At 33.8% G+C, this 72,089-nt stretch overlaps 6 protein-coding genes and 1 pseudogene across 7 annotated transcripts; 4 read left to right on the forward strand and 3 right to left on the reverse strand.

The window, feature by feature from the left end:
• The first annotated feature begins 3,453 nt into the window (after positions 1-3,453).
• LOC143628757 (ubiquitin-conjugating enzyme E2 2-like) lies at positions 3,454-5,695 on the forward strand. The gene is made up of 5 exons (XM_077098252.1): positions 3,454-3,635; positions 3,755-3,780; positions 4,266-4,355; positions 4,487-4,575; positions 5,434-5,695. Exons 1-5 carry the CDS (start codon positions 3,511-3,513, stop codon positions 5,560-5,562), a joined length of 459 nt encoding a protein of 152 aa, XP_076954367.1. The 5' UTR covers positions 3,454-3,510; the 3' UTR covers positions 5,563-5,695.
• Positions 5,696-12,822: 7,127 nt separating this feature from the next.
• On the forward strand, positions 12,823-15,036 carry LOC143628759 (protein IQ-DOMAIN 31-like). The gene is made up of 6 exons (XM_077098253.1): positions 12,823-12,903; positions 13,019-13,291; positions 13,396-13,587; positions 13,668-13,742; positions 13,812-14,769; positions 14,859-15,036. Exons 1-6 carry the CDS (start codon positions 12,829-12,831, stop codon positions 14,888-14,890), a joined length of 1,605 nt encoding a protein of 534 aa, XP_076954368.1. The 5' UTR covers positions 12,823-12,828; the 3' UTR covers positions 14,891-15,036.
• A 333-nt stretch (positions 15,037-15,369) lies between these two features.
• On the reverse strand, positions 15,370-18,043 carry LOC143628760 (vacuolar protein sorting-associated protein 29-like). Its single transcript, XM_077098254.1, has 3 exons — positions 17,912-18,043; positions 16,066-16,203; positions 15,370-15,743 (listed from the first exon to the last, which is right to left on the reverse strand). The coding sequence occupies exons 1-3, from the start codon at positions 18,041-18,043 to the stop codon at positions 15,447-15,449; spliced, it is 567 nt and encodes a 188-aa protein (XP_076954369.1). The 3' UTR covers positions 15,370-15,446.
• Positions 18,044-20,994: 2,951 nt separating this feature from the next.
• On the reverse strand, positions 20,995-21,912 carry LOC143628761 (transcription factor PRE6-like; annotated as a pseudogene). Its single transcript, XR_013152816.1, has 2 exons — positions 21,804-21,912; positions 20,995-21,166 (listed from the first exon to the last, which is right to left on the reverse strand). The product of XR_013152816.1 is annotated as a transcription factor PRE6-like (transcript).
• Positions 21,913-24,999: 3,087 nt separating this feature from the next.
• On the reverse strand, positions 25,000-25,814 carry LOC143628690 (uncharacterized). The gene is made up of 2 exons (XM_077098205.1): positions 25,489-25,814; positions 25,000-25,432 (listed from the first exon to the last, which is right to left on the reverse strand). Exons 1-2 carry the CDS (start codon positions 25,812-25,814, stop codon positions 25,000-25,002), a joined length of 759 nt encoding a protein of 252 aa, XP_076954320.1.
• A 22,688-nt stretch (positions 25,815-48,502) lies between these two features.
• LOC143628813 (cullin-3A-like) lies at positions 48,503-52,874 on the forward strand. The gene is made up of 2 exons (XM_077098297.1): positions 48,503-48,667; positions 50,746-52,874. The coding sequence occupies exons 1-2, from the start codon at positions 48,507-48,509 to the stop codon at positions 52,784-52,786; spliced, it is 2,202 nt and encodes a 733-aa protein (XP_076954412.1). The 5' UTR covers positions 48,503-48,506; the 3' UTR covers positions 52,787-52,874.
• Positions 52,875-57,756: 4,882 nt separating this feature from the next.
• Positions 57,757-59,668, forward strand: LOC143628762 (protein FEZ-like). The gene is made up of 3 exons (XM_077098256.1): positions 57,757-57,987; positions 58,245-58,552; positions 59,064-59,668. The coding sequence occupies exons 1-3, from the start codon at positions 57,834-57,836 to the stop codon at positions 59,637-59,639; spliced, it is 1,038 nt and encodes a 345-aa protein (XP_076954371.1). The 5' UTR covers positions 57,757-57,833; the 3' UTR covers positions 59,640-59,668.
• Positions 59,669-72,089: the final 12,421 nt, after the last annotated feature.

Below are 72,089 nucleotides of genomic sequence, written 5' to 3' on the forward strand. Positions count from 1 at the left end.
TGCAACCTTTAACTTAATATTCAAAAGTTATGTTTCTATTACTGACTTACGACTTTTAAAGAAAATGTTATGTTTATGTTACTGCTTTATGACCTTCAATTGAAAAGTTATGCTTCTATCAATGTTTTACTACCATTATATATTACTAATATTGTATCGTTATATCTTATTTGGGGTGTTGATTTATACTTAGTGTTAGAGTTTTGTATGTTTTATTTTCTTCATTCATCCTCTACAGCCACATCATTTATCTTTCTCATGAATGTAAATCAACTTAATTATGCGCTGGTGTTATCTATTGATGCTGCAAGATCAAGACGGCTAAGTTATCGATGATGAATGAGTTTTCAGATGTAAAATGTGTGGTTTCTCCTTTCTATAACTTTTATTACGAATGAAACACGTCAATAAGACTATAGATTACAACAAAAAGTTGTTGATGTTTATCAATGACACGGAGCTTAATTTATATCACATTTGATATTGATGATAAGTACACATGCGATTTCTTAGAAGGTTGGGATTAGCGGAAGAATAAAGAAATGCTAATCTGCTTGCTCAAACTATCACAATCTAGTAAAATTGTTAGCGCTATATCTGCAGGTATCTATTACTGTTTTATGGCCTTGAACTGAAAAGTTATGATTCTATCACCGCAACATTATTTATAATTAATCTTGTGTACTTGTATATTATTTAGGAAGTTGATTTTATATTTTAGAAAGAGCATCGCTTGGTATATCTAATATTCTTACCGTTATAATGATATAGTATGTAAAAATTTAGATGGTTGTTCGAAAATTTGTAAAAAGATCTTTTTGCTTACCGTAATCAAGATTTTGGACTTTTGGGTGATGTTCGGATCTCTATGAAATTATTAATGTTAATCTTATTACGTTGTTTAAATCTTGTAAAATTTTAAATTCCACCCGTAATAATTCGTTTGTCGTCAATATCTTGGTCATTTATATTCTCATAAATGCAAATCAAGTTAATTATGCGTTTGCATTATCTATTGATGCTGCTAGATCAAAACGACTAAGCTATTTACAATAAATGAGCTCTCAAATGTGTGGGTTCTCCTTCCTATCACTTTTATTTTATTAGGGTTATAAAGATTTACTATTGTTTACTGATTATATTGAACTTAAATTATATTAAATCTGGGATGATATTGGATATGCATAATGACATATGTTTTTCGTGTGAGCAACTTTTAGAAACGAAATTAATGTTTCTTTTGAACAAGTTTATTTATATACTTCATTACAACAATTATATTTTAGTAGTTACAACTGTCGATTCATCGGACTCTCATTCACTTGTATAACCTCGAGCTAAATGTATAAATCCACGTTTGTTAATTGAGAATGAGATACATACAATAAAACAATTAAAATAAGAAAACTTACAATACTACACGAAACCCGACAATCCGACATGATTTGTACTCTTATGTAGCTTTTAGCAAGCAGGAATGACTAGGGATGAGCTCAATACCAAAAATGCCGATACAGAAAATCCCAAAAATCCGTATTGAAAATACTTTGTACTGTATGATACCGATATCGAAAACAAAATTTTGATAAATACCGGTACCATATCGAACCACACTACTACCGTACCGATTTCGAAACCTCCAAAAGTGGGTACCGAATTGGTAGCGAATGAACCAATACCGAATACAAAAATTTGGTAAAATACCAGTACTGTACCGTACAAATCATACCAATACCGTACTGATCCCGAAACCTCAAAAAGTGGGTACTGAATTGGTAGCGACGAAACCTATACTAAAGACAAAAATTCAGCGAAATACTGATGCCGTATCGTACAAAACCATCCTTAGTACCATACCGATCCAGAAGCCTCAAAAAGTGGGTATTGAATTGGTAGCAGCGGAACCGATACTGCAGACAAAAAATCGGTAAAACAGCAATACCGTACCGAACCATATCAGTATTGTATCGATTCCGAAACCTCAAAAAATAGTTACTAAATTAGTAGCAACACAAGCGATACCAAAAGACAAAATTTCGGCCAAATATCAGTACAGTACGAATCCCGAAACCTAAAAAATAATTACCGAATCGGTTATTCGGTACCGATCCCATTTATGAAATGACATGCTAAATGAAATGAATCCATTGTCTAAAGTCGAAAACCTCATCCTTTTATTTATGTGATCGGAGTTCAATTCACCACCGCCACAACCACCACCACCACCGGCGGCCGGCCAACATCTTCTGCTTGACCACACAACAGTAATTTCAACCACTCTATTACGTTGATATTCACTTTTTTAACCATTAACGTAACCCTAGGGTTTGACAATACGTTTATCATGTCCACTTGTTCATTTCCGTTTTTGTAGTTATGTTAATATTATTTCATATATATGTTATGCTATTATTGTTAATATTATTAGATCCAGGGTTTATATTCATGTCGTTTGCTATACAGCCGATATCGCAAATATATGTCGATAAAGGTTATCGGTCCCTTGGTAAAATATCGGCCCGATATTATCGGCTATATTGACTGATGTATCACCGATTTTCTCGATATCAGTTTTTTAAGTCCTAATTGTAAATTTTTAGTGATTAATGCTAGTGTTTCAAGTCTTAATAAGTTTCTACTTGCTATAATATAACTGTTAGTGTTTTGTAAGTTGCAAAAGGTTAATCTGTTAATGGTAGGAGAGTATACTGAGTTGTTAAGTGTTAAATTGCTATATCGGTTATCGGTTCCTTGGTAAGATATCGGTCATAATATTGGTCCCAATATTGACCGACATATCACCGATTTTCCAGATATCAGTTTTTTAAGTCCTAATTGTAAATTGATTAATGCTAGTGTTTCAAGTCTTAATCAAGCTTCTACTTGCTATAATAGCATACTCTCCTACCATTAGTGATTAATGCTAGTGATTAAGCTTCTACTTGCTATAATATAATCATTAATGTTTTGTAAGTTGCAAAAGATTAATCTGTTAATTGTAGGAGAGTATACTGAGTTGTTAAGTGTTAAATTGCTATATATTTAAGTTCTGCATGATATTAAAATTACTGATATGGCGATATCCAACCGTGATAGCTAATATATGTCGGTTCTTGACAATATCTGATATCTTTCCGCATTAACTGCATTGGTCGTTTGATTGCCACACTAGATTACCTTATTCGTTTAATTGTTGTTTAATTACGTTAGATGTTTATTTGATTGACCGTTAATGTGATCCTAGGGTTTGGTAATACGTTTATCATGTTCAATTGTTGCTTTCCGTTTTCAGGTTAAATTCTTTTGATATGCTATGTGATTATTTTTACTTTATAGATCTAGGGTTTATAACTTTATATGCAGACTGTTTGATCCTCACGCTTGGTTTGCTTGTTTTGGTCTTCTAGTTGATTGAAATTTGCTGTGGATTAGGTAGTTGATTTGGTGGTGAAATTACAAACTGAGATTGGTACTGTTGGCTTGTTGAATTGGGCGTAACAGTTGACGAAGATGTCAACGCCTTCACGAAAGAGATTGATGAGGGATTTTAAGAGGTTGCAGCAAGATCCTCCTGCGGGAATCAGTGGTGCTCCGTATGACAACAATATTATGCTGTGGAATGCAGTCATATTTGGGTAGGTGAAACTGTGAAAGTGTATATTGTTGTTTGTTGATATCATAATCTAGTTGCTAATGATGCTGTTTTTGCTTTGAGATATAATGATTTTTACGGGTTAGTTTGTTTGTGCTGCAGGCCTGATGATACTCCTTGGGATGGAGGTGAGTGAGATGCTTTGCATGGTTTAGTATTTATATGCTTAGAATGAGAAAAGAAGCCAAACTGATGGTTGTAAATGCATATTCCATGTGAAGTATTTGGAGTATTATATGAAGAAATGTGGTAAAACATACAGGATTAGAACTAGAAAATGAAGTATGAATGAAAAAGTTGGAGAAATGAATCATTAACATAGTGGTTTCTCAAAGTTTCATACTTTAGTAGTTCACAGTAGTTTTTTTTTTTAAGGTTCAGGGTTATTTGTATATACTAGCCTGGATCTTGCATAAGCATGTGTCCTGAATGTGACTGACTAGCGAGTACTTGTAATGTGAATAGAGCTTTTAATTGCTTAGATCTTAGATGAAATTTCTAGGTGTTCTGTTATTTAGGACACAATTTAGCTTTTCAGAGTTTCATGTCATTTTATCTTATCAGTGTGTTGCATACTTGCATTATTATATTCCTTAATATATGTTAATATCAGGCACATTCAAGCTGACCCTTCAGTTTTCGGAAGATTATCCAAATAAGCCACCAACAGTGCGTTTCATTTCTCGAATGTTTCATCCAAACAGTAAGCGGTCATCATCGACTTGATTAAATATTTAAATTCACTCTTCTTCTTTGAGTTTTATGATTTATCATGAAGAACATTGTATGTTAAGATTGATATAAATGTGTTTCTCGGGCTTTGCTATGTACCAGTTTATGCAGATGGAAGCATATGCCTGGACATCCTTCAAAATCAGTGGAGTCCAATTTATGACGTTGCTGCTATTCTGACATCAATTCAGGTGTAGTATTATTAGTTACGCTATAACGGGATGCGCTTACCTTTTTTAAATCTCATAGCTTTGACATATGATATTCTTGCATGTTTATGTTTTCTTGAATGATTGAAACAAAGTCAGCAATGTTTGTAATTAATTAGATTATAAATAGCTCAAGCTTGGTTTAAAAGCAAGCTGCGAGACGATCTAGAAAACGCCTCACGCCCTTTAGGTGGCACCTCATGCATATCGGGAAATTGGTCAAACTCAAATTTAGGGCAAGTAGGAAGCTTAATATGTAAAGACAACCAAGGTGATGAAGAATTATCATTGTTTACTAGATAAATAGGCCAATATGTTATACGTAAAGCTTATTTGGTTGTATATGGAGCTTGTTTTGAAGAAATTATGAATGGCTTACTGATAAAAAGGCTAATAGGTTATACATAAACCGTATTTGGCTGTACATAGAGGTTATTTGAAGAAGTTAGGAATGGCTTACTGATAAAAAGGCTTATAGGTTGTACATAAAGCTTATTTAGTTTTGTGTATGTGAAGCTCTTCTCTCATCTTGGTTTCTGACTTTTGAGACCTAAACGTCCTCGATAATTCTAGGCTTCTGTGGTTATTTGCTTACCATATTAGATATCTTTACTCTGATGATCTTAAAAGGTTGTTTTAAATTTTGATATGATGATTTTAATTATTTTATTAGGTTTTTATTCATATTTGGGTAGTAGTATAATTCAGTTTATTATGTTTTCTATTGCTACCTTTGCGGTTTGAGTGTGCATTGCGTTTTTTTACTAATCAATTTGCATTGTTTGTAGGTTATGATAAATTGAAATAATTTTTATAATGATTTGGTTTCTTGCAATGCAGTCATTGCTGTGTGATCCAAATCCCAACTCACCAGCCAACTCAGAGGCTGCTCGGTTATTTAGTGAGAATAAACGCGAGTATAACAGGAAAGTGAGAGAGGTTGTGGAGCAGAGCTGGACAGCTGACTAGACTGGTGCGTGGTTCACGTTTCTCTCTTATCTTCTTGTTGTTTGTATCTTTGTAATATTGATATTTTAGAATGACTTATGACAATAATAACGGATATTGTGGAAGCTTTGTTGGTTTGAAAGTTCTTGAGCTTTTATTACTTTATATCTGCCTCTTGCTGCTTTCCATATTAGACTTATCGGGTACCGGGTACGGGACATGTTTTGGTAATCTCAATCTCGCACTTGATTATAAAACTTACATAACACTTGTCGGGTTTGTAGGTATACCTGCAGGTACTGGCTATCTCTGTTCTTAGTCTTGCGTGGTTAAAAGTTATACGCTGGAATGCCTGTTGCTTAAAACCTGATCTTAAACTCGCTTTAAATCCTAGTTTGAAAAATAAAATATTCAACTACACTTCTAACAGTTATGCTATTTTAGTAATTATGCTTTCAGTTTTTTTGCCCTCACTTTTTCACCTGCCTTGTATACAATAGAAATGATGTCATTTGAATAATGTCTTGGTTCCATGGTGTCCCATAAAGCCGAGCGAATGAGCGTACCACATTTTAGACGTAGGAGGTTGCTGGTGGTGGTTTGCCTTTGAGACAACATACAAGTTGGGGACAACCTCATTGAATGAAAAGAGTTGAGATGATGATGCAAGTTTTTCTATTTCGACTATTTTGACTTGGATTGTTACGTTATTGGTAAATGGTACCATGTGGTGGATTGTTTGGCAGGCTTGGGACAAAGAGGTTTTTGAAGTGTAGATAGAAGAAAATATCTTATTTTCGGCTCTTTTTTAGGAACTCGTTTTCATGGATTACAAATAGAGATAGTAAAAGTGATATTGTTACATTATTTATATTATTATTATGAGCCCTTTAAAATAAAGCTAAATAAGATGAATCTTGTTGGGTTTAAACAAGTGGTGTTGGAAAACCTGATGTAAAAGATTGATCAAGTATATGCAATGTAAAAGGTTATTAAAAAAAGTTAATCGACGACACTCTACCTGACACCTCGCTAAGTCCGATTTTTCTTTTTAATTATATGTATTTTTATGAAAAACGATATGTATATTTAATGCTTAAACTTAATTACATAACAACTAGCTTGGTCTAGGGGCAAAGGAGGATATGACTCCCAACCAAAAAGTTATGGTTCTAGTCTCATTTGAGACATGCTTAAACATATTTTAATACAAAAGTTTTTTACATAGCTCAAATCATAACCAGTAAGCCATATAAAAATTAAATTGTTTAAACCCAACAAAATACTCCTTTTACTTAACTCCCATAATATTTTTCATCTCTGGCACAAATTTTTTTTTCAATTCTTAGAGCCAGCCCTTAGTTGTTACCGATGAAAAGTTACCACCGATGGAAAATGTGGAACAATAACAAAGTAACAACGTTACCACATATGAGAAAGAATGAACTTACCACTGAAATACACTTGTTATAAGAGGGCATATGCGGTCTTTTTTAGGGTAATAACAAGATTTATTTTTGTCTCTCATAACAAAACTAGATTGTTTTTAGTGTAAAAACAGGCAAGACTTTATGAGTGATAATAAGTCTTTCACACTCTTGATATGGTTAAACGATCTTCTTCGTGTAATCAGTGTAATCCAACAATAGCTATAATATCTTGAAGTTCTTTTAACGTTAATTAGATAAAAAAAATTACTGTTGCGTGATAATGAAACGTTACATTTACATGCCTTAAAAAGTGGAGTTATTTTTATCGTCAAATATTCAACATAATTTTATGAAATGCAGCATAATTACCTCTAGTTTCTTTTTTCTTTTACCATAACATGTGTATGTATATATGCACACTATTTGTCTTAGTCTAATGGGTTTGGATGAAATATAAATTAACTTAACGTACAAACTATATGAATCAAGTAGTGTTACAGTGCTGTGTTATAATTACATAATTACCCTACTGGATTTGCACAGTTAATACATTTTTTAGTTTGTACGTTAACTTTTCCCTTTTCTAATATACATATTTATATAACTTATATTTTTATTATTGATATTCTTATTTTTTTTGATACGAAAAAGGTATATAATGTCTTATTAAGGAGATTCAATGGGCAATGCCACCGATAGTGACCCACTAACCTCTTGGTGCTTTTAGCTGTCTTTGTTACATTTGTTAAATAATCATGCCCCACCACTCAAACCATATCATTTAAAGTACTTAAATATTTCATTATAATTCAAATACATCTGAAAAAATATAAATACCGTATCAACATTTATAAATGACAATCACACTATCCAATATTATTATTGTATATAATAATTACAAACTTTGGTGTCGCTAAGTACTGATTGGGTCACTTGGCGCCACCGTATTGGTCATTGGATTTTTTTTGTTTTTTAGTTCTGGTGTAGTGACAAACATAATGGAAATCGAATGAATTCGCGTAGACTCACTGCCTTTTGTTTTAATTTCGGTACCATAACCAATGTGACGGACGTCAACCGAATTTGCGTAGACTCATCGCCTCAACATTTGGGATCGGCAATGCTCGGATCTTCCCGCCCGAGTGTTACCGACTGACACCTCTCAATTGATCCACCTCAAATTTTATACGTTTTTGTTTTATTTTTGGTTTTTAGTTCCGGTATTATAACGCACTAGACCGAAACCGACTGAATACGCACAGAGTTTGGATATTTCATCACCCGAGTTTTATCAACCTGTCAGGCGTAACGCGCCGGGCATAATATTAGTTATTACAAAAATTGAATATATTGCTTCATTGAATCACCAAATACAAAATTTAATTTGGCATATTATTTTATTGAAATCACGTAACAAATAAAATAACTACCAGTATATAGGGTTGCAAACGAGTTGAACTCGCCTAAACTCAAGTACAGCTCGTTCAATTTAAAAGACATCAAGCTTGATCTAGACTAATTTCAAGTTTTATGTTGAAAACTTGAGCTTGACACATTAATAGTTTTTCTAACTCAATTAATAGTTTTTCTAACTCAGAACTTTACGTTCTTTTAAATATTTAAATATATTTACATGCATGTAATTCTTTTACTAGACGGGGGCCCGCGCGATGCAGCGAGTGTTTGAACGCGGACCCTGTTAATCGCGTAGCATTGTAGTAATTATGAGTGCTTATGGTTCGGTTTAAAACCTTGAAACTGTTTAAACCAGTCATTGGTTTGGTTTCACAGCTGGGCTTTTTACTTTCGGTCGGTTGGTCGGTTTCAAAATTTTCAAACCGTAGCGAACAGTTTGATTGTTTTATACCGGAAACCAGACCAGACTGCAAACGTTGAATGCATTTTACTTTTTTATTATATATTATTGGATATGTTATGCATTTTAGGTTTTTATTATATAGTATTGGATATGTTATGCATTTTAGTTTTTTATTATATAGTATTAGATATGTTTTGTAATATATGGCTGGGTGCCTACGCGATGCAGCGGAGTATGTACGCAAACACGACATCAAACGCGTAACCGGTGTTACCGTTTCAGTAAGTGTGTGACTTCACAACAATATGTGCGTAACCTAGCGACAATATGCTTGTAATGCGGCATTAGAAGCTTAACCGGTGTTAGTAAACACGTCACACAACTGTACGTACACAATCAGGTGTCGGTGCACACGCAATGCTACATTGAGCGCGTCTTGACTCGCAACCTGTTCCGCCTAACACTGTTTAAACACGAAATTCGTTCTGACTTGACCCTTTTTGACCCTAACCTACGACCCAAACCAAATGACCTGACCTGAACGAAATTCGTCACACAACCTTTTTTTGTATCTACCTATTCCAACTTTAACCTTTTAGACCCATGACCTGAACTGCCTAACCCGCCCAACCCGTTTGCCGGTCCTTAATGGTAATCACGTAACACATTAAGTTTCTAAAATAAAAAAAGTATAGCAATATCATACTCAAATTAAAGAGAATAAAATACTCGTTTTTATGGTATAATGTTTTTTTTTTAAATATTAACGTGTGAAAAAGCTATAAACGTTTAAACGTCGTGAGGGCAGTTGATTTAAAATACGGGGTATATATGTAACTATTTTATAAATTAACAAAATACGATTAAAGTTAAAGGACCAAACTTGTAATTATTTTTGAATAAATTAAAATACTGTATTTGATTTTGTTAAAAGACAAAATTGTCAAAAGACAAAATTACCCCTAAAATGTCATAATTTTATACATTATTGTTTGTATTAAAGTAACAAATTTGGTACCTATTAAAATTTAAGAGATCCTTCACTTACGCTTTATATATATTATAGATATGCATATATAATTAATTTTTATGTATATTTCGTTTTTTTATCATAATGTTATATAATTAAATAAAAATTACTGTATTTATAAAAACAACATGATGATTTAAGTCGTGAAATTAGTAAAGGATGTGAAACATGAACTCACATTCAAGCTAGTTTAATCTTGACTTCTTTTGAGACTTTTAGCTAGACGATATTCGAGTAGGTAATGATAGAGTTGACTCGTTTACAACTTTAAATATAAAAATAAATATAAAAACATGAACAAAAGTGTCGTAACTTATTATATGTCCTGTTAATTTCGGATGTTGGTATGACTAGTGAAAGATATATATTTCTTTAATGTTTTAAATTTTTAAATTTGGTGACCAAATTTGCAAATGTCTGAACCACATGGATCATTGGTGGAACTTACAATTATTGCTGTTAAGTTATTATAGGGTTGTTTAAAAAGCTCGTGGCTAAGAGCTTGTTTGAATTTGTTTGGATAAACCTCGCTCGATATGGCTTGAGTTGAAACTGAGCCGAGCCGGACTTGCCCGGTTTAGCTCGGTTTATTCTACTTTTAATATAATTTATCTTCATATACATATAATATATTAATTTTTTTGAACATCTAATATTTATTTTTCATCTATTTCACCTAAGACTAAAACTCACAACCATTAGTTGATGATTTACCACTAGACCATGCTAGATGTTGCATGATTGTATATATTATTATAAACGCTAAACGGGAAGGGGGGATATCCCTCCCAAATTCTAAATCCCGCTGTAGTTCCAAATGTTCATTCTTATTTCTCAAAGCTCTTGCATTATTGCTGTTGCGGGTTGATTCAGAAGCCAATGATCTTACTTTGTAATCGGTAGTTTACGATTATTTTGCATTTCTTTGTATTATTTTTTAAAATTGAGCCAAATCAAGTGGTTTAAAACCAAGCCGAGCTTGAGTTCAAATTTTCAGCTCAAAGCCAAACCGAGCCGAGCCAAGTTTGTCCCGGCACCCGGCTCGACTTGAATCGATTGAGTATGTTTATATGATTTTTTATGAGAATAGTAACTAGTCTTGAATAGAGGTGCACAAATCGGTTTAAAACTCAAAACCGGTTCAGTTTGGTCAACAAAAGTCAAAATCGGTTTATGATCGGTTTTGATTCTGGTTGAAACCGGTTTATTGACCAAGTTACAATCGGTTTCGGTTCGGGTTTTGACTGCTTTTTCCCCAGCTTTGGCATGCTTTGATTCGGTTAACCGGTTTTGATGGAGAAGATTATACACCGGTTGCGAACATACGATTTCAATCGATTCCAAACTGGTTTCTACATAATCGGTTTGGTTTCGGTTCGATTTTCAAATCTGTTTATTTGCCCACCTCTTGTATTGAATAACCAACTAACAAAGTTATATTTATTACAAACGGTTTATTGAGTAATAATAATAATAATAATAATAATAATAATAATAATAATAATAATAAGACAGAGCATAATATCAATGTGAGTGTGAAGCTTCTGAAAATACAGATATACATACACACATCTAGTAAGAGAGAGAAACTAGAGAGAGAAAGCTTCATTTCCTCAACCGCATGACATCAATTTCAAGGTACTATCTTCATCTTCAACATTATTCATTATTATTATTATTATTACGATCTCATTTTTGCTTCAATTTCAGTTAATTTGCTCCAGTCGGCAGTTAAGTTAGGGTTCCGATTTCAGGTACGGTTACAGATCTGAAGTATAGTCCTTCCAAAACCTTGTAGTTTTTATGATAATTAGCCTTTGGATATGCAGATCTCGGATTAGTTATGGTTACTTCACATTGTTAGAATTTGCAGTTAACTGTTGATAATTTTGTGTGTGGTGTTTGACTCATGCTAATTTGTTAAAATGTTAATATATCTAATTGTGTGCTGCCTAGCGATTAACCGGATTGGAATTTTTTATATGTATATTTTTTTCATAAAATTATATATATAGTTTATATTTAAACTTTGAAAAATTACATATAAATGCTTACATAAATACTTCAAACATAAACGTAACAAATCGATGAGAAAACCAAGTCCAATTGCCTTTCATAAAATAAAGTAAAATAAACAATTAGAGGAAAAATGTCTGATGTTTGACAGATTTGGGCTGATTTTTGACCGACTTGAGCGATTTTGATAGACTAACGACTAATGTCTCATGGTTGTAAAAAACTTGACTAGGCGTCGATCAATCCGATTAATCGGTAGTCCCCACCTTACTGATTAATTTTTGGCTAATCGGTCAATGGTCATATCTGGCCAAAATTGGGATTAATCAAACTTAGTCGGCGTTTCCTTGCAAGGTTCTGGCCAAAATCGGCAGTTTCCGGTGAGATTCCAGCCAATTTCCAACAAATATATGTATATATAAAACTGAAACTGCATATAAAAATGTGTGTGTGTATAAAACTGAAAATTCTACATTAAAATCTGATCCGATTAATCTTGATTAATCCCGATTAATCGCTAGTCTCACCCCACCGTCCGACTAGCGACTACTACAACGTACAACCTTGATGTCACCGATTAGCAAAAATTTAATCAGTAGCTCACCGACTACTGACTAGTCACCGATTTTATATTGATATTTACAGCACTGTTTTTAGTAGATCCAGTTGTAGCTGGAAATGTATGGATTCCTCTTTCGTTTGTCGGTGTGTGACCGTTCTATATGTTCGTCCATTGTTATAAACTTATTGTGTGATTTTAACGTGCAATGAGATTCTTTTTCATTTGAGACTTCCGTACGAAAATTTGTTTGATAAAGATGCTTTTGGATATGGAACATAATGGAGCTTAGCATGATTACTTGATCATGCCAATCATTAATAGTGATGCCAAATTATGCCTTTGGCATGATTAATGTTCATTAGTCATTACTGTTTTATTGAGAGTTCATTTTGGGACAATGCAGAGCATTTAAAGGTGCGCTAACTTGACAATGGGGAAATCTCCTGGAAAGTGGATCAAAACTGTGCTTTTTGGGAAGACGTCATCAAAGTCTAATCTCTCAAAAGTAAGAAAAAAGCTATTTATGCACACACATCAACGTTTCAGACTTTCAGAAAAAAATATTTGTGATTGACAAATTAAGCAATGATTTCATGCTGATGTCATGTTATTTCTTGAAGGATGCTACTTCAGAAATTAAGACATCGGTCACTGGTAAGACTACATCAAATGATTTTGGGCCTGATTCTATGGTTATCTCTAGCCCCATGCGCCCTGTTACTGCTTCAAGCGGAGAACATACAGAACTGGAGAAGAGTTCTAGTGCCAGCTTAATGCCTGATACAGTTGATGATTCAAGAATTCCCGTGGAACTAAATGCAGTAAATGGTGAGGAGTTAATCAAGCTAGAACAAGCTGCCACAAAAGCACAGGCTGCGTTCAGGGGCTATATGGTAATATTACTGATCTTGATTAATTTCTCTTCTACGAGGAATGTTTAGGCTTTCTTTAAGTTGTTTAGTTAATACTTAATATTATTTTTACACCATATGTGAAGGCCCGAAGAGCGTTTCGGGCTCTCAAAGGTATAATACGGCTTCAAGCTTTAGTGCGTGGCCACTTAGTTAGGAGACAGGCTGTTGCTACTTTGAGATGCATGCGTGTGATTATTCAGTTACAGGCGTTGGCTCGTGGCCGAATGGTCCGACTTGCTAATGGTCAACTGCCTAAAAAGCAAATCAAATTCGTGGTAATTCCTTTTTCTTTATCATTTCATGTTGACTTCTTCATTCACCGACTTTTGACTCTTTTCGGTTCTTGTTTCATTAGGATAAGAAACCTGAAAACTTGCTTGAAACATCCCTCCGAGTAGAGAAGTTGTCAACAAACATCTTCGCGACCAAGGTATTTTTCATTACATGTTTACATGTGTAGAAGTTGACTTGTTGACTGATGTGTGATTCGTTAATGTAGCTTGTTTCTTCATCTCATACTATCATGCCCTTAAGCATTCAATACCAATCAATGGAACCAAACTCGGCTAGGAGCTGGCTCACACGTTGGTCATCTTCCAGCTTCTGGGTCCCACTACCCCAACCGAAAAAACCGTTTGGTACAAAGCCTAAAAGAAAGCAGACTAAATTACAAACTGAAGAAACCGAGAGACCAAAAAGAAGTGTCCGTAGAGCAAATAATGATAATAATCTTCATAATTCCCCGGAAATCGAGAAATCCAAACGTACCGTGAGAAAAGTCAACCACCAAGCCGACTCTGGTCAAGACCAATCTGTTACCGAACTTGAAAAGGTCAAACGTAGTTTAAGAAAAATATCTATTTCCACCTCCACACCTCCCGAGAAATCAGATCCCGACACTGAAAAAACTTCACCCGTTTTGAATAAAGTATCAAACTCTCCTATTCCCGAGCCTTCGGATAAAAACAATGGTTTGGTAAACGATTCACCCTTTGAGAGCCTTAAACCACCTGAGCCAGAACCTCCTGTTCAACCACCAGAGGATAAACCACTTGATCAACCTACCACCGAGTCACCGCCTGGGAAGCTAGAAACCGAACCAGAACCCGAGCCCGAACTGCCTGCAAATGGCGAGTCAAACGAAAAAGAAACTCAAAAGGCAAGAAGAAGAAAGTCATTGCCAGCAAAACAAGAACAGCACGAGAGTGTTGTACCACAGAGTACTCACTCTTTACCAAGCTACATGGCAGCAACCGAGTCAGCAAAGGCCAAACTCAGGGCACAAGCAGCAGCAAAGGCGGCAGAAGAAGGCGGTGAAAATGGTTCCACCAGGCGGCAGTCTCTACCATCCTCTAAAGGTAAGCCGAGCCTGGCTTCACCGCGTGTTCAGAAGCCGTTACAAGCCAATGGCAAAGCAGGAACTAAACCTAACAAATCCCAAATATCCCCTAGAGATGGTTAGCTATTATTTAATTAATTAATTAATTAATATCTTTTATTGGGTGATTGATTATTTATTCATTTTTATGGTTATTTTTTTTTTCAGAAAAAGTGGTTCAGGCAGGATGGAGGAGGTGAGTGCAGGGATCAGCAAATCTTTATTGCAGGTTGTGTATGGTTTTATTGTGTTGTCTTAGTTTGTGACACTCATGTTTCTTCTCATTTATTTTGTTTTCGGGTCGGGTTGAGTGGCGGGTTAATAGTCAATGTATGCATGTATAGTTTATGAACCTAAAGTTTTTCTTAAAACATATTTTGATGATGTGTTTTCCCCCCTAATTTGTGTTATTGAGATTCATAACTTCCTTTTTTATATGTTTTATTTTATTTCAATAGTTAGTTTGTATTATGTTTCTGAATTAGTCACATAGATTATTACATATGTAGTGGCTCAGCTAAAAAAGTGAAAAGCTCATTGCCATATAGGTAAGCGGGCCCTTACTAACTTTTCACTAAAAAACACGTAATGATTTCAAACCACCCAATAAAAACTACCAAAGAAACCAAAAACGATAGATCATTTACAGAATCACACACATCAAACAAAAACAAGATTCGGAAATGAAAGAAATTCGGACAAGAGACTAAAAAACTCATCAACATCAAAAGGATAACAAATCCGTGACCGACCCCATCATATCGTGGCCGTGGATGTTTTCTTGAAATCGATCTTGTCAACTTTAACTTCTCCATCAATGAGTTCATAAACATAGACAACAACCCGCAACCCATCAATGTCCATGAGAACAAAACTCGGGTTCACATCATAAGTGACACTGCTGTATGCACCAGTGGCCGAGCCAGGGTTGATAACCACGCCAGCCTCGTGCTTGTAAGCCTTGAACTGATGAGTATGACCACTAACCAAGATGTCAACATCCAGTTGCCTCTGAAGCATGGCTAACGAATCCAAATCGCCCCATGGAATCACCTAAATTTAGCACAAACATGTTTAAAGCAATACTAGCTTAGAACCCGTGTACTATATGAGATGATAAACATAAATACACAAAATTCTTAAATCTTTATGTACATTTTGTAGGTGGTAAAACGCATTATATATATACCAACGATTTAAAAAAATTAAAAAATATGTAAACATTAGTATATAATTCGGGTTCGAAAATACATTAATGACTATAAACAAATTATACTAATAAACGTGTTTTATTAGTATAAATCGTATACAGATATAGAAGTATAGATATAGATCAGTAACTGATAATGTGCAAGCAAAATGTGACACAGCTCACCTGATGACCATGACACAAACCAAGCTTGAATTGACCGATAGTAATTGTTTTGGTCTCAGGATAACGAGATTCTTCATCATATTCACCTCGAGTTATATGCAAACTTGGACATAAAGATTTCAAGTAATCATGAACTTCCTGCTCATGGATGCATAAACCAGAGAAAAGTGTGATTAAAAGGCAGATCAATATACAAACATACTCGCGATGTGTTAAGACACAGATACTCATTCATAGTACACAAAACGGCTTTGTTTTAATGATTTTCATAGGCTTGCGGTAATGCAGTATAGATGTCAGATCTTTTCTGGTGGCATTGACCAGTTCTGTACGACTTGTATATGCCTATACGAGTCGTATAGACCTATAAATTCTTAAATTTGTTCTAATAATATTTTTAACCAAACTAGACGATTGAGAGAATACGAGCAACCTTTTTTTTCATCTTTTTATAATAATTATTTTTTTTAATTTTATTTTTTTATATACAAGACTCATAATACTAGTGTAAGTGAATAACTAACAACTTTCTTTCGATTTTAATCGATGTTGATACTCCATTACGTTTTTTCTGACAACCAAATCGTGAAAAAGAGTTGAAAATTTTTTGAATGGTTGGTCAATCATCATGTTGTTTCCTTTGTTGATGATAATACGAGATTTGATCTTGAACCTATTTGGGTGCTGGTGAAACATAAATATTGTATTCCTCACGACTCGTATTCGTTCAGTTTTGTTACAAAAAATTTATATAAAAATTTATTAAATTTGAAAAAAAATATATATTTTAATAATACGAGTAGTATAGGCTTATACTACCCGTATAGATCTATACTACTCGTATACAACCCTCGTCAACAAAGGTCTGACACCTCTGCATAATTATCGTGTACGGAAAAGCTGTACGAGTCGTATAGCCTTATACGACTCGCATAGATCCTGACATGTTGGCGTCTAGGAGAGGGTCTGGTGTCTGATTATCACATCCCTTTTCATAAAGTACACAAAGAGAATGTGACAAGTTTGTAAATCTGACATCATATATTAGCTTGTACTGCAGGCTCAATCAAGGAAGACACTTAAGTAGGGGTGTAAACGAGCCGAGCCCCAAGACATTTTTTCAAGCTCAATTTTTAAAGCCAGAGCTCGTCTTGTAAGTCGTTTTTTCAAGCTTGGGCTTGACTCGTTTATTATTTTTTAATTAATTTATATACATTTGAGAAAAACCTTAAACGAGCCTAAGCCAAGCTTGGCTCGAGCTCGTTAGTACCTTAAACGAGCCAAACCTCTGCTCAAGTTCGGTTGTGAAGTTTGAAATTAATACATACAAATTCAAAAGACATAAAACTTAAAAACACACAAAGTTCGTTAAGGTTCGACGAGCCTAAACGAGCTTCCTACACAAGGCTCAGGCTCGAACTCGATAACTAAACAAGCTTTATTTAAGTCTTGGCCATTTCGTAAGTCATTTTTTCAAGCTTGCGCTTGACTCTTTTATTACTTTTGAATTAATTTTTACACATTTTCAGAAAAAACCTTAAACAAGCCTAAGCCAAGCTCGGCTCGAGCTCGTTTAGTACCTTAAACAAGCCAAACCTCCACTCAAGTTCGGTTGTGAAGTTTGAAATTAATACATACAAATCCAAAAGACAGCTCAAGCTCAGACTAGATAACTAAACGAGCTTTATTAAGTCCCGGGCCCGACTCAAGCTCGAAAAAGCTTCAAGCTTTTTATCAATCCAATCTCGAGCGGCATCGGCTCATTTGCACCCCTAAGGTTATGTAGCTTATAAACGCCATATATAATATAATATAACAAGCAATCTTATTAGTTAATAATAATTACCTTGATAGAGAGATTACCAGTGCAAATAATATGTTGAATCTTGCCAGGCACAAGCATAGATTTGAACTTTGCAGGCAGATCAGGTGCTCTGTGTGGGATATGCAAATCCCCAATTGCCAATACCAATACCATCTTAAACCCTAAATCATGCAATTTTAATCAAGTCATGAAACGAAACTCAAATTTAACACTCAATTACCAATAATCATAAGCGATCGGATGACTTGGTGACTAACTAAAATAAAATGATGCGTTCAATATGTTTCATTTGAAGTTTTCGGGCTGCAAACGAACTGAACGTCAGCCTAATATTTTTAGAAACGATTGGTCAACAACGTTAAGGATTGGGTCGAGTAGGAACTAAAGATGCAAAAATCGGGTTTATCAAATACCCGGTTCCGGGTATGGAACTGGTTATTGGAAAATTGGGTATTAGCAATACCCGGCTCGGTTCCGGGTATTGACTCTAAAAATCATTCCCTATGTAGCGTGTTCGGATCGGGTATAGAGCGTATTCTAAAACCAGGTATTCGAATATCCTATTTTCGGGTATTAAAAAACCCTATTTTTGGGTTTTTCGGGTATAGATTGGATTTTTTAAAAAATTGCACTTTTCAGGGGTATTTTTCGCTTATAAATCGGGTATTTGAAAAACCCGTTTCCGGGTATGGAACCGGTTCCGGTATTCGGGTATTACCGGGTACAAATCGGGTCCGGTTCGGGTACGGGTTTTGGTATTGAAATGAATACTCTATCCGCACCCTACGGGTAGGGTCGGGTATTAAGAACCCGGGTATAAAAAAACCGGTTCCAGGTTCGGGTTTTTTGTAAACCTTTAGTAGGAACTGGTTACGGGTATGGTCGGAGTTTTGAGCGGGTTTAGACTAGTTTCTTGGGTATTTATCGGTTTTTGGTCTTGTCAAGTCTGGATTTTGACCGGGTAGAGGCGGAACTGATTCCGGTTCGGTTGCGGCTCCTGCTCTCGAGGTGCGGTTTATTTAAGGAACTGGAACATGGTTGTACTTTGTACCTACCATGGGTAAAGCGGGTCAGGTCCAGAGCAAGGCCCAAGTCTATTTTGTATACTAAACAAGACCCAAGTCTATTCTGTATACTAAAAAAATAAAAGTATAGTTCAAGACTTCCAAGTAGAGGTGTACAAAAAAAAACCGGTTTGGGACCGGTTTTAGGCAAACCGAACCGAACCGGTTTGGGTTTAAAACCGGTGTCACCCAAACCGGTTCCCAAACCGACCCAAACCGCCATTTTCATGACAGGTTCCCCTTAAGATCGACCAAACCGGTTTTGAGGAAAACCGGTTTAAAACCGGCTAAAACTGGTTTAAAATCGGTTAAACCGGTTTATAAACCTAACCGAACCGACGTGACCAGGTCGACCTATCTTGTGTCTAAACCGGTTTATAAACCGAACCGGTTTGAGTCAAACAGGTTTTGACCAGCCGTTGACCAAACCGGTTTTGTACCCCTCTACTTCCAAGTCCTTCAAAAACCAAAAGTCACTACTTGATTACGACTTAAAGCCCATGGACCATGGCCACTTGCAAAATCCAACCACTATAGGCCTACTTTCGATATAGGCTTTTTAGTAACTGAAGCCCAATAAGTTTGGTCATGGGCCAAGATTCATATTTTCTCTCTCTCAAATGTTAATAATCATTCTATTTTTGGGTGTTTATTATTTGTTACAATCTTTCTATTTTTGGGTGTTTTTTATTTGTTACGTCTACTGACTACTTATATGTTTGTTATGAATATAACAAAGTAATAACAGTTCAAATTTAATAATTGTGTGGTGGGAAGGGTGAGTTGACATATATCATTTTCGTGGGTACATTGTCCTATTAAGGGTATTGAATGACCACCTCATCTCTAATATCTACATGTTGAAGTTGGATTGTGACATTTGATTGTATAACAATTTCCATGGTCCCATTTCTTTATACATTTGGTCCCATTTTATCTCAAAAATAACTTCTAATCTTTACTTTCTAAATACTTTTTAATAATATCCTAAAAACTTTATGTAAGTCTAAACAAATATATCGTTTTTGTTTATTAAGACCTCTGATAAATACGAGATTTAACGTTATTATAAACGAGTTATGACTATCAGCTTACGATAAACATCTGATGACCACATTATTGATGGTCTATTCAGTATCCAAATAATTAGGTTTGAATTCATGACCTACCATTAAATTTGTCGATTTTTCTTAAACCTAAAGAATCTTTCCATTCATTTTCGAATCGTTTTTAATGGTCACGAGTGTTTACATTCAAGTTTGTCTAGATCAAGATTTAAGCCATGCATGACAAAATTAAGAGGATGATCTTATTGCTAGTTTATAGCCATGCATGATAATTTTTAAGGAAAACGTTGTTTATATATATGGGAAGGTTCATATACAAAATAATCTTAACATAAGAACGAAGGAAACAACACCAATCTATTAAAAATGAGAATATTGAAAATATTATCAACTACAATACCAATCTACATAAGCAATGTTTTATAATAATATATAAAAAAACCTAATAATAATAACAAAAAAATCAAAATTAGCAACAAAATAATAACAGCAAATACCTATAACAAAATAAAGAAAAACCTAATAATAATAATAACAATATATAAATCAACAAATACTTATAACGTCTCATAATCGAAAATCAGCAAGCACGAACAAAAATTAACAGCAAACAATTATAAAAACAAGCCTAGTAATAACAATAAATTGGTTCTCACCGTTTCAATATTAAGAATAAAATTTATTTGATCTTAAAACATATATATATATATATTATTACTCTTCAACTCTTTTTTTAAAGAGGTGATATCGTATTGTTGGTTCTACAAACAATTGTGAATTAAAAGAATCGAGAGACGAAAGTAACACGAATACAAAGATACACATGAACCATATAGCTCGTTGTGTAAACACAATCATATATATCATCATTCGTAAGCTATAATTTAACTGATCAAATACAAAGATAGGCATAACCTTAAACCACTAGAAACCATAAGATAAATAGGAAAATGCTTGAAATATTTATAATATATCTTTGTACTTAATTAATTATTGTTAATTAAACTCCTAATAATGGAAGCTTGAGGACTGTCATCATCAATGGTGGACAACAAGCGGGAGAGACGATCGCTAAGGTCATCAACCTCCTTGTGCAAGCTTCTCACGTAGTTACATGTCTCTTGCAACACCTTTGAAGCCGATGCCTGCACAAAAGAATTGAAACAATTCAAAAGAGAGAAAAAAAATGTGTAGTTATATATTAACTTTAATAACTAACAAAAGAATTTAACGATAAATGATATATTTTTTTTAATTATAAGCGATAAATGATAAATTAACGATAAATTTTTTTTAATAACTATATTTTTTTAATTTAACAATAAATGATAAATGATAAATCAAATAATAATAATAATAATTTTGATTTGGTTAATAGAAACCTTGTCATATGTCTGAAAAGTTTGAGATCTAAACAAACGAAACAAAGATTGATTTGTCACGATGTAACTGACCGCGCTAGGGTAGTTGTGTTAAATAGATCTAGTAGTTTTTTCGGTTAGAAATATCTCTGTATTAAAAGTTTGTTGTACCATGTATGTATAAGTTATAACCAATGTGAGACCAATAATTAGTTGTAGGGACAAAGACAAATACTTTACAAAAGAACATTATTGAGTAGATTTTAATATAATTAAAGATTAAAAACCCTAGCCCAACAGTTTTTTAACAAACATATATGGGGTAGCGGCGCAGCTTGTTGCCCGTTTGTCTTCTGTTTCGATGCAATCAAAAACTTAATTAATGGTTGCATTTATATCCATTAAAAAAACATATATATACCTTGTTGGAACGACGGTTTCGAAGCTCTGGAAGAAGTTGTTGCAACTTGGAAACAAGTTCAATGATCTGCTCATCTGTGATCTGTTCCTCCAGATCGTCGGTTCGACATTATATGAATATATGATTATATATATTATCTTGTATGCAAGAAATTGAGCAGGATAGTTAGTGAGTTAGAATGCATATAATGGGAGGTTATATATATGGTTGGAGTTAAGGATTAAGGTGGTGGTAGATATGTAATATTGGTGGTCTATTGATTGATACATATAAGAGAAAACAAGAGGGCCGAGCATGTTTTGGCTATGTGTGTGCAGATGTGGAACCATGTAGGGTACATGGTTAGCCCCATTGTGGTTTTGGTATACATATGGTCCTGGTTCAACCATATTTATTAAACTATATGCTGTATCAGATTGTATATAGGGGAGATTTCAATTAAGAACCCCTTTGAGTTTTAAGAACTTGAAAGAACTCAGTGTGAGTTTTAAGAACTCGAAAGAACTCAGTGTAACAATTTTTTTTTCCGAATTTTTTTTTACACATGCGTAATATATGTAAGTTACATACACGTAAAAAAATTACACAATTTTTTACGCACCGAGTTGACTTTTTACACATGTGTAACGGATGTAAAAGTTAGTGTAACCACTTACATATTTATTCTCTCTCATACTTTGACTTTTTTGCCAGATTTAATCTCAACCACATATTCCAATCCATTTAATTAAATGTGTGGCCTAGAATTGAAGTTCTTAAGTCCTTAAAACTCACCATGGTTCTCAAAATATCCCTCCCCGTATATGTAATATATATATGGTCTAATTTCCTTGAATTTGATTAATTAATCATGTCACTACTTAGGACATAACTGCAATCTGTCACACATCATGCAAGGCGGAAACAAGAAGAACAAACGTTTAATTAAAATCCCAACGTTAATGTGATAAGGTGTATATATCATATATATGTCAAAGTTGTTCTGGACATTGCAAATGAGTTTCTATTCATAAGTTGTTCTACTAAGAGCATTCTCTATCCGTTCCTCAAAATTATGTGAGGGAGATTTGTAAATTATATGGTATGGCTATAAGTGGTTGTGAGTAGAGGAGAGAGAAAATTTATATGAGAAAGTCAAATTTGAGGATTCACTGTAGATAATGTATAATTTTTTAATATTTTCATAAAGTAGTTGTGAGTGTAAGAGAGAAAAATATGATGATAAAGGTATAAAAAATATTATTTAATTAAACAGGATAGAGAAGATACAGTGTTTTTTAGTTTAATTAAATGATATATATGGATATAGGATAGGGAACGGGCTGGCAATGCTCTAAGAGAGTATCAAGTTCGGTTAAAACTTAAAACCCTACATGCTTAAATGAAATACCCATAGTTTTAAGTTTTGAACCTAATTAGCATCACAAATAAAACTAGAAATAAAAATAATTATGTAAACAATTTTGATTTTTAAGAGTTATTGACCCGTTTCTATCAGTCATTTAAGATTTAGAGTTATGTGCACTTGCTCCGAACGTTCACTAGCTTCTATTTTGTAGGTCCCTAAACGGATTTAACAACTAAGTTCTTGAATTAATCTGGATTACTAGCTAGCGGAAATCACTAGTAGCTAACCAAGATCTCGGATCTTGCTCGGGTTGATTATTTTCGGCTGGAAGGAAAGAAAGATAGTTGAGAGAGAGAGAGAGTTGGTAAATATGAATAAGATAGAGTGTTTGACAAAAAGCTTGTTTTGCATGGTATTGTTACACTATTTATAGTGTTACCAATACCATGCTCCATATATTATTTATAGCTCATTGGGCTCAAACATATAAGGCCTTAGGCCTAAACATACATATAAGAAAACCGACAAGCTACTAAAATACATCGTTAACTAACTAAACAAATACGAAAGACTAATAAAAAAAACGGGGCCCTACATATTTGTTAAGTGTTCTAGTGTGAAAGTATTAAATTCGGTTAAAGTATAATAACCTAAATATTACTTTTGAGTGAAAAAAAGCCTTATATTAATTTTAACCTACTTAAACTTTAGTAATTAAATTATAAAATAAAACTAGTGATGAAGCCATTATTCGAATCATAATTAGTAATTTATTAGTTATATATCACTTAGGTTAGGGTTCAGGGTATAAGAAAATATAAAAATATATCGGAAGAAATTTATAATATGATTATAGATTTCTATTTAATAGCAATAATAATAATAATCATGTGATTTAAGGTTTATAACTTTTTATAAAACACTTTATGGACGTAGCGGTCGGACCTGTCAGTCGGCACTATTGACTGAATTAAGAACAATTTTCAGTTTTGCTACTAATGATCTCACATTTGTTAGGAACTTATTTTATCACACATTTACTACAAATTTTGAAACACATTTGCTATGAATGGCTTTTTTGTCACACGTTTGTTACGAAAATTATTGTTAACTTATTTATTTTGTCATACGTTCGTTATGGAAGTTATTTTATCACATTTACGACAAAAAGTTATTTTGTCACACATTTGATACGGAAGTTATTTTGTCACATATTTGCTACAGAAGTTATTTTGTCACGCATTTGGTACGAAAATTATTATGTTCACACATTTGGTGCGGAACTTACTTTGTCACACATTTGCTACGAAAGTTATTTTGTCTCACATTTGCTTCGAAAGTTATTTTGTCACATATTTGCTACAAAAGTTACATATTTTGTTATACATTTGCCCTTTGCTGTAATACTCAAGCTCTAGTATCTCATCCAATAAGCCGTAGTAGTCATACTCTTCAGAGCTATACGCCTCTCTCTTACGCATACACCATAATTAATGTCACACACCCTTTACCGTACTCGGCCATGTGGAAGTTATAACTATTTACAAATTGCCTGTTGTGAGATTAAGCACACCTCAATAGTTAACAGTGGCGGATCCAAGATTTTTTTCTACGGGGTGCACAGTTTTTAGATGCTCCAATTTTATGGAGCCGGATATAAAAAATTCTGGTCGGTTTGACGGTTTAGGTCGGTTCGATGGTTCGGCTCGGGTACGATTTATCACATAACAAAAATACGACATTGTAATACAAAAGACATTGTCATTGCAAAATGAAAAAGACATCGTCATTGCAAAATAAAAACACATAACATAAATACCATGGTCTTTATAAGTTAAAAAAGCATACCTATAGTTGTTCCCTACGAGTTTTCATCTTTTGAAATCGTTGCATTACATCTTCGACTGAAACTTGTTGGAGGAATTCTCTTTCTATATAACAAATGCATGAATCGTTCATGTATCCATCACCCATCCTATTACGCAAATCCGTTTTCACAATCTTCATTGAAGAAAAACATCTTTCAACACTTGCCGTTGTAACTGGCAAAACTAATGATAACTTTATCAAATGATAGACCAACGGATAATCAATGTGTAATCTAGTTTTCATCATCATTTTGGCAAGATCACCTACCCCATTCAAGTTGGCAAACCGCTTATCTTCTTTCACATTAGCAATGTAGTGACCAAGTTCAGACACAAGCTTATCTTTTTCATCAAAATCAAAATCATACGGATACGTCTCGGCCAACTTTAACAAGTTTAGTTTATTAAAGGCACTAAAATTACAAGACGGGCTCAAAGAACTCATACACGAAAGCAAGTTAGTGGTTACCTCGTTAAAACGGTTTCCAAGCTCTTGAATTTGCATGTCGAGAACCATGTTGAAATTATTAACCACATAATGGTCACGATTGGTGATGCCGGTCTTCCTTCTTCGTATTTCGGGTCAACATACTCGGCTTTCATATCAACCACTTCAATATCATATTTGTCACAAAAGGACGTGACATCTTCCAAAAGCGAGTCAAAGCCTTCAAGTCGATAACTTTTTAGGCCTTCGTTATTTAACTTGACTAACTTAATTGCATTCAACATATCCTGATCTTTTCTTTGAAGTGCTTCACACAATGTGTTAGCAACACCCAAGATGTACTTCATCAAATGTAAATAAAATACAAAACTAAAAGTTTTCATGTATAATTGAAGTCCATGTGCTTCATTTTTGTGAGTAGAAATCTCTCCCGAATTTTCTATATATTCAAGCACGTCAAGAACACTAGGAAATAAAGAGAGCAAACGGTGAATTTTTTTCATGAGAACTACAACGTGTATCCCCGGCTCTTGCAAGTGACAGTTCTTGATTCTTTCCACTCCCAGTTTCAACTTCCAGATTCAATCCCAATCTTTCTCTTATCAAATCTATTCGTTTACAAGATGCACCAACAACATTTACTAAATTTGACACTTCTTTAAAAAATTTGAAAATTTCATGATGTTTGATTGCAAGGGCCACAACAAGTTGAAGCTGGTGAGCAAAATAATGAACATAATATGCTGAAGAATTTTCTTTCAAAATCAAAGCTTTCAAACCATTAAACTCACCGGACATGTTGCTTGCACCGTCATATCCTTGGCCTCTAACCCTATCAATACTCAAATTGTGGCGAGCAAATAACTTATCAATTGCAGCTTTAAGAGATAAAGCGGCTGTTTCCATAACATGAACAAGGCCAATAAATCGCTCTTTTACAAATCCTAATTTGTCAACATATCTTAAAACCATGGCCATTTGTTCCTTTTTAGAAATATCTCTCGATTCATCAACTAATATGGAAAAGACGTTATCACCAAGTTCTTCAAATATCTTCTTTAATACTTCTTCCGAAAACAATTACAAAGTTCTTTTTGGATCGATGGAGATGTCATTTGGTTATTCCCGGGAGCGTTACTTAATATAACCTTACCAATTTTTTCATTTAGTTCCCCAAACACTTTTAAGAACTCTATAAAATTTCCTCTATAGAGAGATTCTTCAGAATCATCATGACCACGAAAAGCTAACAAACCATTCAACAATGCTTTAGTAAGTCTAGCTGAAGCATGTAATCGGATTCTATATTGTTTTTTTGTATATCAGTTCCTTTATCAATGGCCACATGTATAGATTGAGCTTGATTAAGTAAGTCTTCCCCCTTTTTACGCGCTTTGTTGTGAAAACTATTGCATTTACCAACATGACCACTAAATTTCTCCCGAGCCCTATTCCAACATCGCACCCCTTCACTTAAAAATGCATCATTTTATTCATATTCCTTAAACAAGTAACAATGCATGCAATACGCTTTATCTGCTTTGACACTATATTCCAACCAATTTCCAAATTCACCAGTGTACCATTCCACATTAAAACGTCTTAATTTACTACCATAATTTGTTTGTGGAAAATCATGCCCGGTTGGTTGACATGGACCTCTAAGTAGATATGCCCGTCTAATTTCATCTTTTTGACTTGGGTGATAAGATGAAATCGGTTGCTTTTTGGAAGGATTCCATGGAAGATCATTCAAATCTACTTTTGACGGTTTACTACTTGAAGATGATGACCCAAGATTTGATGGTTCTGTTTGAAAATATCTCTTGATATTCATAATACCTACAAATCAAATTCAAGTAACAAAAAATCAACTATCAAAACTAATATATAATTGCTAATCAGTACTAATCCATGTAAGACTTTCATGGCACCTGCTACTAAAAATGCCCAAAATATGGCTCGAGTTTTTTATAATTATTAACATGGTTTTATAATTGCACCTGCTACAAAATATGGTTTTATAATTGCAAGTTTTGTTTGTTTGTTGGTGAAACATCTACTGTAGATAAATAGATAATTAAAGAACAATGTTAACAATTTTGTATTACAAACCGTGGAAAGAGGAGGCTAGAGGCTGCCAATCGTCGTCGGAGGTCGAGAGGAGAGTTTGTGTTCGTCAACCGCCACTCTTGTTCTGTGAATAGCGGCTGGAAATTTTGCCATTTAAAACCCTAAAATATTAAAACACTGGATCCTAAAGAAAAGGAAAAAAGAAAGAAAAATACCACGAACAGGCCTGAACAAGCCTCGAACCCGAGACGCCAGCTATAACAGCAAGAATTTTAACCGCTGCCGCACTTTGATAGTTTGGTAGGAGGGTGCACTCTAATTTTGTAAGGGGGTGCACTTCATATTTTATATATAGAATTACACTATAAATTCGAAACTCGGGGGTTCCCGTGCACCCCCAACCTTGAGCTAAAATTTCCAAATGTTGAGTGCTTCCATTAATTAAACCTATTGTCACTTACATGAAGAACACACATGCGTTGTGTTGGTTATTGATGGACTAACATGAATCATTATGATTTAGTTGGCTTTACTCTTTGAACCATATAACTTTTATAGTTTTAGTTTGAATTATAATAAACTATATATTTTATACTTTTTAAATTTAATAAACCCTATACTTTATAAATTTATTTCACTAATGTTACTATTATTATTGTTATTATATACTATATTAATTCAAACCTACTTGAATAGTGTTCTTTGCCGTTTCGATTTAGTTAGTATTTTCTATGCTTTACGTTTCCGACTAAATATTATGAATTAACGCACATGCGTAATTCAACGTTTTTACGCCTATTTTTGTTTGATTTAACGGTCCCACCAAAACGCACGAGTCTTAAGGGTAAAAGCTAGGTTACCTTTATATTATATCAACCGTGTTAAAAGTGGATTTCTTTATTAACTATTTTGAAATTTAAATCTATATCTCTATTAAAGAAATTGAGTTTTTGGACACTTGTCCTCTTATGATTAGTCCATAGCTATTAATTCTATATATATCTATCATTCTAATAATTTCTTCACAATTAAATAAATCAAAAAAGAATTAAAATACAAATATTTATGATCATTGGTCAATGCTTTATTAATTTACATTGAATTCTATGTTTTGTAGGAAACTAATGCTTGAATTTGTAATATATTTTGACTCCCTTATAAATGTTGACTCCATCCTTGTCGGTTTTCTTATCCGATGCTTACATTTTTATTTGATCATTCTCAAAGAAAGTTTAGTGAGTAGTTCAGTAAATGAAATAGTTTCATAATATTATGTAAGGCCCCGTCACCGGTAACCCTACTTTCGTGTTTGATTTACTCATAAACGCAGTTCTAAATATCAGAGTTAATTAAAACATTCGCGGAATTTAAAAACTTTCATAAAACATTTCATAACAAAACACGTCTTGTCTTAAAACATCATTTTGTCTTTCAAAATAAACGAAACATTAAACTTAAACGTCTTGAGTCTTTTGATGCCAGCCTCTTATTCAGTGCCACGTGTCTCCTCAAGCGAGCTGCCTCATCCTACTCACCTGCGTGCATAATAAAAGTCAGCCACGCTGAGTGAGTTCTAGTTAATCATACACTATACAATACACATAAACTTATATACTTTCATTCATACTTTCATACTTTCATTCATACCTTCATTCATACTTTCATTCATACTTTCATACTTTCATACTTTCATTCATATTTTCTTTACATACATAATCCTACGTTTTAAAGAGCCTTTCGCCCTATAACCTCACAGATATTATAAGGGTCTGGTCCCTAACCTCACAGATATTATAAGGGTCTGGTCCCTAACATCACAGATATTATAAGGGTCTGGTCCCTAACATCACAGATATTATAAGGGTCTGGTCCCTAGTTCTCGAATATTAGTAGGGTTCGATTCCCTCTTCGTTACCATACAACCATACATCATACCTCGAGTATTATTAGGGCTCGGTACCCTTTTCGTAACCATACAACCATACAACCGTCTTTTCCTTCTTTTATTAACTTTATTACATTCATACACATAAGCATACATATCATACTTACCTTATACATAGCGTTACAACCTGACGGTACGTGCAATATCCGAAGATCGTTCACGTACCATCAAGCAATCATTCATACATATCACGTATATCACGTATGGCATACACTTATCACTTAGGATAAATGTATTAACAACACATCGAGTATGCACACAGCCCCGAAAACATAACAAGGAATGGGGCTAGAAACTCACCTGAACACGGTTACGTTCACCGTTAATCGTAATCCCTTTCTTCAGTTGTGCACGGCTGACTGTATAACAAGTATACGCATCAATTAACTATCACTTCTCATATTGCATTTCTATCTTTATATGACCCAAAACGAACGGGGGTCCGGGGGCAGCGCCCCTGGCAGCGGGGTCTAGGGGCGACAGCCCCTAGCAGGGTCCAAGGGGCAGAGCCCCTGGCTGGGGTCGAGCTGCCAGGTCAGCTTGGAAAAATTTTATTTCCATTAACTGTCTTAACACATTTTTCATTAGGTTTTTAATTTATTTCCTAATCGAACTTGACTTTAAGCGAAGTTAAACCTTAGGCGAACTTAGCTTTAAGCGAAGTTAAACCTTAAGCGAACTTAGCTTTAGGCGAAGTTATCAGTTAGGCGAACTTGGCCGTAAGCGAAGTTATCAATTAGGCGAACTTGGCCTCAGGCGAAGTTACCAGTTAGGCGAACTTGGCCGTAAGCGAAGTTATCAATTAGGCGAACTTGGCCTCAGGCGAAGTTACCAGTTAGGCGAACTTGGCCGTAAGCGAAGTTATCAATTAGGCGAACTTGGCCTCAGGCGAAGTTACCAGTTAGGCGAACTTGGCCGTAAGCGAAGTTATCAATTAGGCGAACTTGGCCTCAGGCGAAGTTATCGCTTTGAAGGCGAAGTTATCGCTTTGAAGGCGAAGTTGCTCAGTTCAGCCGCTGTTTGGTTTCTATCAAGCATTTTTGGCGATTTTAACACCCTTGTTATGGTTCGACATCACCCACTACGCTTCCTAACCGTTTTCGGTCGTATAAAAACTATAAAGCTTGGATCTTTAAACTTCAAAGATCAAGAATCATACCTTTTTGTGCTTGTTTGGATCTCGTTTAACTTGTTTAATCACAACTAATCGCTCACTCTCTCTCGGATCTCGCTCGTTCCTCTCCCTCGGCCGCCGGCGGTGTGAGTGGTGTGGGTGTGTTTTGGAGTGTTAGAGAATAAGATGGAATGAGTGATGTTTTAGGGTTTAGGGGATATTTATATCCCTTAAAGCCCATGGACCTAAGGCCCATTCTCATTTAACCCATCTCAATTAATCTAAGTCCATGATCCGCTCCTTACTCGATATTAATTAATCAATAACGCGAAATCACTAAACATAACTTTCTTTATTCAACATTAAAATTTTAGGATGTTACATATTATAATTATTAGGCATGACTTTCTAGGCACTTCGTGTTTGGATACATTTCGAAAACATAACATTTATCTAGAATTATCCGTTCATATAAATACAAAATTTAAATTATATATTTCAATATACTAACTCATATTTATAATTGACGTCTTTTTATATAATTTTCTCCCGTGTAGCACATGGGTCACTGACCTATAACCTATTAAAGCTTATATTTTCGAACGTTTTTCTTAATGTTACAAAGTTTTGGGCATGTAACATATGAATTAAATAGATTTTGCATGTTTTCTTAATGAATTTTTTTTTGTTCATGGTTTAAGTTATAAAGATGATTGAACTTATAATTTTACTCTTATAAATACCTTATACTTCATATAGCATTATATATTTTTTAGAAATACAACTTTTTATAATTCATTATAGTGTATAATATATACATATACATATATGACATATTATACATTTCCCTCCTGTGTGGTAAACAGTTATTTGATTTACTAACCTATGTTGAGTTCTTTTTTTTTTTAAGATAATTTCTTTTTTTTACATCCAAATCTTAATCTTTGTAAATTTATATTTTAAGTCCATGACAACATTTTTTTTTCTAAATATCATTTTTATACACACAAAATGTAATATAATAGTATCGGTATGAATGTTTTATTTTTAAAATAAATCTCACCAAATTTTGGTTTGTCATTTAGAATTAATAGTGTATAAATATATCAAAAACTTATTAAAAAGTCATATATAAAGGTTATTATATGAAATAACTGAATTTACGTATTATATATATATATCATAATTGTCACGACTCATGGTGGATCTTTAAAACATCATTTATTATTTTTAATATGTTTTATGAACAATCTAAATTATAAGTAATTTAATTAAATTATTTCTAACACATAATCATTTTCTTACACAACAACTCATAATCAAATTCAAAAATGTTAGATAAAGAAAATAATGAATTACTTGAAAACAGTGTTGGAATCTCAAAATCCTTTGGTTCAAGGATGCCGCATGGTAACTGACTATTTTTAAAACGGTCCCGATATGTATTTAAAGTTCTAAAATTGTAGGTTAATCGTTGGTGATATTGGTGACACAATAGATAAGCATGATATAATTGTAACAACTTAAAGCAGATCTCTAGCAAGAGTTGGAATATATATGAGACCTGTTTTTACTTATGGCCAACTAATATGTTGCTTTATCAAGAGTGAAGAGTAGAGATTGTATTAAAATGCTTACTTTGAACAAGCAAGGTCAAGTTACAAACAAAACAACAAATATGGTTTATAAGAAAATATTTAACAGTTTATGAATTTGTAATTTTTAAAGTTTTAAATTATGTTTCCAAACAATGTAACATGAATCTTCTTTTTAGTAAGTTTATTATGTTTTTAAGTACTTTGCTTACATGCGAATATGAATTGCATTTATATCAAATAATTCTCCCAATAAACATATAAACAAATTTTTGTCATCTTAAATATGTCTTTAGTTGACGATTTTTATATTTCCATCCGTGTCGTACACGGGTCAATAACCTAGTTTTAAAATATATAAAGAACACATCGATCAATTGAGAATTTGAGCATTAATAATTATAAAACTTTGTAAAACTTAAAGTACAACATTAATAAACTTTTCAACACTAAATTAAACCATCTTTGAACCCTCATTGTTTACGAGAGAGTAGAGACTCCGTCTATCTAATGTATTGGTGTCGTTAGGCCACAAATCTTTATTTATTTATTTTTTGAAAGGCCAAATTTTATAAAAACGAAAAGAGACATTGAGCAACAAGGCCAAAATATACAAAGAGAACCACTAACACAAGCTATAAACAACCAACAAACTTACAGCCGAAGGTTAACGAAATAAAATTTGAACCAAGATTCCTAATCTAAACTTGACCTTTTGTTGCGGTTTTTCACCCATAAAAAGGAAGAAGGTTTTCACATCATCCCCATTTTTGCAACTGAGCACCTTCTTTGCTAGAATATACTCGTTTCTCCACGCATATTGTATCATAAAAAAATTGTTGATTACCGAAATGCTCCTCTTCCTTGATGATTATAGCCCGGAAACTATCCTCTTGTCCTTTAACCTTAAATCCAAGATATTCCCCAAGTTCGATCGGTTTACGAACTTCTCATTCTAATTGATCCTTTGATTTTTATATACTAACCGGACATTGATTTCTTCAATTTCAGCCAAATCATCATACTCTTGGTTAGACATTACTAACCAGTGGTCTAAAATATAAAGCAATTTTAAAAACCAATTATTAACTAATAAATAAAAACGATTCATGTATTTAAAAAATGTGCATAAGTATACATAGATAAACATTATATGAGAACACATAAATTATACGTTAAACATTAAAGTAATTTAATATATATATATATATATATATATTTCATACATGCATATTATTTACATATGTTATCTAGGGTAAAGTTAAAATGTAAATGAAGACAAAAATGAGAAGTACGAAAAGGATTTGTGACAATACAAAAAGCCCTTCAAAAAAGTTTGAAAAAAAAAATAATAACTCAATATATAAATAAAAAAGGAAAAAAAATTTAAAAACCAAAATGTTCCCCGTCATTCCCGTTCTAAAAAAAAACGCTGAGAAGACATAATGCCGAAAATGAACAAACAGCACAATGATAAACAAAAAAAAAGATACAATAAATCTCAAAATATAACACAATAGCAAATATAATATGACACAATGTTGAGTAATATAACACAATATCAAGAAAAAAAGACGCAATCAATGACGAAAATAAACACAAAACACAATGATAAACAAAAAGACCAAATGATTTTTTCCACCCAACATTGTGTCTTTTTTTTTTTTTGAAAAAGACCGTGGAAACAATTTTGTGTTTATTAAAATTTGAGTTATGATTTTTTTAAATTAATTTTTCATTATTTTTTAAGAGTTTTTTTTACTACAAATTCTTTTTATCCTTCTCATTTTTATCCCTATTTATAGAATAATTTGAACTTGCTATTTAAGCCTCCATTATGAAATATGGAAAACAATTAAGTATGAGATATCAAAACATGAACATCTGCTAAACTTCATTTGGTTTTCGCTTTGTTTTAGAAGCTAGATAAAGACCCAAAAAAAGTTGTGGGTTTTAACTTTTTAATAATTTGTTGCAAATCAACTCAACCATATATACGTCACGTGATCCTATTCGATTAGACCGAAGTGGTCGGCAATAACTATGGGGGACATGTTTTCAAATCTTAACAGGAGATTGTTGCCTAGAAAATAAATACAAAACTTCTCCCACATTTAGTCTTTCTTGGTATTTTATTTTAGTGGTTTATATTTTTCGAACTTTATATAATTTAGTAATGTTGGTAAACTTTATATGTATTGGACAAACAAAAATAAAACTAAAATAAAACTAGGGGGGGGGGAAGCTGAGCGGCTATGTTACCGCGCCTTGACGGGTATGGCCAACGGGTAGTAGGCACGGGTTGAAGTCATCGAGTGAAATGCTGGAATGTATCCATTTTAACCATTTTACTTCTAACAAAATTCAAACATTTCTATCAAAATTCTAAAACAATATGGACGATTACAGGAAATTATTCATTTCATGTGATGATTACGATGATATATTCTCTATTGATAGTAGCCTCCTATTTCTCTATGATCTTGTCAAACAAGCCAAAAAAGAAGACACAACAACATCTAAAAAAGTCACCAAGTTCTAATGGAAGATTATTTCGTTGATGACCCGAAATACAATGAAGCGACATTCAAGCAAGTTATTGTATGTTAAAACATTTGTTTTTGTAAATTGTAGGCGATATAGAAGCAAATTTTTAATGATTTCAAGAGGGTCTAGACGGGATGACAAATAGGAGTTTTTACGATATTACAAAAATGCACATCGTCCGATAACAACTCGCAACCAGCTCCCGACGAATACGATGAGTACTTATGTATTGAAAGGACTTTGTGTGAATGCTTGAAATTTTTCTGTAATTCCGTAATTCATTTATATGACAATGAGTTCTTATGTGGGACGACAAGTCACGACATTGCGCTTTTGTATTAAGCACATAAAGAAAAACATAACCTTACGGAGATGATGGGTAGCATTGACTCTACATATCTTGTTTGGAAAATGTGTCATACCTAGTTGCGAGACCAATTAATACCTGCCGTCCATGCTCGAAGCAGTGGCTTCAAATGATTTACGGTTTTGGCATGCATTTTGTGGTCCACCCAAAAAAAAAACAACAAAAACGAGCGACATCATTGTTCTCCAACAATCTTTATTATTTCTCACTCCACGGAATGGAACCGCGCCTAAGTGTCCATTCCATGTAAACAAGCGAGAATACAAACGTGGATATTATCTTAAGGCGTGATCTACCCTAGTTGGTCAACGTTTGGGAAAGTGTTTTCGTATCCCACCTTGACAAATGAAAAGAGGTTCAAGAATGTTCAAGGGTCGGCATAGAAAATATGTCGACCGTGCTTTCAGTGTTCTAAAGGGAAAATGGGGATCATCATGTGACTTAAGATATATATATATATATATATATATATATATATATATATATATATAGGGGTGAGATCTAGTGAAAACTCCTCTTAAAGAGAAAACTTAAAAACTTCTAAAAAACTATTTTAACTTTTAAATTTTTTTTTTGAAGTTTCTTTTTTTTTTTCCATTATTCTTATATGTTGTTATTGGTTAAAAAAAAAAGCCTTGTCGGTAACCTCGTCGGTATAGTACGCATGTGTAATAGTGTGCATTGCATATATGCAAAAGTGTTTGTATTGCATAGAATAAACATTATTGCACATATTTGATACACATTATTGTATATATGCAATATAAGACTAATAAACACATCGAATACACATTAGTACGCATGTGTAATACAACATTAACGCACATGTGCACCACATCGACTTTTATTTTATTATTATTTTTTTTTCATATAATACAACACTACTATACATATACAATACACAAATATTGAATATATGCAATAAAACACTATTAAACTCAAAAATACATAGTAATACACATGTGTAATACAACGGTATCGCACAGTAATACGTATGTGCATTACAGCGGTCTTTTTTTATAATAATAATTCAAGCATCACTTCAATTCATCTATGTAACAATATAACAATAATAATAATAATACGTATTGTTACATACGTATTATATATATATATATATATATATATATATATATATATATATCGTGCTTTGATTCGGACGAGGAATGGTTTAACCTTTATTTTATTGATGTTTTGACACACGTGTGTTGTGTATATGTATATATAATGCTTGAATTATTATTATTATTATTGTTATATTGTTGCATAGATGAATTGAAGTTATGATAATCTGATAAGGAAAAATGCATATGTCACAAAATGTTTTTGCTTTGAAACACTACTTTTAGGGAGTATTGGGGATTGCCTATTTTAAGCAATTTATGACTAATTAAATTTTGAAAAAGTTAAATAGGTGTTTGATTCATGTGTTATTGTAAGTGGATAAGTTAATCAGATACAAAGTTGTAACTTATTAAATTATTATGTAAAAAAATATAAGGAGGTCAAATAAGGAATCCCAAACACCCCCTTAGCGGACCAATAAAATTACAAAAACATCCTTCATTTAAAAGTTTAAATAATAGGTCATCTTCTTTAAAATGGTTTCAACATCTGTTTATCGCACCAGTCGAAAAATAGCTGAGATTTGTGAAAGTTTATCAAAACAAGAGGTCATCTTTTTAGGGGTTGGCTTCAAAAATTTAACTTAGATGGGGCGATTGCAAAAGTTTGGGTGGGGTGTGTGTTTGTGTTTGTGTGTAACATCCGCATTTCCAAGAGTAGTATATAACAGAAAGTTTTATTATTAACTATGTCTCGTTAATTTAATTGTGTGTGTTAATGTTTAGATAATAATGAGATTTGAAATTATGAGTGGGTTGTGGGGCCCATAGCCCCCTATATAAACCCAACCCCTACACCATTTCACCATTTTTCTTTCCTTTCACCACACACACACACACACTCAAGAACACACACACTTTCTCTCTTCTACCCGGATCCAAACCCGTGCAAAGGAAGAACGAATCTTGGGTGTAAACACCATAAAACAACAAGAAACACCCCCAAGATCCTCGGATCTGTCCAGATCCGAACTCGAGACCAAAAAGGTGAGTTTTGGCCAGCAAGGTTGAGTTTTTGGGGTTGATTTTGACATGTAAACTTATAGAACGATAGATCGGGTTGTATAACGTAAAAAAAATGTAAACTTGGTGAGTTATAACCTCACGGGGGTGTTATAGGACAAAAAGGTGATATTCAGACATTGAAAACTCGGGTATACAAAGTTGGTACGACCCAAAACCCATAAAAAGGGTAAAATCGGGCCCTAAGGAAGAGTCACGAAGGAAAATGGCTTTAAAATGGTAAAAACGAAGAAAATGAAAAGATTTCACATCGCATAGACATGCGAAGCGAACTTCCATGCGAAGCGAAACTTCCCATGCGAAGCAAAACTTCCATGCGAAATTGCCATGCGAATTTCCATGCATTTTCTGGTGCATTTTCGATTCAATTTTTATGCGAAATTGCTATGCGAATTTCCATGCCAGGGGCTCTGCCCCTTGGACCATGCTAGGGGTTGCCGCCCCTAAACCCCGCTACCAGGGGCGCTGCCCCCGGACCCCCTTTAGTTGAGGGTTTCATTAACTTAGGTAGCGTTTGGTATTTAGGAATGAGTGTAGGAATGGAATGATTCATTACGTGGGAATAAAAAAAGTGGTGTTTGGTTGCTCAATGGAATGGAATCATCCATTACACATGGAATCCCATTCCACCAAAACCATTCCTTCCCACCCCCCTTCTTTTTTTTCATTCCATTCCTCCTTCACCATACTTTCTCAACAATAACACCACTTAACAACCACCACCACCATCGGCACCACCACCAACTCCACCGACACCACCTCCGCCACCACCATCGCCATTGTAGGGTTTCTTTTTTTTTTCTTTTTCTTTTTTTTTTTAGTTTAAAAAGTTTTTTGAGATAGAAGTGTTTTTATTATTTCTATTTCATTTCTACAATTTTTTTGGATACCAAAAAATAAATATTAATAATTGATTTCATTCATATAGGTTAACCAAACAAGGAAAATGAATGGTAATGATCCATTTCATTCCCTTGTCCATTCAATTCCTTCTCCCATTCCATTCACCCTTCATTTAATTACCTCCAACCAAACATACCCTTAGATATAAGAAGTAGTAGTAATGGATAACTGATACTCATAACTTGTTACACAGTTAGCCAAGCTCAGTTAAGGAAGGGAATTACCATTAACTCAGAGAGAAACCGACAACATGTGAGTTCTAGCCCCATTTCGCTTTGAAATGTTTTCGGGGCTGTGTGCATACTGGTAAGATTAGAAGTACACATATGCACTTACATATACATACATGATGAAAGTGAATGCCTAAGGCAAGAATGAAAGAATATGGTAAGAACTTGTATGTGTTAGTTTGATAACTATATATGATTGTAAGAATCAAACATGAATATAATGTAAGAATAGGGTGGGAGGCCCTTCTAATACCTGGGCAAGAATAAGGTGGCCGACTCTATGATATCGGTGCAAGAAGTAGGGTGGCAGAGCCTTAAAATATCTGTGTAAGAATTCGGGTGGCAGACCCTTATAACATCTGTGCAAGAATGTAAGAATAAATGGTATGCTGTGTAAGAATAATGTAAGAATAATACTGAGTAACATTAGCACGTAATGAAAGAATGTGTAAGAATATGTATATGTGTAAGAATAATCCTGTAACTGTTAAACTAAAGCTCACTCAGCGTAGCTGACTTTTAGTATGCATGCAGGTAAATAGAATGAGACAGATTGCTTGAGGGGGGAAGTGAAGACCGGCATCGAAGAAAGAAGATTCACATGCTATTTATATAAGACAAGTTAACTTTTGTTAAAGACATGATTTGATGTTTGTAATGTAATGCATGAAGTTTTAATTATTCCGCAAAAGTTTTAATTAACTCTGATTTTAGAACTGTGTTTATGAGTAAATCCAACACCAAAGTAAGGTTACCGGCAACGGAGCCTTACAGTGTGTGTGTGTGTGTGTTGGGGGGGGGGGGGCTCGGAATTTACACGCTTATATAACACTAAAAACAAAAAAGTCAAGGAGGGCGGTGCCTCCTTCGGGAACCAATAGGTCCACCCTAGCCGAAACTGGCCCATAAAACCATAACCGACCTAGGTTAAACCAATCATTCGGTTATGGTTATTATTAAGGAATCTTTTATAACCGAACCATATAGTTATAGATAAGTTTTTATAACCGAACCGACTTACCTACCCGTCGTTGGTGTCATATAACTCATCATAAAAGCTAGATATTTAGTATCCCTTCATATTTTCTTTTAATGGTTAAATACATGTTTAAGTGTAAACTAAGATAACTAGGATTGAAAGTAATAATATGAGTCATAACAAAAAAGTACAAATAGAAGATTCTATAAAAGACTCGGTTCATAGAAAAAGGGTGTCGGGCAGAGCCGGGCAGGGTCGGGCAGGCAGGAGGTCACATGGTATTGCGTAAAGAGAAAACACAAAGTGGGCCCATGTTTGTTAGTACTATAACAAACAAGTATCTACTCATAAACCAAGCCCATGGGACATGAAAATCGATTCATTACCCCCACTCACACAACCATGTTTAATATGAGGGTAGAAATTGAAAACTTTACAAACTTAAAACCGAACCAAACTGAACCAAACCAAACCAAATCAAACTTCAATTCGGTTCTTGTTTGGTTCACAAACACACTCAATTTAAGGTTTACTTTCCGATCAGTGGATTTTTGTGTTTGGATGGGCTGGGGGAAATGCTTGTATGGACTTTACTAGGATGTCCCCTTTTGTCGGGCTTAGGGACACCGGGTTTGTTGCTAGCAGGCCGTGTTAAAGGCGGAATCAGAAAAAATTGTTAAACACGGGAGGCATGTGTTGAGAATCAACACGCCTTTATTACTTTTGCTTTCGATACATTTGGGCCTCTTGTCCCTGATGCGGCTACGCTTCTGAAAAGAGTTAAGCGGGTCGTGCACAGTAACTCAACGACGCCGAAGAACGATAACTTTGTTTTCAGTAGGATCAGTTTTGCCATTCAAAAGGAGATGACGGTGCAGCTTGTTGCCCGTTTACCTGCCTCTCTATTGTAATTAGATCATTTTATTATAATATTTTATAAAAAAATTATTGTTTAAAAAAAGTAAGGTACAACTTGGTTTCACGGGCATAGATTTGAGAGCCTACCAAAGTTCATTATTTTTTTAAGATAAACATAAGAACCGAAGGTTACGTGTTAGAAAAATTTATATGAATATACTCATGTATGGTTACTAAGTATGAGAAATTATGGCTTAGTCTCCACCTTTTGCTCATGGGTACATATATGATACTTAGAGTGGATGTCAATTAGCTTTCAGGGTTAACTACCCTTGCATTTAAAATTAAACAATTATAAGACATGTCCTAATGTTGTGCCGCCACAACCAATATCTTTGGTTAGCTTTCCGACCACCATAAACGCCCCCATGTCTCTAAAGCAATTAAATTCAACTTTGCTTTTAGTTTAAACCTCAATTAAAGTTTTTAGTTCTTAATTTTATAGGTTCTTAGATCGGGTTTAAAAGTTTAGCGATCGAGCTGAAACTGGGTTTAGATACTTTTCAGGGTTTTAAAATTGATCCCAATCTAATATCTTTTGGACAAGATCCTCACAAATCAAACAATGGGTACAATGATGTTTTCATTACAAAAATTAAAGAAATAACATACTTTTAGACACTTATTAACGTACACCTATGAATCTATGATCATCTGTTTAAGCCATGAGCAAACAGTGAGGATCATACTTTATACTCATACTTACTACTTGGTGACCAGATCTGTAAAGTGAAAAGAATATATTCCAATCACCATATAATTTTTTTCTTTGTTTATTATTTGAAGGATCGCAGCTACAACTTCTTTTATCACAAGTAAGTCAAACTTCCACCACCCTCTTAAAATTCTTACCATTATCATGTGAAAGTTGCTCAAGTGTGCTGTCATAAGAAAGAAACCATATGCTATTATAGTATTATATGAGAACCTTTAATTTTGGTGAGTAATATTATCCATCGTATTTTTTGCTAGGAATAATGTGATGGTATAATTTTAACTAAGACATTCACGCAGTTATTTCATTGCTTCTCTAGCTTAATCATTTAAAAAAAAACCGTTACCATATCACTATATCAGGCCAGATACCAAAATCGTTATTTTACTTTATTTAATCATATAGTGAATGTTCACACCACCACAAAACGTAACATAAAGAGGGTGGGGTGGGGTGGGGGGGGGGGGGGTGGGGTCTAGAAACTAACATGATCCTAGTATAAACTGCTTAGCTATAAGAAATGCCTTCTTGAACGAACACTTTAACAACTGTACAAGGTTCATACGTCAAACTATAATCTTCTAGACTTAACAAGAACTTCAAGTAAGTGCTCACTCAAGCATTCACCTAGTGGGTTCTCGTGAAATAAGTAATCGCATAGATCAAGTTATCGCATAGCTTAGGTGTCTGTGTAACATGCGAAAATTATTCTATGCGGTAACTGCAGCAACTACTTTACGAGATAACTATGTTACGTGCAAAATTTTACAAGTGTACGTTACTAGGATGATCTATCATTTATTATCTGTATTTTAATATGGAAAAAAATAATTTAGTTTTTTAGCATAGGCACATATATGTATTGTGTATGTGGTATAATTATTATGCATGTAGAAAAAATCAAACATTTGTGTTTCATGCGTATTGTATAGGTGATATTGCGAATTACGTATTGAGCTGAAAACCGTCTGAGATTTGATTAAATTGAAAATTGTTCATGATAAATGAATTAATCTCGAATTAAAAAACAAAACAATAACAATTTTGAAATAATAATATATTAATTTGTAACCTACTTTTAATAATTATTAGTTACCAAAAGTTGGACATATAAGTAATTAATATACCCTCTTAGTTATTAATTTTGAAAATAAAAGAAACTTATGTGATTGCTATGTGATTGATCAGAATAATTTCTTACTATAGCAACTCATTCTCGCATGAACCTAAGTCTCTCTCTTATATATATAAACAATATTGTTTTGATAAATAACGTATATTTATGAAATGAAGCAACAGTTGCAAACACATGTATGTGATTAATGCCTTAAATGAGAGTTATCATCCATTCTGGCATATGTCTCGTCTTCTAACCAATGCATGGTCTATGTTGAGGTGAACAAACCCCATGAGACTATGTTGCATTAGTTTCTCCGAAACCTATCGATATCAACTTTAGAATATGTTCACAAATCACAATTGGATCTATCAAAATATGTAAACTTAGATTTATGTTTTTTTGTATTTGTCAAATCATATGTGTAACCCGAAACAATAAATTGTAAGTCATCTTAAGACCATCAATAATGCAAGAGCCCGGCCCCTCTCACCGATAAATATGTACAAAGTTTCAAATAGTTTTATTAGTAAAACAATTAGTTTTAAAAAAATCAATGTAATACTTTTGAAGATCTAGATAACAAATTAGCTAAAGAATATGCACCTAAAATAATTAATAAATGATGTATTTAGATAATTCTATTACACGTAAATGAATTGGGAATAACCTATGGTAGAATACTAAATATTATGGGCACACACAAAATAAAATAAGTTATTCATTGTTAAATTTGGAAAAAAAAATAAAATACAAGAGAATAATGGAAATAAAATATTTACTTGTCTCTGTCATGAAATTCAAATACACACACATATACTTCTGATTATAACCTACAAATATGTAAATCATGTATAATTGTATATATATAGCTAGGTAAACAATTCAAAATTTATTAAAACATATAAAAAAAGCTAGCTTGTTAGGTTTTTTTACGTACAAAAAGATACGTACGTATTTGTATGTAATAGGCATAATATTTTATTGTCTCCTATCAAAACACCTACAAAATTAAAGTTGAGGTTCATGACAAATGGATATAAAAATAAGATATAATTAGAACCCTTTATTTTTATGATATAAAAAAACAAAAGTATCGGTACGGCAATACACTTATATTAGTAAAGTTTGGATTAAATCATAGGGGTGATTGAAGTCACAGTCCCAAAAATTTTTGAGTCGGTGATTTGGTTTGGGCCGGGCCAAATAATATAAATTTTTGTATCGGTAATTTGGTTCGGTTCGGATGGTTCTCTTTGAAAATATATATCTCTTGATACCTAAAAATCAAATTTAAGTATCAACAACCACTCTAAAACAAAAGCCTTCAACAACAAAATTTAATTTCAACAATCAAACTTGAAATTTATATTGGCAATATACAATTTTAAACTTATATATAGCCTTTATATTGGCTATATAAAAAAAACAAGTTCTTGACAAAATAATAATACTTCGACAAATTTTGAGGGGGGATTTTATATAACAATTAATAGGGTGTATAAATATGTATATATAAAATTTATATACCACAATAAAAAATATTTTTAAAACAAGAATTAAACCTGGGACATCCAAGCTAACAACCAATGCATTAGTCTGTCCATCATTTTTCTAGTTTGTTCAAAGGGTGCACTTTAATTTTATAAGGTGGTATAACACCTATAAAGATTTTCAAACAAAATCGTGAATATTACCCTATTAAGCGAAAAAACGGGGGTGACCGGGGACACCCCAGCCCCCATTAACCTGCGCCCATGCTTATACATGCATGTGACATCAAATAATGAATTATTTTGGACACTGTACGTAAAAATTAGAATGTAATGAATTGGTTGTAATTGCACAAAACACGCGACAACCTTTTCCTGTGTAATGTGTATTCATATCAAATTGACTTGTCTACACCACCTTTTCCCTTGCAATTGTCTTCTTCATATACGCATCATTGTCCATATGATTATTCCCTAATACACATGTATACCAGGAATTTTCGTCGGCAGGGGGCCAAATTAAGAACGATCACGCAAAAAACGTGTACGATCGTAAGAGGTTGTGTAAAAACGTTTATAATAGATCGTACCCAAAATAAAAAATCACTACCATTGGTCCCAACTTTCAACTATTTTTGTCTCAATGGACCCCTGTTAAAAAACACTTAACGCCATTAAGTTTTTTCCCGAGTTTCAAACTGATGTTTTAGGGCTTTTGATCGAAAGAACAATACGAGTCGACGGATGTAAAAATTATCTCGAAACGGTTATTCAAGCGACGAAACAATGTTTCAATTTGGGTGTTTGAATTTCCAATTAACAAAAATCAAGTCATTTGAATCACTGTTTCAAGATAAGTTTTACATCAGTCGAATTGTATCGTTCTTTCAATTAAAAGCCCTAAAACATCGGTTGAAACTCGGGAAAAAACATAACGTCGTCAAGTGTTTTTTAACGGTGGTCAATTGAGACAAAAATAATTGAAAGTTGGGACTGTAGTGGTTTTTAAAATTGAGATTATTATCGGACAACACACAAAAGTTGGGATTATTTATTTCCAATTTGCCAATAAAAAAGGAAAAGAAATATTAAACGGTTTGATTGTAATTAAATCCTTTATTTCTTCACTATCTATGCATGTAATCGACACCTATTTAAGATTTTTGTAAAACAAACCATCGATCAAACACTAGTGTATAAATCAAACCAAAAGTATAAACTTGTATAAATGGTATGTTGTATGTTGAAACCTATTCCCTCATGGGGGCAACGTTTCTAACAATACTAAAGAGAATGACGATCGAGAGTGTAATTGTGAGTGTAATTGTGAGTAATATGTAATATGTATTGATGTTGTGTGTTCTGCCTTATGTATGATCTTCCCTTCCCTTATACAGAGGGAAGGGGTTATACAATTTATACAATAGTTATATTAACATTATATATTTTCTCTGGTTCCTCTCTTCTTCCTTCGATTGGGCTGCCTCCTGGATCTATTCCTTGGATCACGCTTCTTATATATCTTGAGACAATATGTCTTGGGCCACCAACCGGATCAAATGAACAGGAGACCGTTTCCCTCAAAATCCATTTCCCTCCAAGTAATCTTCTAGAATGTCTTTTTTGTTGGGCTTTCTCCGTTCTGATGGGTAAGAGCCTACTTGTGAGGTCCGTTTTATGAGTAGACTCTTCATTATATAACCATGTTTTTGTCTCACTTAGAAAAGGATTTAACACCGAATTGTAAAAATAAAACAAGGCTAATTTGATGGGTTAAATGTTTGAAACTTTGAATGTCGTATACACTGGAAACAAATTGAAACGTGTGGGTTCTTACTATAATGTGGCGCAATTTACTCTGATTGCAAAACAACGAGAGATAAAGTGGCGTAATTAATAATCCAGATGATTATTAATTTAAATTTACCTAACTAAACCCTTCTCTAATTGATCCAATTTCTAGAACTCTTAGGAATTGAAAGATAAAGAACAAAGTTTCAAGTAAAATTATCAGACAAACAAAGTATTAAGCGAAAAGCATCGAATGCTTAAATTGGTAGATGCAAATACAAGAAACTAAATAAAAAACATCCATTTTCAAGAATCCTCCACCCGGAGGAAACCACGAAAAGATTTGCCGCTCATGGTGATAATTTGATCACTAACCTTGATGTTGGGACTAAAATCTCCCCAAGTCGTCTAGAATGGAATTGTCATTAAAAAACTCTAATTTGGGGGTATTTGACGAAATCTCGTCAGGTAGCTAGCGTAGGTTATGCCCATGCCATAAGCTACGGTATGGATTTCTGCCATAAAATGCTGCTACGGCGTAAGTGACGGCCATGATATAACTTATGGCTTCAGCTCTCTTAGAAATATTGTTTTTTTTTTCAAAAAAAAATCTTATTCCAACCTCGTTTTGCTCCTAGTTTGCTGCCACATCTTCGTATTTCATCCCTATATCGTATCATATTTCATTATCTTCATTTCCATTCCATTTGTATCCTCATAAACACGTCCAATCTTCGTGTTTAACATGCAACCCTAATTAATTCTTTCATTAATTGTATAGATTATTATGTTAACATGCATTGAGTTTATCGTTCCATCACATTCTTTCTTGGCATATAATCCATGCATCCATCCATCTTAAATTATTTAATGAATATTTATGAAGTTTAATGATATCTCATCATTAATGTTTTTTATTTCTAGAAAGTGACCTTACAATATGGTAGCATGAGGAAGGAGATATGAGTTGAAAGTTGAAACCATGAAGCTATAACATTTTCCACCACTTTATCGTGGTGGGACCTACTTGAGTCACCATCGGTTTGACTGTTGCTCCAACACCTTTTATAGATTTCATACACCAACGTATGGATTCAAGTTTCTTTTTTAAGAAAACCTAAAACATATATAAAAGAATACAAATCCATTACTATATATGTATAAAAGAGTGCTATAAAGTATGATCTTTTTTTAAACGTTTGGAACTACCCACATTGATACACGATCAGTGGCGGATTTTGAGCATTCAGTATGGATGAGCCGAAAGTCACGACAATCAAATATTTTTTTTCCTACTTCTGAGTATCGGGTTGGGAATTCGGTTCGGGTCGAGTCAAACAATAATTCCAAACCCTAACATACCAAATTGAAAGAAATACAAAATGGTGAAATGCGAATTATCGAACCTGGTCTCTGCTTGCTTCTGTTAACTGTTTCAATTAATCGATTTCACTCCCACACGAGTCAGTTCTGAACCTCAGGCCTCAGCAGACAACGACAGTGCCCAATCAATCAATCGATTTCACATCCAAACGATTTCATCAAATCACTTGCTTGCTTCTCAGCTTCTGTTTTGACTCTCTGTGCCGAACCTTATAAGTCAGTAATTCACACAACGGCCATTGCACAATGGAACCTCCCTTTGTTGTAGTGTTCAAACATCAACCATATATTAGGGTTGGATTTTGGCTTAATGTTTAGTTTTTTTGTAAAGTTTATTTAGGTTTGGGGTTGGTCTAATGGAGTTTTATTTCTTAGCCTTCTTTTCTTTATCTTTACGTTTATTTCGTAAACGATTTCTGATCTTCGGCTTTAAACAAACTTTACATTTATAACAATTCAAGCCTGGTCAGGACTCAAATAATATGGATGGGCCGGACTCAAATAACTTGGTTGTGCTGGACTTAATACTAAAAAAAAACATACTAAAAATTAAACAAACAATAATACTTAATAATAACACTAATCTAATACAAGATCATCGGGTCGCCTCGCCCACAAATGTTCAACCAACTCATGTCGAAGATCCCCGTGTATCTCACGGCTCTTGATATTTGCTATGTTATGAAGTTTTTGTTGATCACTGATTGTGGACGGTTGTGGCGGAATGTCACCTTGGTAGTTTTGGCAGATAGCTTTGCCCTCGTCTTCTAACGTCATGTTGTGTAGGATCAGACACGTGTAGACGACGTCCGTTATCCTCTCCCGAGTCCAATAACGTATCGGGTTCGCCAGAACATAATATTGTTTTTTTATAGCTCCAAAAGCTCTTTCAATATCTTTTCTAGCAGACTCTTGCTTCTTCGTAAAATACTTCCGTTTGTCGGCGATTGGATCTGTAAAAGCTTGAACTAACAAAGCCCATTCGTTGTAAATACCATCGACCAGATAGTACCCGTACTTGAAGAGTTCTCCATTTGCAACAAAAGATTGAGGTGGTTCAACCCCGTCGATAAGGTCGTTGATCAAATGTGACTGATCGATAACATTAAGGTCGTTATTAACACACCGCCGCCCCGTCGATTTTGGGTTTTATTTTGAAGTTGTGGTGATTGATATGGGTGAAATGGGGTATTTTATAGATGAAATGGGGTATTATTTAGGTAAAAAATATTTTTTTTTAATTTAACCGGGTCCCAACGGCTATTTCTCCATTCCCAACGTCCATTTTCTCTCTCTTCTCCCGCGACCAGGCTCACGCCTGCCTGGATTTCCGCGCTCGCGCCCCGGTGGTGTGGGGTTAGCGCCCCGAGGCGCGAGCGGAGGGGCTCTAGCGCCCCGGTTAGCGCCCCACACCCCTCAGCCTAACGTGTATCATAATATTCATAAATCATAACCAATCACAAGCGCAAAATCCGGTGAAGCAAAGAACACCAAATTATCATCAACGATCTTCATCTTCATCTTCATCAATGGTAATGCTTTTACATTTATATTATTATTATTATTATACTAATTTCATTTCACCGATTATTAAATCGCCGTTAATTTTGATTCCGAAGCCCTAATTTTACGATTGCTAGGGTTTTGACGAGTATTAATCGGATCGAGTCGGATCGAATCGGATTTGATTGGATTGGTGATAGTAATAATAATATTAAGAGGATGAGTTCACAGAAGAAGAGAGGTATTCAGATAGAGGCGTTTAAGCATCGAGTGGTGGTGGATTCGAAGTATGCAGAGAGGACTTGGAAGGTGTTGGAGCATGCGATTCACGAGATTTATAATCATAATGCCAGTGGTCTTAGTTTCGAAGAGCTTTACAGGTATAGATAATTGTTAATTTGTGCAGATGATTGGTTTAGGGTTTTAGTTGTGTAGGTTATGGATGTTTTGTAATTTGATTGCTTGTGTCGGACTTGATCGAAACATTACAGGCGTAACGGACCGAATGAACACGAGAGGGGCGTGTTCGTCGGTTTGTGTTTGTTAATTTAATTTAATTTAACTTTAACCAACCATGAAGTGTTCGTACATTAAGAAAATGGACATGTTAGTGTTTGCTCGTTTAAGTAAATGAACGGTTCACGAACGTAAACGTACATAAATGAACATAACATAAATGAAAAAAAAGATACATAATTGACCTAACATAAACGAAGACAGAAACATAAGTTAGCATTAGTGAACACAAACGGACAAGTCGAATACATCACCATTCATCCAAACACACACACACATACATATAATTTTAACGAGGCCCTTTTATGTTTTTATTTATATGAATATAAGTACTTATGTATTTATTAAAATGTAAACGGGTATAAATTAATGAATTTAAACAAACAAATATAAACGGACGTTCACGAACATAAATGAACGAACAAAACGTGTGTTCATGTTTGTTCGTTTATTAAATAAACGAACACAAACGAACAGTTCATGAACATTTGGTTCGTTTACAGGCCTAATTACATAACGATTTTTTACAATATACTCTCCTATATTAATCTTTTAGATTTGTGTTTCTGGAAGGGAAGGGAGGTTGTGAATCATATTGATTTTGACATAATCTTAGTTAAATTTGTCACAGTGCATATATTTGTAGAACAACGGAATTTGTTTTAGATTTTCCATTCATGTTTTGATATATTGTGCTGCATGATTTCATTCCAATCTTTTAGCTTTATTGGCCTTTCAGTTGATTTGATTTTACTGTAACTTGGTGTTTCTCGTTTACTTAACTATAGTTTCGCCGCTAGTGTCACACATAATTGATAATTGGAGTATTTCTATGTTATATTTTTACAGCTGTTTTGAATCTCTGATATAAGGATGCATGATTGCATGCTGCACAAAATGTTGTCCATTGATTTACTTATCTTAACCATAAAGGCTTGTTACGAAAAGCATACCTAAGGTGTGAGGCGAACGGAAAAATGCCTTAGGGCCTTGTGGGCTGCTTCATCTACATGTCGGTCAAACATGGTCAAATATAGGGGCTAGAGGAGGCTGATTTGTAAAAATGACCAAAAGGATGAAGAGATTATGAATGTATTACTTGATTAAAAGGCTGATACGTAAAAGATGAGAGAAATGCAGCTTTTGGTTGTACATAGAGCAACACCTTATGTACATGAAGTTCAAGTCTCAGCTTTCGGGACCCAAATGCCTCAGAGCGCCTCATGCTTTTTAAAACCAACCATATAGGTCATCTTATCTTAGTTTACTATGAAATAAGAAAAAATACAATCCAATTTGTCGCTGTTTGTTGATTCTGTGTTATGTTCTTGTCTAGCACGTTATATTAGTTCTGCACTAAGTAGATCTTAACGCTTCTGATAATTAGTCTATATATCAGGTTCATCTAAGAGTACTGATGTGAAGTATGATGGTCTCTTACTCTCTTAGCCCTGTCATATGGACATATACTTTTGTATTCAAGCAGTTGGAATGGTACAAGTAGAATCTATAACCACCTGTTCTGTTTTATTTATTTAGTTATTCACTATCTTTGCATGTCAAATAATCACTATAGGCACTACTGTAGGCTAGTGATAATATAATGTATCAGAATATGCTGACATAACATTTGTTGCGTTTCTGAATAATGACACGCTTATTCTGGAGGACCATGAGTCTACATAGTGGACTTATTTGTATTTCAAGATTATAGATGGCTTAGCTATATTAATTGCAAAGCATTCATTTTGGAGGAGCTTTGTGTGTCCTATATCTGGTTCTGTATGTATCATGCTTTATTGTCTGTGTTGATGATATCAGTCTTTATGGCAATCACTTACTGTGGATGATCAAAAGTTATTGACATATATAGCAATAATAACTCTCCCTTAAAAGAAAAATACTAGCATTGACTACATGTACATGTGTTTTGTATTCCCAGGAATGCGTACAATATGGTTTTGCACAAATTTGGAGAAAAGTTATACTCTGGACTTGTAGCAACTATGACTTTGCACTTAAAGGACATAGCAGCATCAGTTGAAGCATCACAGGGACTCTCGTTTCTTGAAGAACTAAACAGGAAATGGACGGAACACAACAAAGCACTACAAATGATAAGAGATATATTAATGTACATGGATAGAACATTTATTCCTGGTACACACAAAACTCCCGTTCACGAGCTTGGTCTTAACCTATGGAGGGATAACATTATCTACTATACTAGCATCCAAACAAGGCTAAGAAACACACTCCTTGAAATCGTGCAGAGAGAAAGAAATGGTGAAGTTGTTGACCGAGGTTTAATGAGAAATATAGTCCAAATGTTAATGGATCTCGGTCCATCTGTCTACCAGCAAGTCTTTGAGAAGCCGTTTCTTGACACCTCAGCTAACTTTTACCGAGGTGAATCTCAACAGTTCATTGAATGTTGTGATTGTGGGGATTATTTAACAAAAGCCGAGAAACGTTTGAATGAAGAAATTGAGCGCGTGTCGCATTATTTGGACGAGCAAAGTGAAGTGAAGATAACAAATGTTGTTGAAAAGGAGATGATTGAAAGCCAAATGACTCGTTTAGTTCACATGGAAAATTCAGGTTTGGTTAGTATGATTGTTGATGATAAGTACGATGATTTAAGCAGGATTTACACTTTGTTCCGCAGGGTGTCGAGTGGATTGATGTTATTACGGGATGTGATGATGTCTCACATTCGGGAAACGGGTAAACACCTGGTTACCGATCCCGAGCGGGTTAAAGATCCCGTGGATTTTGTACAACGTTTACTCGATGAAAGGTCTAAACATGATAAAATTGTTAACCTTGCATTCAGTAGTGATAAGACGTTTCAAACTGCGTTAAATTCTTCGTTTGAGTATTTTATAAATTTAAACCCTCGGTCCCCGGAATTCATCTCGTTGTTTGTCGATGACAAGCTTAGAAAAGGGTTAAAAGGCGTGAGCGAAGAAGAAGCCGAGAATGTTTTGGATAAAGTAATGGTGCTTTTTCGTTATTTACAAGAAAAAGACGTATTTGAAAAATATTACAAACAGCATTTGGCTAAACGGCTTCTGTCGGGTAGAAGCGTATCTGAAGATGCTGAAAGAAGTTTAATATTGAAACTAAAAACCGAATGCGGGTATCAGTTTACTTCAAAACTGGAAGGAATGTTCACCGACATGAAAACCTCTCACGACACAATGCAGGGTTTTAATTTAGCTATGGCTCGTGTGTTAGCCAATGGACCGATACTTACCGTGTACGTTCTCACAACCGGGTCCTGGCCGACTCAATCTACACCTACTTGCAACCTTCCACCCGAGATTCTCACCGTGTGTGAAAAGTTCAAAACATATTACCTCGGGACGCACAATGGACGGAGACTAACATGGCAAACAAACATGGGCTCTGCAGATATCAAAGCAACTTTTTCGGGAGGTCAAAAGCACGAACTGAACGTTTCAACTTATCAAATGTGTGTTTTAATGCTTTTCAACAATGTGGATTGGCTGAGTTATAAGGAAATCGAGCAGGCAGTTGAGATACCGACAGTTGAACTTAAACGGTGCTTGCAGTCATTAGCTTGTGCAAAGGGGAAGAATGTTTTGAGGAAAGAACCAATGAGCAAAGATGTAAGTGAAACCGATTACTTCTTTTTTAACGACAAGTTTTCTAGTAGATTTTACAAGGTGAAGATTGGGATGGTGGCGGCACAAAAAGAATCAGAACCCGAGAAGCAAGAAACGAGGCAGAGGGTGGAGGAAGACCGAAAGCCACAGATCGAGGCTGCGATTGTTAGGGTTATGAAAGCAAGACGTGTGTTGGATCATAATAATATTGTGGCGGAAGTGACAAAGCAACTGCAGTCGAGGTTCTTGGCGAACCCGGTTGTGATAAAGAAACGAATCGAGTCGCTTATCGAGAGGGAGTTTTTGGAAAGGGACAGAGAGGATAGAAAGCTGTACCGGTACTTGGCTTGATGGGGTGATATGCGATTTCGGTTTCTTCTGAACTGTTGGAGGAATGATACAGTTTTAGTTTCGGTTTGATGATACTTTGTTTGGTCTTTTATACATCCTTAAAGTTGCAGATTCTGGTTCCAGACGTTGTGGTATAACTTATAAGCAAATGATATCAGATTTATAACAAGTGAAACAAAACTAAAGATATAGGTTATTCAAACACTAGGTGCTCCTATACGAGTAGACGGCTCGTATAGACTTAAAAAGCTGTCATATAGTACAGTTGTTAATTAGTATAGCACCTATACGAGCCGTATACACTTGTTAACACATCATGGGGGCGGTGTTTGAATATAACAACCCAAACTAAAACGTAAACGATGACCAGAATGATTTTTATACATTAAGAATGAAGCCTGCAAGCTTATACAAACCTAAAAGATGTTTATGTAATTGTATTACTTTTTATTTATTTGTTTTTTAACAATTAACTGGCTTTAGAATAGAACCATTTCATGAAAATGAATTGTTTCTAGTGCAGCAGATTAGCCATGTTGTGTAGTTAAGCTATATGATTTGAGATTAATTTGTAACTAATAGGTGCTTAATTAAGTAGCAAATAGGGGTGCAAACGAGCCGAGCCCGAGCTCGACTAGGCTCGTTTAACTTATATGGAGCTCAAGCTCGAGCTTGGCTCGTTTCGAGCTCTATTTTCAAGCTCAAGCTTGGCTCGTTTACTATTTATTAATTAATTATATATATATATATATATATATATATATATATATATATAGGGGAGATTTCAAATAAGAACTCCTTTGAGTTTTAAGAACTCGAAAGAACGTAGTGTAACGATTTTTTTTTTCGAATTTTTTTTACATATGCGTAATATATGTAAGTTACATAAACGTAAAAAAATTACAGAATTTTTTACACACCGAGTCGACTTTTTACACATATGTAACGGACGTAAAAGTTAGTGTAACCAATTACATTTTTATTCTCTCTCCTACTTTGACTTTTTTGCCAGATTTAATCTCAATCACATATTTCAATTCATTTAATTAAATGTGTGGCCAAGAATTGAGTTCTTAAGTTCTTACAACTCAATATGGTTCTTAAAATATCCCTCTCCTATATATATATATATATATATATATATATTCAACTATAATTTTATGTATAAAATAATATATTATTTAGTTATTTTTTCATAACATTATATATATTAATTAATATTATTAAATATATATTAAAAAATAATATAAATGGCAGGCTCGTTTAGGCTTGCGAGCCAGCTCGAGCTCGATAAGTGAAGCCCGTGCTCGGGCTCGTTTATTAAACAAGCTTACTTTAGGCTCAAGCTCGGCCTCGGGCTTGATTAAGCTCGGCTCGATCAAGCTTTTTCACGAGCTGATCTCTAATAGCTCGGCTCGTTTGCAACCCTAGTAGCAATCCACCCGATTGATCACAAAGAGGTAAAAGCTTTCAATTAATAAAATAATACTCCATTTGTTAATTTTGTTAATTAAAATGTAATAAAATATCCTCTAGAAACAAAAGTTTGCTTTCTTAATGTGTGAACGTGAATATGCTTTTTACATAGTTCTTATCTTAAATATTTACTTATTTAGTCTAATATATCACTTAAGTATATGAAGGTCTACGTCTGTAAGGATTTGAATCAACAATCTTACATTTATGAGAGGAACACCATACTGGCCACTGGACCAATAGGTTATGGGTGTATTATGTATAGTGTGATGCGCAATTTATTTACTTTTTTAGCAAAACACAAAACCGATTTCATTTATATGGTGGCATCGAAGTTGCAGTGCACGCACCATGGAGAAAATAAAATAGAAAATACATAACTTAGTTTTAACAGTATTTGTCTCTAAAATACAAATGTAATGTTTAAATGGGTTAACCTATTTATTGAACAGGTCAGATTTTGGTTGATCTGTTTAATAAGCATGCCATGTTAGTCGACTCAAAACCTATTTATTGTCGTTTTTTGAGATGGACAATTGCGTCTAAAACAAATTAATCACCAAGGGACATTTAGTACTTAGCTAATCTCCAAGACTCAAAATGTATATGAGTTATGTGTTTAATATTGTATAACAATGGAATCATATGAAAGTTAATTGATGTTAACAAATTATATATAAAATTTGTTACTATTTAATGATTTTTAGAATATATTGCAATGAGATTCCCATGAATCATTTGGTTTTAGAAAATGTTTGTATTCAGCTTGTCATGATAGATGGTTTTAGACTTTTAGTTGCTTGATTGCTATCAACATTTACTCAATATCGTATCATTGTATTTTGACACTAAGTCAGGTCAACCCGAACGTAACCGATACAAAAAATTTCATAATTGTAATTTATTTTATATCTATACATTTGACAAAGTCCACATATACATCCAACATCTCTCTCAAACATGAAACTAAAGCCATGCATTTAGATAGATTTTTTAGTTAATTCAACAACCATAAAACTAATAATGAGGATCAGATATAATTAAAAAGTAGATTTGACATGCTTCAATGTCCAAAATTGAAAACTCTCTTGACAGTTAGTGTGAAAATTTTCCAAACAAAACATATAAAAATCATTCAAGACAAATATAAAAGACAGAAAAGTTGTTTTCATGAAATATTTTTATCAACAAGTGTAAATCTTTCCCAACAAGTAATGTAAATCTTGCTAAATTGCTAGAAATTCATCAATAGAGTGTATCATTGTCATGTTCAGGGCCGTCTTTGAGAATTTTTTAAAATTTTGGAGCCTGAAACGAGTAAAGAAACTGGCCAACAAAATCGCGTTCTCACTTATGGGATAGATACTTTGATAGTTTTACTAATATGGTTGCCTTTCAAAAGCCCAGAATAGACCAAAATAATAATAATAATAATAATAATAATAAACAAGATACTAAAACAACTCATATAAAATATGTACAAATGAAAGTTTTTTTTAATATATTAGAAAAAAAAAGAACACTTGTAGGAATTGAACCAATAACCTTTGATTCCATAGTTTAGCATCTTTTTCATCCAACCAATGATTTTTTTGTATGCTCTTGTTTTAAAACAAAGTTATATATAAAATATAAATATTTTTTTTAACAATTATGGGTCTCTTGGGAGAGTGGGTCTGGGTCCGTTGACCTCCTCACCCTCCCTTAGGCCGGGCCTGGTCTGGTCATGCTCATCAGTGCCGGCTTCGAGAATTTAAATGCCTCGGCCGAGCCGACATAAAAAGGCCCATATGCCCTATAAGAAATAACAAAATATATAAGCTAATATTTTTAATGACGATTAATGTTATGGATAAAAAAAGTTTGGGCACAATATATTTAAGATGATTAAGATTCATACATATTTTATAATTTTGTTTTCAAATATATATAATAAATTTGGCCCCTGAAAATTACGGACCTCTACTAAACGTCTGGCTCGCACTACCCTAGGGTCGGCCAAGTTGTTTACCATGTTACTAGAACTCCAAATTTATTAAGAAATGATAACAATATGTATGCGTGTTAATAAAACTGAGAAATCTTTTGATGAGATAAATATTGTTAACTAATAATTCAATTATATATTTTGTTAAAAGTATAGATAATGGTTAAAGTAAAATCGAATATGAATAGTATAAAAAATTTCTTAATTTTCTATTATCTTAAAAGGATAAAAATACTTTATAAAAATCAAATAGTATTTTTATTTTAAAATTTATTACAATCCTACTGATTTCCTTTTTTTTTCATTAAAATATTATGTTAATACGTAAAGAATAGTAGCTTATAACTATAACCTTATTGGTGAGAGAATCATTTCTATTATTACTTCATCTTCACAATATACCTTATCCTTTTCATAATATACCTTATCCTTTTCACGGTATAACCGGTTTAACCGGCCGGTACGTACCGGTTTTTAACACATTGCTCTTCGGTCACCGGAAAATTTTCCGACTTGTCTTTTTCATTTTTTTTTTCTCTTAGTTCTACTACTTCGTCAACATAGATTGAAAAGTCAAACTACCATAACGATGTCAACTCTCCGGTGGTTCCAACGTGCCCCCGAAAAAGCCGTGTCCCGGCCGGGTGTCCGGCTTGCACCACCCTAGAGCCGGCCATGATGCTCATGTCTTTTAACTCGAGATTTCTGGAGAAAGAAGACTTTACGGTAAGACCAAGTGTTATGGAAAGGGGGTTAGTTAACCAAAGGGCTGTCACGTCGCTGCCTTGCATGCGAGATTAACTAACTAAGCTCTCAAATGGGTGTGCGTAATGGCTTAACAAAAAAAATATTTATTTTTTAATCTTTTTTTAAACCAACATGTGAGTGGGGTATATTGATTGATAGGATTTGTAGCTGGTCCCACCATTTAAGCCTTTCCTAAGATCTTGTTACCGAAGTGGCGCCTGAAGGTTCTTCTACTTTGGCGGCCTCATTACTTGATGCATAATGGTGTTTGGCCCCAAGAATGGTGATGTGGGAGTGACTCTACCGCCCATAACACTTTCATCTTAGACACTGACGGATCAAATGTTCATATTTGATGAAAAGAATGTTAAAATATACATTATGATAAGCATTAAAGGAGGAAAGTTCCATTTTTGGATCTTTTATGACTTATATTATTCATAATAAATCACAATACTATTGAAAGTTTTCCTGTCATTTTGTGTTGTTTTCAGTGAAACTTACAATAAAAAGGCCAAACTATTAGTCCAATAAGATCATAAATTAACCCTCAATCAAACTCAAAATGTTCATATGTATCTACACACACATATATACATATATATATATATATATTAATGTTGTTCTAACATAATATTAATGCTTCATATATACTAAGCTTCTATCATTCACTTTTTATGTGAAAAAACATAGAGACTTGTTGAAGCTTTGGAGACAGACCCTTTTTAGGAAGCAAAACCACCCCAAAATGACCGGTTTAGTTCCAAATGTTTTCTTCTAACAGGACGTGTTCTGGTTCATATCGCGCTTCACTTTCTTGTTTATCTTTGATTATAGATGGATGATGTCATGTTACCTGGTTTTAGATTCCATCCAACAGATGAAGAACTTGTTGGATTCTACCTAAAAAAGAAAATCCAGCAACGAGTTCTTCCGATTGAGCTTATTAAACAAGTGGATATATACAAATACGATCCATGGGATCTACCAAGTAAGCTATATATATAATTGTTTGGATCAAATACAAATTAAATTAACGTGCTAACTATGAGAATCAAGTAGCGTAATTATATATACAACAATGTGCAATTATAGTGTAGTGTAATTACACTACTATTAAATATAATTACACTACTTGATTTTCACAGTTTGCACGTTAACTTTCCCCTATATAATTATACTAAGCCAAGATTCTATTGTTTTATGTGTTTTTTTTAACATGTACTGATTTCTAATTTCTATTCGTAGATTTGGCACCCACGGGCGAAAAAGAATGGTACTTCTACTGTCCAAGGGACCGTAAATACAGAAATAGCATGCGACCAAATCGTGTTACAGGTGCTGGTTTTTGGAAAGCAACTGGCACTGATAGGCCTATATATTCATCTGATGGCACTAACTGCATTGGTTTAAAGAAATCGTTGGTGTTCTATAGGGGCTGTGCCGCTAAAGGGATCAAAACGGATTGGATGATGCATGAATTTAGGCTTCCTTCACTCTCTTCATCTCAAATTTCTCCATCCAAAGGGATCTTAGATAAAAGCCTCCCACCAAATGTAAGAATATTAATTTCCAAAAGTTTTTTATAGTTATGGTGCATTAGGACTGTGCGTGGTGCGGTTCGATGCTGTTTTGAGTTAAAACCAAACTGAAAACCAAAACTTCGATTTTTGGATTTTTGAAACTATTCAGTTTCGGCATTTTTTGTTTTCGGTTTTTTTTGTTATTGCCATTTGAGCTTCAAAATTTTAGGACAAAAAAAAAGTTGACTAAAAATAATGAATTTAGGTATAAATAATTTTATTAATTGTTAACTAACAGATCACTCTTATGCATTTGGTCAAAAGCATTTGAGTTACATATTTATTAAATTCTTATAAATTACCTAAAATAAAAAATAAAAAAAATAAAAATCTACAAATTTAGTTCGGTTCGGTATTTTTGGTTTACAGAAAAATAAAACCAAATCATCAGTTTTTGTTTTGGTTTGGATTTTTTGGTTTTTTCAGTTTCTTACACACCCCTATGGTGCATGTATATGTATAAAATTCATAGTTTTATCAACAGGATGCATGGGCAATATGCAGAATCTTCAAAAAGACAAGCTCCACGGCGCAAAGAGCGCTTACACACCCATGGGTATCTTCATTACCCGAACAAAAGGCGGATATTTTCGTCAATGAATCAAGGTTAGCTTCACCAGATAGTTTTTCACCTCTTGATCATATGACCCCTTCATGCATACCCATGAACCAAACTATTTCCAAGCTTTCTCCTTTATCAATCCCTCACACGGGTTTGCCAAGCGGTTTCATGTTTTCGACAATGGATATATCGGGACCAACAACAAAGATCACATCCCATGAGGCTCCCAATATCTTATTCAATCTTGATTCTAATTTACTTGAGCATGCAAGAAGTACTTCAGACAATATGGGATTCGGAAAACCACAACAGTTTAATGATTATTCGATGAACTCGCCACAAGATATGCAAGGAAGTATAGCCAGTGATGACCAAGAGTGGGTAAAGATACCAAACAATGGGTTCGCTTTTAACATGTCATCAAATGTTGCTGATGACTGGAGTCAAGATATGCCATGGGATTCTCCTACATGCTCCACAAACAAGTGTTTAAACTAGTAAATATATATGCTTTCGACTTCTCATCTTTTGTTGTTGTTCCAAGCCTTACGTCCCCTTAACCAACCGAGCTACACAGCATGGACTTCTCATCTTTTGTTCGGTCTTATGGTACAGGATTTGATTTTTTCTTTCATTTTGGTGTATATTATTATCATGTATTTACCTGTACATGCCAGAACAGAAGATTATACTACTATACTATTATCATGATGCTGAATTGTTATGTATATGTGTTTGGATATACTGAATATATTTGATGTATTTAATTATCAATTTATCATGTATATATTTACCCATGTTAATACTTTTTGTATTGTTTCAATTTTATCGGATGTCGGAGAACTGATAAAATATAGAAGATTAGCATGGCACATGCGCAAGGCGGATGACACACACAAATCGAGAAATGATATTGGATCCAATTTTGTTTACGTTGGTGGGACAAGCCTCATCGTCGATGAGTCCGAAAGGGTATTTTTGATACATTAGACATATCCCACATTGCTTCCATATGCTATGAGATATCTCGGACACGTAAGGATTGCACTTACCTCTCGAATGTCATGATGCGATGGCGTAGTGACTGTGGATGAGAGGAGAATTCCACAGGTAATTGTTTGATCAAGCAATGCAAACATCACCGATAATTTTGTGATAACTCACTATGACTCTTTTAATATTATTACGAATGGAAACCATACAAAATACAATGACCCTACACCTCTATTTATATTAGAGAATTCTCATCCGGTTCCCTATCACTGTCTCTATAATTACACTAAAAAACACTATATTTCTCTTTTCTATTTAATTAAATAATATTTTTTTGTACTTTAATCATTACAGTTTTCTCTCTCCACCCTATAATTTATAAAAAATCACTATCTTTTCCCCAGATTTACAAAAAATCACTACATTTTCTCTCTCCACCCTAAAATTTACACTCACAACCACTCAAAACCCCACCCTATAATTTACAAACTCCCTCACAAAAATTTAGGGAACCGGATGAGAATGCTCTTAGCCTAAATTTAACTTGTTTCCTACTCCAACTCTAATTCCTAATAATACTCAAATACATAATAATAAACTCTATCTCTGACTCCAACAGTTAGGGCTGGCAATTGGGTACTTGTTAAATACACGATAAGACCTGTTAAGCAAAAAAGTGCGGTATGTGATTTTTTAATTTTCTTAAATAATTGAGATTAGTAGGCTCCATCGTATTCCCTTATTGGTACATGAAACTTAAAACTGTCTTGTAGTCATGATATATAAAGTAGTTAAACGAGTCGTATTCATGTTTAATACTTTTGTTCAGCGCGTCGCTTCAAACCTGTTAAACTTGTTAAGACACGAATTGTCAGCCCTACCAACAGTGATCTCTTAACAAAAATTAATTATTTAATCAAAATTCTAATTTTTATCTTCAACCACTTTATTCGATTAACCTCTTATATTTCTCGATTGTTCATATTAACCCTCGTTCATATGTTACATCACATCAAGATTCACATTTAATTTCATTGACATATTCTAATATAAAAACATTCTGCAAACCAAACGACACCTAAGCCCTAAGAGTCTTAGTGTTGCTAAACACAAGTACGTTATTTCTGTGTAGCTAATTAATTTAAATGTAGGAGTGTAATAAAACTGAGAAATGGATGGTTCCAGTGGGGAACAAAAGAACAAGATGGGTCGGGTTGTTAACTAACATGTTTCTTCGTTTTTAAATTTACATTTACTCCTATATTTGTGTCCCCAATTTCGATCATTCCTTATTTTTAAGATCACGTTCTTAGACAGTTCCATTAAAAAATAATAATCACATATATTTATATGTTTGACCAAAGCTAAATAAAGTTACTATAAATTTTATATATTTAAAAGCATGAGCAACTAAAATACGGGAAAAGTTAAAACGTAAAGGAAAACAAAAATAATAAATGTGAGAAGGATTTGTGATCACATAAAAAATCATTCAAAAAAAATTCAAAAAAAAAATAATAATAATAAAAATCATAACTCAAAATATAGATAAAAAACAAAAAAATTTAAAAAACCAACATGTTTCCCCTGTCATTACCGTTCCAAAAAAAACAAACAAAAAAATTCCCAAAAAAAAAAGACGAAAAGACACAATGCAAAGAAAAATGACACAATGCCAAAAATGAACAGGCAACACTATGATAAATAAAAAAAGACACATATGTTGCAAAATGTAACACAACGCCGAACAAAATATAACACTATATTAAGTAATATAATACAATATTAAGAAAAAAAAAGACACAATCAATGACGAAAATAAACACAAAACATAATGATAAATAAAAAGACACAATAATATTTTTTCCTCAACATTGTCTTTTTTTTAAAGAGGAAGACCGTTGAAACATTTTTGTGTTTTTACATTTTTTATTTTTTTTATTAAATTTTGAGTTATGATTTTTTTTATTAATTTTCATTAATTTTTAAGAGTTTTTTTATGTGGCTATAAATCATTCTCATTATTTTCTTTTTTTTCTCTATTTGTATACTAACCTGATCTATAAAATACAATCTATTATAAACAAGCATTAAAACTATTACAAGGTTGAAAAATAGTGTAAGAATATATATATATAGAGAGAGAGAGAGAGAGGGGGGGGGGGGTAAGGATCCTAAAAAAACCATTGACAAGTTAAGAACTTTGAGAACCATTTTGGACCACTAAAAAAACTCTAAAAAATATTTAAAAAAATATAAAACAAAATAAATGAAAAAAAACAAAATTCTTATATTTCATTCCGGTTTCATAAAAAAAAACCGAAATTTTTTTTTCTTTTTAATTCGTATTATACCTATACACATATGTATACTTTCATTTAATCTCTAGTTACGTAATGTACACATATATACATTATCATTTACCATAAATTATACATATGTGTATAGGAAAAAACATGTGTGTACATATTATACATATATGTATAATAAAAAAACAATTTTTTTTTCTTTTTAATTCGTATTATGCCTATACACATATGCATACTTTCATTTAATCTCTAGTTACGTAATATACACATATGTACATTATCATTTACCTTGAATTATACATATGTGTATAGGAAAAAAACATGTGTGTACATATATGTACATATTATACATATATGTATAATTTAGCTAAACCAATAAATTATTTTTTTTTATGTTTTTTTTAGAAATCGGGATGATTAATAAGAACTTTGGTTTTTTTTTTTACTTTTTTTATTTTTGTGTTTTTTTTGTTTTATGATTTTTTTATTTTTAGATTTTTTTGTGGTCCAAAATGATTCTCATAGTTCTTAATTCCTAAAAAGTTCTTACATGATCCTGATCCAATATATATATATATATATATATATATATATATATATATATATATATATATATATAACGTCATAAATCCCATACCATAAAATGCAGTTTGAATTAAAAAAAATTAATATTATCATTTTCATAAAAATATCATGGAACTTCACACGTTTAATCAACATTGTTAGTGACAACAATTGGGTCCTGATGAGACTTATATTCCAGCCAACAAGGAACTCCAAAATAAAGAAAAAGAAAAGGAAACAAAATTTATATGTTTTGTTGGAGGTAATGAAATGAAGGGGGAATGGAATAGGAGAATGAATGAAATGGACAAGGGAATGAAATGGATCATTACCATTCCTTTGTCTTGTTTGGTTAACATATGGGAATGAAATCAATTATTAATTTTTATTGTTTGGTATCCAAAAAAATTGTAGAAATGAAATAGAAATAATAAAAACACTCATATCTCAAAATACTTTTTAACCCAAAAAAAAACTACAATGGCGACGGTGGTAGCTCCGGCGACGAAAATGGTGGCGGCGGTGGCGATGGTGGCGGCGGCGGTGGTGGTGCCAATGGTAGTGGTGGTGGTTGTTGTTAGGTGGTAGTGTTGTTGAGAAAGTATAGTGAAGGAGGAATGGAATGAAAAAAAAGAAGGGGGATGGGAAGGAATTGTTTTGATGGAATGTGATTCCATGTGTAATGGATGATTCCATTCCATTGAGCAACCAAACACCACTTTTTTCATTCCCACGTAATGAATCATTCCATTCCTACTGTCATTCATGCATACCAAACGTTACCTAAGTTTTTTCCAATTTTGAGACAAATCTATCTTTTCACTTCAGGAATCTTTGGCCGAATGCTTCTCTATCGGCCTACCTAGACTCCACTCCGAATCATTCTTAATAGCCGTCCATAGGTTCGAACCACACTTAAGCCAAATGGTTTTAAGACACCATCAGACGCCAATTCGAATGTTTGGTCTTCTATTCGCCATTGCCATTTGGGAATGTGGTAGCGAGAAGGCTATATGATCGGATGGATTTACTATCGAATTCATTTAGTCCTTTAGGAATCTCCATGAGCATGGTACCATTAGTTTTGGATGCAATTCCTTATTTATGCATTAAACCCAAAGAAGCCTGGTCCACTATCTTTAGTCGAACACCGATCTATTGCTAGGTGTTCTTCGGGTTCGGGTTTTTTCGGGTTTCAAAGTTTTAAATCCAGACCCGAAACCCAACCCAAATCTCTCATGGTTTCTTCGGGTCGGGTTTTTTCGGATTGGGTTAATCGGGTTAAAAAGAGTAAAATAAACCAATAACAAGACCGACATAATAGTCGTCAATATGCCGTGATTAGGTTGTTAGATTATAGTTGGTTTTAGTCATAAATTGAAATGTTAATAAATAATAAACAATCGATTCATAATAAATAGAAAGAGAATAGTCGATTTGGACTAAATTCTAATAACGTCAGCGGCTAAGGCTTAGCCTATAATACCTAAAAATATATAGGTTTTAAAACTAAAAGTTTATTCGGGTTTTTCGGGTTGACCCGAAACCTAGAACTCAGACCCAAGAACCAACCCGAATTATTTTGGTTCGGGTTAGCCTTTTCCCGGGTTCAGGTTTCTCGGGTTGTTGGGGTTCGGGTTTCTCTGGTTGAGTTTCGGGTAAAAATAACAGCACTACTCTCATTGGTGTTATTTCAAAGGGAATTTCCAAGTTTCTAGCAAATTGACTAAAGATGGTGATTTACTCAGTTATTTGTGAGTCACAAACTGCTTTTATTGCTAAAGAAGTTGAAAGCAAGGCAATACACTTTAAAGTTGATTATGAAAAAGCATTTGACTTTGAGTGTTGAATTTTTGGAGGATATCATGATTCACATGAAACATTCCCTCACGTTCGAGAACTTGGATTCGTGGTTGTCGTACATCAACTCAAACGTCAAGCCTAGTTAATAGCACACGGCGCACCCACTAAAGACTTTAGCAACAAGAAGAGATTAGACAAGGTGAAAAACGACTTGCATGGGTATATGACACGGGATAAAGACTCCTAACGATGTCCTTATTGTCACACCTTTTCTATGCTGACGATGCCATATTTATTAGGGAATGGAGGACGGTCCTAATTAGATAACTCACAAAGTCTATCGAGGCTACTTCATTGTTTTATCTGGCATATTCCGGGGCTAGCGATTAGCTTTGTTCAAGTCTTCTTGGCGTAATTAACGTTTCAGGGAGCACTAGGAGATGCTTCAAATGGTGTGGTTTTGTCTCTCTCAAAACGATTCATTGGTCCAATAGGACTTGATCATGGTTTCTAAAAAGAACCTAACATTTATATTCTATCAACATGGTGGTGGAACAGGAAGGAATAATATGTACCCATGGTGCAACAAGTCCAGTCAGGGCCATTTCGTGGGTAAGCTAAATAAGGCAATGGCTTTAGGCCTTCATTTTTATAGGGTCTTCATCTTAAATAGGAGTTATGTATTATGATAGTTTTAAAGTAAAGTTCTTTTGAATTAGTAAGTTATTATAGACCACAAGCAAGAAGGATTGCTTCATATCCATTATCATTGCATATCATCCATATCCTATAACTTTTGTATACTTTCTAGCGTTATACGCATAAAGAAAATAAAAGAAAAAGACCTCAACATTTTTAGTTAGTTTTAGGCCTCTGAGGACATTGAGCCAGCCCTGAGTTGAGTCATGTGCTAAACTTTGAATGGTGTTGTGGAAATTAATCTTATAATTAATAATAGTGGATGATGTATTCCTAACTATAGTTATATTAATCTTAGGTAGCGTTTGGTACGTAGGATGATGCGAAATGAAATGGATCATTACGAGATAATGAAAAAAAAAGTGTTCAATTGTTCAAAAGAATTGATTCAACGATTACACAAGGAATCTTATTCTATCAAAACCGTTCAATTGCATCTTTTTTTTAATATTTTTTTCATTTCATTCTTCTTTCATCATGCTTTCTCGGCATCACCACAAGAATGTCGTCGCCATCACCATCGTTGGCGTTGCCACCGCCACCACCTGGGCAGCTTCATTGTCGCCATCCCACCATCATCACCATCATCGCCGCCGCCGCCACCGCTTCCACCATCGTTGTTACCACCACCAGCGTCACAGTAATTGCCATCGCCAACCCCTGACCAACACCACCGTTGTTGTCACCACCACTACTACCATTGCTACCACCATTGTCACTAATGCTAACCCCACCACCTTCGTCGCCATCACCACCACTGCTGCCATTGCCTTTTCTTTTTTGGTAAACTCTTTTGAGGTTGAGGTATTATTTTTTTCATTTGTATTTCATTCCCGTGTCTTTTTATGCATATCAAATAGCATAAAGTAATGATTTACTAGAATTTTTTGTGATTCTAGGTGGTCTAAGAGACCCCTTTTGTAGGTGGTTTATTTTATTTTTTGTAAAACTAGATAACTCGCAAGGGGGGCTGCGAGTTTAACCATAAATTATAAACTCGCAATGGGGGGTAGCGCGTTTAAAGAGAATCTGACAAAACTTTTAAACTTGTAAGGGGGGACAACGAGGATTGAATACATCAAAACATTTTCAGAAATTACCCATATTTTTATCCCTATATATGTTTTAATATAGCATATGTTTAATATATAGGATCTTTCTCAACAAAGATTCTCATGATGAGATTATTGAAAAAAAGAACAAGATGTTGTCACGGGTTCTCAAAAAGCTTTTATTCGTAACTTTTACCAAAATAAACATAAATCTTTTGTTTCCTCTTTTATTATTTATTAGCAGACAAGAATCCGTTATATGTTTAAAATAAGTTCACCAACATAACATATCACTACACTAAACCCACTGTCGGAGCTAGACAATCCTATGGGTTTGGGATTTTTTGGTGTTCGATTTTTTCCGACGCCAAATTTTTGGACCCGGATGGGTCAGGTCAGGTCGATCAGATAGATAAATACAATATTACTATAATAACAAAAGCACATCGTCAACAATTAATATATACAAAGTCATATTATATAAAAAAAAGATATTATATATTATAATTGTTCTCTACGCGCTTTCATGTTTTGAAAACGACTCATAACATCTTCAATCACGACTTAAAAAAAACTTCTTTTCAATCACAATTTTTATTTAGGTATTATGTTTAAAAACGTTAACTAGTTATTATTAGTTCATTTAATAATAATTTTAGGTTTCTTTAATATATATATATATATATATATATATCTATATATCAGTTATTACCGATTCATTTATAATGTTTATTAGTAATTTTATAGTTATTTTAAAACTTTTTAGATTTTATAAAAGAAATATTGATTACTAATTTTTTAATAATTAATTGGTTTGAATATCTTCTTAAAATTGTACTAGTTTCACTCATTAATTCGATACATTATGTTATATATAAAATCAAAAAAAACGACCGAACCCGGTGGACACTATGTGTCTCCACCATTGACTATGCTTTTCTTAATTGAACCTATATTTCATTCAACACTAATGTGGGGAATGATTGGATATATAAAACACAATGAGGGAATAAAAAACATATAATTTGTGAATGGGTTGTAAGATTCTTACTCTATACATATGCATGGAATAAAAATATGGGTAATTTCGGAAGGTGATTTGATGTATTCAAACCTTGCTGTCCCCCCTTGCAAGTTTAAAAGTTTTGTCGGGTTCTCTTTAAACTCGCTGCCCCCCATTGCGAGTTTATAATTTGTGGTTAAACTCGCAAACCCCCCCCCCCCCTGCGAGTTATCTAGTTTTACAAAAAAAAAAAATTAAATAAACCATCTACATTACAAAGAGGCTTCCTAAACCACCTAGAATTACAAAAAAATTCTTTACTTCATTTTCATTGATTAACTAAACAAGACAATGAATAGTAATAATCCATTTTATTTCATATCTCATTCCCCTCGTCCTTACCATTCCATTTTAAATTCATTATCTCATACTAAACAGACTTACAAAAAGAAAAAATACGACACATCTAAGTTAGAATTTAGGTTAAGTGGTTATGTCTTATATATTGAAACCAAATTACTTTTGCTAATATATAGCTTAGGGCCCATATCACAAGAAGCATGTCACTTTTGATCTACGCACCATGAAGTGAAAGCTCAATTATGAGTAGTGTTTTTCCTTTATAATTAAAGAAGGGAATCACCTTTTACACTATGCTTAATTACTCACTTAAGCCTTTTGGTAATCGGTTCACTATTTGAACTGGAACGATTCTAGATTAATGTGGTTTTCCACTTTAAAGTAGGTCTATGCAAATGGATTACTTTGAACTAGTGAACTCTCGTTTTTATTTTTGATAAATATTATATCTTTTATACAAATTAATAGAGTAATCAATACAACATAAAATTAGTCCAGAAAACCTTAAGAGAGACACTTTGAAAGCTTAAAATATATGTTACTTTGCAATGCCTTTTGAAGCTAAAAACTTCACGCATATTGTAGTTTAACGAAATAGGATTCAAGCTATAAGTGCACGTATATCAAATTTGCTGGTGGTAATGCGACCAACTAGTAGGGCTATCAATTTATGACACGGATCTGTTAACACGACACGACACGGGTTTTAACAGGTTTGGGTTTGCGCTTTACAGGTTTCGTGTCTTAAACAGATCAACATGTTTAAGACATGTTTAAATTCGTGTCCTAACATGTTAAAGACCTGTTAACCTGCTAGTAATCTGTGCAGACTTTTATTTATAAAAAAAATAAATATATGCACTCTTAAAGTCTTAAACATAAAGTCATAACAAACGACATTTCACTAATGCCCGTCAGAACCCGATATTATATTTTTTATGGATGTTATGATTTGCATCTATGGTTTTTTGTTTCAAGTATGTTATGTATTTGTCGTCTTTTGTTTCTCGTATGCTATGGATTTGTGGTTTTTTGTTTCAAATATGTTATGGATTATTTATTAATTAAGACTTTTATGCTAGTTTTAAAATTTTTAGTTTCGTCATACATGTAATATTCATTGTGTCTTTAAACAGGTCCCTTAACAGGTCTTAACAAGTTAACCTGCTACTAAACAGCTTCGTGTTCGTGTTTGGAAAAAATGGCACGATTAGTTATCGTGTCGTGTTCGTGTTTAGCACAACAGGTCATCACGTCTTATCGTGTCGTGTCCGACATGTTATGACAGCCCTACCAATTAGTGCTCAATTGTAGGCATACGTAAAAACGAAATAGCAGACTAGTGTACTCAGTGGCGGATCTTGAACGTGTAGTATGGATGGGCCGAAATTCACGAGAGCCAAAAAAATTTGTTTTCCCCTACTCCTATGTTTCAGGTCGGCAATCCGGTTCGGGTCGGGCCAAACTATAAAAACTTACTATATTCAATCAAATAATTCAATCATTCAAATTACCGTTCTTACGCAAATAATATGGATGGGCCGGACTCAAATTTCAAGGACGAATTGATATATCTCACCAAAACGCAAACACACAGTAACTAATATTGGATAACTCTTAATATTATATAGAGGAAATACAACTCAAAAACCCTTATTACACATAACTCGTGTTTCTCTAGATGAACCCTAACTCGGTTGTATCTCATGTGTGTTTCTAATGTCTAACAATAACTCGGTTTATATATACTAACCTAACTTGCTTGCAAAGACATTACCAAATATAATAAAACCCTAATTGCAACTTCAAATAACCCATTACATATTAATGAATCTCACGGGCTCATTAGGTACGACCCGGTGATCTACACGTGGCAGGCCTATTAAGATGAAAATTACATCCAACAAAATCTGGGCTTATTTTTTGCATTGGCCTTTATTTTTTAACCTTTCGTGGCTGGCCCGGATTCAAATAATATGGATGGGCCAGACTCAAATAACATGGATGGGCCGGACTCAAATAACATGGTTTGACCGGACTTAATAAATGTAATTTTTTTAAAATTTTTCTGGTAAAAATACACTACTAAACGAAAAAGATAGTGAGGCCGTGGCCCGGTTTGGCCCAATAAAAGAACCGCCCCTGAGTGTACTATAGTTCAAGCGGGACGAAATATGCCTTATTGAATGCTTTGACTACTCTAGAGCGTATATCAAGATGTTTAAGGTAAAATTGTTTATCTCATTATATTTATAAAATAGGTTTGTTCACCTGCTTGTGCTAACACATTCTTCATTTGCTATATGTTTCATAGGTAGCCGTAACGGTTTGAAAGGATCATGAAAGACAGGTTAAAGCGTCTTGTGAACGGATAGTAGCTCTTAGATGTACTAATTACCTAGTAGCAGACTGACTTTTATTAAACTATATCAAGTTTAATACAAGATAAGTTTCATGAAATTAATATCAATGTTTTAAACTGACCATGAATGTTTGGCTAAGTTATGAAAGTTAGTCGGTCAGTAAAGATTGAAATTATTGTTTCCCAAGCGCATAAATACTGGTGCGAATCGGTTGGTCGCTTGTGCGTTTAGATTGGTTTTGGACTACTAATTGTCATTGATCAAAAGCATTGCTTATAAACCTCTAGATCATGATGTTAAAAAATGCCTAATTTTCTTGTAGCAAGAATTAGATGACAATTTTTTGATATTTGTATTTTTTCGGTAATTTTTTGTGCGTTTGCATGTTGTTTTATTGTAACCGTTTTAAGTTTAATGAGTAATGAATGCAAAAAAATAAAATAAAATAAAAATTAGGGCTGTGTGGAACAGTGAAAGTTGGTTGTACTTTAACAAGTAAAATATATTTAAAGAAGGAAACCATTAGGAAAGAAATGTTTAAATGTAAAGTTTCAAACTAGTAATAATTATGTTTAGCCCATTAAAACCATTTTCAAATAGTTGGAGCCTTCTTCTAAACTGTCTTGGATGCATAAATGTAATCTGTAAGATAACATTTGACAAAAAGTTCAAAATACAAGGACTCACATTGCATTTAAGCTATAGTCATCATTCATGAACACCGTTGGATATAAAGGTTAGGGTTTTGTCAAGATGTTTGCAAGAAAATGGCCAAGAAGAAAATGCTTTCTAGAACCGAATCGCAGCCGTTGTATTCGACTAGTTCATCGAATGATGTTCGGATACATGTGAGGTATGGAGAGTGTCAAAGAAACCTTGCACTAGAGGTTGGTGGATATGCTCTTGATGGATGTAGGGAGTTTATGGCGAGCACGGTGGAGGGGACGGAGGGTGCGTTGATCTGTGCGGCGTGCAACTGCCACCGTAACTTCCACCTGAGGGTGGTGGAATCTGAGGCTGTTTGATAACAAAATTCTTTATTCAGTTTGATATATGGGTAAGTGAAAAGGTGGAACATTCATTGTGTATTTGTGTTTGTTGTGTGTGCATCGATTTTGGTGATGTGGTTCATTTGCAAATTAGGGTTTCTTTATTTGTTTGTTTTCATGGTTTTTTAATTCCTTCCATCATGGTTTTGGTATGGTTTTGTGTGATGAGAAGCTTTATTAATATTATGATATTATGAAATAAGATCATGTATCTTGAGTGTGTTGTGTTTTATTTGTGTGTTTGTAATCTTAAAGCTTTATGAGATGCAACCTTGATTAAGAGTTATTTAAACAAGTTTATTTCTTATAAGTTATAAGTAAGATTGTATATTTCTTGTACTGTTATGAATTGTAGACTGTTTGCTGAATGGAAATTATGTATTCTTTTTTATTTCTTGTGATGAGATCTTATAAAGATTTGTGTGCAAATAGGCAATCAAAGATGGTTTGGTTGATGTTTGTGTAATTTGCTTTGGTTAACTTAAAATGCATAATTTGACCCTAATTATTTTGGTATCAATAGGATACCATTTGTAGTTAACTTGATCATGATATATCCAATCAATGCCTTAAGATGTGATGTGGTTCAACTCGAGTCTAATGTAGCTCGACTCATCATGGTGTCCAGCGGATCGATCTCTAGTTTAGGAGCTTGGCTAAGGCGTTATAAATATGGTTAGTGCACAACGTTTCTTGATTTGATATGTATTCGTATACCCTTAACTTTTGAAATTATGCGGTTGAGGAACGAGG

Source organism: Bidens hawaiensis, unplaced genomic scaffold (genome assembly GCF_021521415.1).
Source record: "Bidens hawaiensis isolate Kalapana, Puna unplaced genomic scaffold, B.hawaiensis_p1.1 tig00005061_1, whole genome shotgun sequence".
NCBI lineage: Eukaryota > Viridiplantae > Streptophyta > Magnoliopsida > Asterales > Asteraceae > Bidens > Bidens hawaiensis.

Coding starts and splice junctions, on each gene's coding strand:
- LOC143628813 (XM_077098297.1), top strand. CDS start 48,507: ATGAGTTCACAGAAGAAGAGAGGTATTCAGATAGAGGCGTTTAAGCAT. Junction 48,668..50,745: donor AGTTTCGAAGAGCTTTACAG/GTATAGATAATT, acceptor TTGTATTCCCAG/GAATGCGTACAATATGGTTT.
- LOC143628757 (XM_077098252.1), top strand. CDS start 3,511: ATGTCAACGCCTTCACGAAAGAGATTGATGAGGGATTTTAAGAGGTTG. Junction 3,636..3,754: donor TGGAATGCAGTCATATTTGG/GTAGGTGAAACT, acceptor TTTGTGCTGCAG/GCCTGATGATACTCCTTGGG. Junction 4,356..4,486: donor TCGAATGTTTCATCCAAACA/GTAAGCGGTCAT, acceptor GCTATGTACCAG/TTTATGCAGATGGAAGCATA.
- LOC143628760 (XM_077098254.1), bottom strand. CDS start 18,043: ATGGTATTGGTATTGGCAATTGGGGATTTGCATATCCCACACAGAGCA. Junction 16,204..17,911: donor CTGGTAATCTCTCTATCAAG/GTAATTATTATT, acceptor ATCCATGAGCAG/GAAGTTCATGATTACTTGAA. Junction 15,744..16,065: donor GTTTGTGTCATGGTCATCAG/GTGAGCTGTGTC, acceptor TGCTAAATTTAG/GTGATTCCATGGGGCGATTT.
- LOC143628762 (XM_077098256.1), top strand. CDS start 57,834: ATGGATGATGTCATGTTACCTGGTTTTAGATTCCATCCAACAGATGAA. Junction 57,988..58,244: donor CGATCCATGGGATCTACCAA/GTAAGCTATATA, acceptor TTCTATTCGTAG/ATTTGGCACCCACGGGCGAA. Junction 58,553..59,063: donor ATAAAAGCCTCCCACCAAAT/GTAAGAATATTA, acceptor TTTTATCAACAG/GATGCATGGGCAATATGCAG.
- LOC143628759 (XM_077098253.1), top strand. CDS start 12,829: ATGGGGAAATCTCCTGGAAAGTGGATCAAAACTGTGCTTTTTGGGAAG. Junction 12,904..13,018: donor CAAAGTCTAATCTCTCAAAA/GTAAGAAAAAAG, acceptor TATTTCTTGAAG/GATGCTACTTCAGAAATTAA. Junction 14,770..14,858: donor CCAAATATCCCCTAGAGATG/GTTAGCTATTAT, acceptor TTTTTTTTTCAG/AAAAAGTGGTTCAGGCAGGA.
- LOC143628690 (XM_077098205.1), bottom strand. CDS start 25,814: ATGAAGTACATCTTGGGTGTTGCTAACACATTGTGTGAAGCACTTCAA. Junction 25,433..25,488: donor TTGGAAACCGTTTTAACGAG/GTAACCACTAAC, acceptor TTGTAATTTTAG/TGCCTTTAATAAACTAAACT.